The following is a 58552-nucleotide window of genomic DNA, read 5'->3' on the forward strand; positions in this document are numbered from 1 at the left end:
CAACCCCACAGCTCCCCCCCGCAGATCCCTCCACCCCCATAACCCCAACCTCGCAGCTCCCCCATCCCCCTGCCCCCCGTAACCCCCCAGCTCCCCCCACCGATCCCCCCACCTCCATAGTTCTCCCTGCAGCTCCCCCTGGCCCCCATAACCCCATAGCTCCCCCCATCCCCTGTAACCCCAACCCCACAACTCCCCCCACGGATCCCCCCGCCCCCATAACCCCAACCCCACAGCTCCCCCCACCCCCATCCCCCCGCAACCCCACAGCTCCCCCCGCGGATCCCCCCACCATGACCCCATTACCGAGGCGGGGCACGCTGCTCCCTGCTTCGATCATGTGACCCCCCCTGCGCGTCACCTGACCCATCGCGAGTCCCGCCCCTTCCGGGACGTCACCGCGGACCCCTAGCCCCGGTAACCATGGTAACCAGCCGCGCCCCCCCCCCCCCCCGCTGATTTCCAGCGGAGACAGAACCATGGCAACCGCAGTGTGACCCCGCCCCGTAACCAGCAGAGACACCCCTGTCGCCGTCACCATGGCAACCACCGGGACAACCCCCCCCCAGCAACCCCTGTCGCCGTCACCATGGCAACCACCGGGACCTGGCCGGAGTCTGGGGCCGGGGCTGGGCGGATCCGTGCCCAGGCGCTGAGCCCAGGCCCCGGGGAGCTGCTGCCCGGCCCCGGGCTCCGCCAGGCGCGGGGCGGGGGCACTCGGGGGAGCCGGGCCAGGGGCGGGCCGGGGCGGGAGGAGGCGGGCTCGGCTCGCCGGAAGCGGGAGCGGGGGCTGGGGGGAAGGAAGGGGGCGGGGTGGGGGGCACTCTCCCCAGCGGTCAGGGCTGGCCCCAGGGGGGCACTAGGGGGCGCTGTGGGGTGGGGTGGGGGGCTCAGTGGGGGGCGCTCTCCCCAGCAGTCAGGGCTGACCCCAGTGGGGCGCTGTGGGGTGGGGTGGGGGGCTCAGTGGGGGGCGCTCTCCCCAGCGGTCAGGGCTGGCCCCAGTGGGGCGCTGTGGGGTGGGGTGGGGGGCTCAGTGGGGGGCACTCTCCCCAGCGGTCAGGGCTGGCCCCAGTGGGGCACTAGGGGGCACTGTGGGGTGGGGTGGGGGGCTCAGTGGGGGGCACTCTCCCCAGCAGTCAGGGCTGACCCCAGTGGGGCGCTGTGGGGTGGGGGGCTCAGTGGGGGGCGCTCTCCCCAGCGGTCAGGGCTGGCCCCAGGGGGGCACTAGGGGGCGCTGCGGGGTGGGGTGGGGGGCTCAGTGGGGGGGGCGCTCTCCCCAGCGGTCAGGGCTGGCCCCAGTGGGGCACTAGGGGGTGCTGTGGGGTGGGGGGCTCAGTGGGGGGCGCTCTCCCCAGCGGTCAGGGCTGGCCCCAGGGGGGCGCTAGGGGGCGCTGTGGGGTGGGGTGGGGGGCTAAATGGGCGGCACTCTCCCCAGCGGTCAGGGCTGGCCCCAGGAGGGCGCTAGGGGGCGCTGTGGGGTGGGGTGGGGGGCTCAGTGGGGGGGCGCTCTCCCCAGCGGTCAGGGCTGGCCCCAGGGGGGCACTAGGGGGCGCTGTGGGGTGGGGTGGGGGGCTCAGTGGGGGGCACTCTCCCCAGCAGTCAGGGCTGACCCCAGTGGGGCGCTGTGGGGTGGGGTGGGGGGCTCAGTGGGGGGCACTCTCCCCAGCGGTCAGGGCTGGCCCCAGTGGGGCGCTAGGGGGCGCTGTGGGGTGGGGTGGGGGGCTCAGTGGGGGGCACTCTCCCCAGCGGTCAGGGCTGGCCCCAGTGGGGCGCTAGGGGGCGCTGTGGGGTGGGGTGGGGGGCTCAGTGGGGGGCGCTCTCCCCAGCGGTCAGGGCTGGCCCCAGTGGGGCGCTGTGGGGTGGGGTGGGGGGCTCAGTGGGGGGCACTCTCCCCAGCGGTCAGGGCTGGCCCCAGTGGGGCACTAGGGGGCACTGTGGGGTGGGGTGGGGGGCTCAGTGGGGGGCACTCTCCCCAGCAGTCAGGGCTGACCCCAGTGGGGCGCTGTGGGGTGGGGGGCTCAGTGGGGGGCGCTCTCCCCAGCGGTCAGGGCTGGCCCCAGGGGGGCACTAGGGGGCGCTGCGGGGTGGGGTGGGGGGCTCAGTGGGGGGGGGCGCTCTCCCCAGCGGTCAGGGCTGGCCCCAGTGGGGCACTAGGGGGTGCTGTGGGGTGGGGGGCTCAGTGGGGGGCGCTCTCCCCAGCGGTCAGGGCTGGCCCCAGGGGGGCGCTAGGGGGCGCTGTGGGGTGGGGTGGGGGGCTAAATGGGCGGCACTCTCCCCAGCGGTCAGGGCTGGCCCCAGGAGGGCGCTAGGGGGCGCTGTGGGGTGGGGTGGGGGGCTCAGTGGGGGGGCGCTCTCCCCAGCGGTCAGGGCTGGCCCCAGGGGGGCACTAGGGGGCGCTGTGGGGTGGGGTGGGGGGCTCAGTGGGGGGCACTCTCCCCAGCAGTCAGGGCTGACCCCAGTGGGGCGCTGTGGGGTGGGGTGGGGGGCTCAGTGGGGGGCACTCTCCCCAGCGGTCAGGGCTGGCCCCAGTGGGGCGCTAGGGGGCGCTGTGGGGTGGGGTGGGGGGCTCAGTGGGGGGCACTCTCCCCAGCGGTCAGGGCTGGCCCCAGTGGGGCGCTAGGGGGCGCTGTGGGGTGGGGTGGGGGGCTCAGTGGGGGGCGCTCTCCCCAGCGGTCAGGGCTGGCCCCAGTGGGGCGCTGTGGGGTGGGGTGGGGGGCTCAGTGGGGGGCACTCTCCCCAGCGGTCAGGGCTGGCCCCAGTGGGGCACTAGGGGGCACTGTGGGGTGGGGTGGGGGGCTCAGTGGGGGGCACTCTCCCCAGCAGTCAGGGCTGACCCCAGTGGGGCGCTGTGGGGTGGGGGGCTCAGTGGGGGGCGCTCTCCCCAGCGGTCAGGGCTGGCCCCAGGGGGGCACTAGGGGGCGCTGCGGGGTGGGGTGGGGGGCTCAGTGGGGGGGGCGCTCTCCCCAGCGGTCAGGGCTGGCCCCAGTGGGGCACTAGGGGGTGCTGTGGGGTGGGGGGCTCAGTGGGGGGCGCTCTCCCCAGCGGTCAGGGCTGGCCCCAGGGGGGCGCTAGGGGGCGCTGTGGGGTGGGGTGGGGGGCTAAATGGGCGGCACTCTCCCCAGCGGTCAGGGCTGGCCCCAGGAGGGCGCTAGGGGGCGCTGTGGGGTGGGGTGGGGGGCTCAGTGGGGGGGCGCTCTCCCCAGCGGTCAGGGCTGGCCCCAGGGGGGCACTAGGGGGCGCTGTGGGGTGGGGTGGGGGGCTCAGTGGGGGGCACTCTCCCCAGCAGTCAGGGCTGACCCCAGTGGGGCGCTGTGGGGTGGGGTGGGGGGCTCAGTGGGGGGCACTCTCCCCAGCGGTCAGGGCTGGCCCCAGTGGGGCGCTAGGGGGCGCTGTGGGGTGGGGTGGGGGGCTCAGTGGGGGGCACTCTCCCCAGCGGTCAGGGCTGGCCCCAGTGGGGCGCTAGGGGGCGCTGTGGGGTGGGGGGCTCAGTGGGGGAGGCCAAGCACCGGGATAAGACGCTGCATCGCCCGGCTGGTGGCGTGGCTGGATGCCCACCCTGCGGGCGCTGTGGCTGCTGGACCCCTGACAGGCTGGCGCCCGGGGCTGGCACCGGCACAAGCAGAAGGAGATGCTGCCCGATCTGGCCCCGGTGCCCGATCCCGGTGCCAGCCCCTGCCCACAGCGGTGCCCAATGATGCCCCCCTGGGGCAGGGGTGGGAGGTGCAGGCCCAGCAGGTGCCCATGCTCTGCCCCCGGCCCCACCTCTGGCTGCCTGTCAGTGCCCCGGAGTCGCCCTTCCCCAAGCGGGGCGAGCGTGCCACCTGCTGACCATGCCATGTGACCTGTGCTGACCTCTGACCTCACACCCTGCTGCCTCTGCCCCCCCAATCCAGCATTTCCGAAACTCGTCAAATCACCTGTGTGTGTGTGTGGGGGGGGTGCACAGGTAATACTCCCTGTGCTTTGAATTCAGTGGTTAAGGGGGGGCAATGGGGGCTGGGAACACAGGGCATGGGGGGCACGGGGGCCTCAGATGTCAGGGATCTGTTGGCACTGGGAAGGGGGAGTTGGGAGAGTGGGGGGTGATTACCTCCCCCTCCCTTGGACAGGTAGGTGGGAGAGTCGGGGGCTGCTCCCCTGGATGATGCCAACCCCCTTTGCCCCATGGCTACCGGGGAGAGGCCAGGGAGGCCCTGCCAGGCTAGGAGGGGTTAAGGAGCTGTCACATGGGGGGGGGGGGCAGAACCACGTGCCTCCCCGCCCAGCTGGAGTTGCGGAAGCAAAACCCAGGGCAGGGCCAGCTGCAACCCCAGGGTGAGTGCTGCAGGCCCGGATTCGAACCCAGCTCTGGGAGAGGAGTGGGGTTGGTGGGTTAGAACGGGGGGCTCAGAGTCAGGACTCCTGGGTTCTCTCCCTGGCTCGGGGAGGAGGGGTTCCAGCGGTGAGTGCCGGGAGCCAGGACTCCTGGATTCTAACTCTGGCTCAAGGTGGGGAGGGGGGTCCAGCAGTGAGGACCAGGAGCCAGGACTCCTGGGTTCTCTGCTCACAGTCCCCGCTTTGCCCCCCAGCCTGGGATGGACGTGGGTGCCTATCTCTCCCGGATCGGGTACCAGGGCCCGACGGAGCCCACCCTGGAGACGCTGCGGGGGCTGCACCGTTGCCACCTGTTCTCGGTGCCCTTTGAGAGCCTGAGCGTGCACTGTGGGGAGCCCATCACCCTGGCGCTGCCCCTGCTCTACGACAAGATCGTCCGGCGGCGGCGCGGCGGCTTCTGCTACGAGAACAACGGGCTCTTCCTGTGGCTGCTGCGGGCGCTGGGCTTCTGCGTCGTGGGGCTGGCCGGCCGCGTCCGGAACCGCTTCACCGGGCGCCTCGGGCCGCCCTGCGACCACCTGGTGCTGCTGGCCCGGCTGGGGGGCCAGCGCTTCCTGTGCGATGTGGGCTTCGGGGACGGCTTCCTGGAGCCCCTGCGGCTGGAGCCGGGCCTGGAGCAGCCGCAGGAGGGCGGCACCTTCCGGCTGGGCCTGGCGGGGGGCGTCTGGGCGCTGGAGCGGCTGTGGGCGCCGGGCGAGGAGGGGCAGATGCTCTACACCTTCACGCTGGAGGAGCGGGAGCTGGGAGACTTCGCCGCCATGTGCTGCTACCACCAACAGGCCCCCAGGTCCATCTTCGCCTGCAAGTCCTTCTGCAGCCTGCCCCAGCCGGGCGGCGGCCACCTCACCTACATGGGCTGGCGCCTCATCGCCACGCGGGGCGGGGAGCGCACGGAGACCCCCCTGCAGCCCCACGAGATCCCCGCCCTGCTGCAGAGCGCCTTTGGGGCCCAGCTGAGCGGGACCCTGGTGCCCAAGGACCAGGACATACAGTCATCCCCCGAGGGGGAGGAGATGGGGCCAGCTCCCCCCCACTGAATGAAGGAGCTCCGAGAAATGAGGTGGGGGGACCCAGAGACACCCCTGGGTGCCCAGCTCTGACAGCTGTCGGGAGGGTGAGCTGTAAAACAGGCCGGCCAGGGCAGAAACCTGGCTGGGGGGGAGCTGCTGGGCCCAAAGGGAAGAACGGGGGGGGGGGGGGGGGGGCTGGGAGCCAGGACTCCTGGCTTCTATCCCCAGCTCCGGGTGGGGAGCAGGGTCTAGTGGGTTGGGGCAGAACTGGGGCCCAGGACTCCTGGGTTCCATGGCTGGCTGGGACACAAACTCTGTGTGATCCTGGGTGGGTCCATCCCTGCTGCCTATCGAGCATGTGAGCTCTGTGGGTGCAGGGCCTGTCTCACGCTGAGCAGCGAGGGGGCCCTGAGCCCTGGGGGCAGGGTCCGGCGCGGTGCCAGTCGCTCTGGCCCCACAGCTGTGTCCGCCCTCCCCCTCTCCACAAGTAAAAGGCAAGAGGCTCAGGACCGACGGCTCGGTTCATTTATTTATTTATTTCATAAAAGCAGCTTCGCCCCCCTCAGTGCAGGGGATAAACGCCCCTAAAGTCCCCTATTTACAGAACAGGCCAGCGGGGCTGGGTCTGGGTCTGGGTCTAGGCCTCGCTGACATGACGGGCAGGCTCCGGGCCATGCCTAGGTGCAGGGGGTGGGGGCAGGGCCGTGCCCAGCTGCTGCAGGGGGTAGGAAGGGGGATCCCCCGGGCTCAGGGACAGCAGCAGCCGGCTCCGTGCTCAGCTGTGGGGAGGCATCCCGCGGGGGGGGCTGGGGGAGGGCTAGGCCCAGGCCTCCATTGGGCTCCATGGCCAGCTATGCAGGGGCATCCCGGGGGGGGCTAGGCCCAGGCCTCAATGACGTCGTCAGGCTCCATGCCCAGCTGCTCGGGCGTGCGGGTCCCCGCCAGGCGCTGCCCGTCGAAGAAGAAGCGGAGCTGGCGGCCACCCAGCCCCATGGCCTCCTGGTAGCGCTCCATCAGCCGGTGCAGCGGCTCCGCCTGCCGGGGGTGGGGGGTTAGCGGGGTGGGGGCACACGCCGCAGACATGCCTGGGAGGGGGCACTACAGGGACTGGCCCCAGCATCCCTCCCAAAGCAGCCCCAGGAGGAGAGGGGCCTGCCCTAGACTAGCCACCCCCCCCCGACTGCGCCAGCCCCCCCTCAGCCAACAGCCCCTCCCCCTCCCTGAGGCTGTGACAACCCCCACCTCCCCCTCCCTCTGCAAACAGCACCTCACAGCCCCCTGGCATGGCCCCTCCCCCTGTAGGTGCCCCCCCAGATGGTGCCCCCCCTTACCCTGGGCACGTTGAGTGTGAGCTGTGAGTCCTTCTCCTGGCCTCGCACGGTCAGACGTAGCTCCCCAGGGCCCGGCCCGGCCCCCGGCTCTCCCTCGCCCTGCGGCTCCCCGGCTGCCATGTCCACCACGCAATCTGCAGGGGACAGACGGAGACAGAGAGAGCGCGAGGGGCGGGCAGCTGGGGGCGCTGCACTGATCACTCCTGTTACCCCCCGTCCCGGGTTGGGGGACCCCCACTGATGTCAGACCCCCCGCCCCCAGCCCAGGGGGCACAGCATGCACTTCGGGGCCTGTAACCCAATTTCCGCTACCGGCTGCGGGCTCGTCAGCTGGCCGCCATGGAGCAGGAGAGAGGCCTGGTGCGTGGGGCGACCATGAGCCACCAGTGGGAGGCGGCCATGGGGGAGGCAAGGGGACCCCAGGACGGCTCAGGTGGATGCACAGAGATGCTGTCGGGACAGCTCCGCTGGAAAGCCGTGTGCAGCATCGGGCGTCCCCAGAACACAGAAATGTGGGGCGGGAAGGGACCTCGACGGGGTCACCGCGCCCAGCCCCTGGCCAGGCAAACCTGGGCCGGCCTTGACAGCTGTTTGTCCAACCTGTTCTTAGACACCTCCAGTGCGGGGGACTCCCCAACCTCCCTCAGCCTGTTCCAGGCCGAGCTCCCCCCCTTACGGTTAGACACTGGTTCCTAATATACGACCTAAATCTCCCTGGCTGTGGACGGAGCCCATCACTGCCTGTCCTGCCTCCAGCGAACACGGAGAATAACTGATCCCTGTGACGAACGGGGAATTTTCTGTAGCATCTGTAGGGGTCTCACGCCTGCCTCGGTTTCCCCTATACTTTGCATGGCTACCCAGTGCCAGGGGAGGACTAAGTTTGCTCTCAGGGCAGCCTAAGACACGGGGTATGCGCATCACTGCCCTGGCTGGTGGAACGAACAGTCATTAAGGAACTGGCTGAAACCGCCCCAGATCAGTAGTGGGGCCAGAGAGCTGATGGCAGCGCTCCTGACTCCTGGCCCCACACTCTCAGCGGGAAGCTGGGCACAGACCCCGGCTGGGGAACCAGGGGCTGGGAGGGGCGAGGTGGACGCTGGGGGCTCTCACCCGGGAACAGACTCAGGAATGAAGTCAGAGAGCGAGTGAGCGAGACAGAGCCTGCCCCGAGGGGCTCCCCACAGCCTGGCGGGGCTCTGGGCTGAGCAGAACGGACTGGGCTGTAACCTGCACCCCTCTGCGCTACCCTAAGGGGTCCCTGTGCCGTGGCCAGCTAACTAACACACCAGACTGCATGCCAGCGCTGTGGGGCTGTCCCTGCCACGCTGGGCGAGGGACACCATCCCAGCAGCGTGGGCACGTCTCTGCCAGGGTCTGGCTCAGCGGGACTCGCTGGGCAGAGCTCACGGGGGAAGCAGGAGGCTGCAGCCCAGAGGTTCAGTCCAAGGCGGTGAGGCCGCGTGGCCGAGCCTGGCGGGAGGGAGACCCCAGGGGGTCTGGCACATGGACGGGATTTCCCGTGGCTCCGATACCAGCCCTCGCTAGAGCTGACCCCTCCAGCTGCTTGGCTCTAAACTCACCGGGGTTTTAACCTTCCTCGGGTCAGGGTTTCGGACCCCGGCTCTGGACTCTCCCCTTTGTCCCCACTTGGCTAACGCCCGGTGCCCAGAGCTGCCCCCGGCATTCCAGCTGGGCCTGCCCAGCGCGCATGGGACAGCTCCCGCCCGTGTCTCACATACAGCGCTGCTGCTCACACCCCCAGCCGAGAGCCGCCTGTCCCACGACCGCGGCCCGTCCGCGCCTGCCCCACTCTGCCCACAGACCCTGCCCCGCAGCGAGGCCCCAGTTTGCATCTGTGCCAAGAGAAGCCCCCTGCCCCTCACTCACCGATGATGTCGGCCACGCCCAGGCCCAGGCCCTGGGGGGTGCTGCCGGGGGGCAGCTCTGTGTCTCGCAGCAGCAGCAGGATCTGCTCCGGCCGGACCTGCAGCCTCCCGGCCATGTGCTCCACCACCGCCTGCAGGGGCTGTGACTGCGCCGGGGGAGGGGACAGTCAGGGAGGGACGGGGGACAGCCCGGCTCAGCCTGGCAGCCTGCTGGGCTGTTCGGGGCCAGCGTGAGCCAGGCAGCAGGGCTGGCACGGCAGGTGCCAATCGCCTGGTACATTCACCCCCGAGTGACTCCAGCTGGACCCATACAGTCCCTGAGCCATTTCCGAGAGATCCAGTGTCGGGCAGTTCCGCCGCCCCCTGCAATCAGTCTTAATCCCACCCCGTCCTCCCACCTCTACACTGGGGGGGTGAACCAGCCCCTTGACACCCTTCCTCCACCTGGCCGCTGTCCTGCCCCGGCACCTCCCATGCCCTACCCACACCCGCCCGAGCGGTGCGCTCTGTGATCTGCGCTCTGCCTTCCCAGAGATCCTCCGCCCCGCAAGGGCATGGCCGGGGTCTGCACGCTGGGGCAGGGGCTAGCTCAGAGCCCGGCTGTGGGGGCAGGGTTGGAGATACAGTGTCTGCGGGGGGGGGAAAGGTTGTGGGGCTGGGCGGTGGCATGGGGGGATATATACGGCCTGCACAGGGGCCCGGCACACGTTGAGGGGATGGGGGGCTCACTCTCCAGCCACATGGGGAAATGGAAAAGCTGAGAGGTGGGGGTGCAGGGGGTGGGGGTGGGGGTCACTCACCGTCTCCATGGCGACGCGGTGGATCTCGGCCCGGCACCGCACCTTGAGCTGCAGCTGCCGGGGCGCGGGGGATGGGGGCGGCTCCACCAGGATCACGTCGTCCTCGGACGGCTCCTCCCGCAGGCTTCGCTGGGCGGCCGAGAGCCACGTGCTGAGACCCCGCAGCTTGCGCGCCACCTCCCTGGGGGGCAGGGCCGTTAGAGCCCCCACAGATCCCTGTGCCCCACAGACACCCCCCCCACCTCCCTGGGGGGCAGGGCCATTAGAGCCCCCACAGATCCCTGTGCCCCACAGACACCCCCACACACACCTCCCTGGGGGCAGGGCCATCAGACCCTCACAGACCCCTGTGCCCCACAGACACCCCCCCCACCTCCCTGAGGGGCAGGGCCGTTAGAGCCCCCACAGATCCCTGTGCCCCACAGACACCCCCCCCCCACCTCCCTGGGGGGCAGGGCCGTTAGAGCCCCCACAGATCCCTGTGCCCCACAGACACCCCCACACACACCTCCCTGGGGGGCAGGGCCATCAGACCCCACAGATCCCTGTGCCCCACAGACCCCCCCCACACCTCCCTGGGGGGCAGGGGCCATCAGACCCTCACAGACCCCTGTGCCCCACAGACACCCCCCCCACCTCCCTGAGGGGCAGGGCCATCAGACCCTCACAGACCCCTGTGCCCCACAGACCCCCCCCCCCCCCATACACACACACCTCCCTGGGGTCAGGGACCATCAGATCCCTGACAGACTCCCCCCATTCCCCACCTCCAGAGACTCCCCAGACAGATCCCCCCCAGAGACCCTCCCCGCTCTCTACAAGGGAGGTGCCCCCCAGAGAACCTGTCCCTCAATTCCCCAACTCCTGCCGGGGCAGAGATTCCAGCAGAGACCCCCCCACCCAGCCTGAACACCCCCCCCACATCCGGGCAGCTACTCACCGTCGGGTCCGGCCCCTCTGCCTGCGTGTGGGCTGTGGTGGGGGAGGAGGAGAGGGGGACTCGTCCCGGACCCTGAGAGAGAGAGAGTGAGCAAGCAAGCACGCAGGGGGTGAGATGGGGGCTGTTGTGAAGGGGGCCTGGGAAGCTGTGCCCCATAAGTGACCCCCCCCCAGGGGACAGACCCCAAAGCCAGAGGCCACAGAGCCTGAGCCATGCCCCCATCTCCCCTTTACAGCCCTACCCCCATATACCCCCATGGTAACCCTGCCCCCACCCCCCATTAGAGCCCTCCCCCCACCCCCCATATATCCCCATGGTAACCCTGCCCCCACCCCCCATTAGAGCCCTCCCCCCATATATCCCCATGGTAACCCTGCCCCCACCCCCCATTAGAGCCCTGTCCCCTCCCCCCATACGCCCCCCACGGTAACCGTGCCGCAGTCCCCCCCACCTACGTTCTCGCTGCCCCCTGCTGCTGCGGCTCGTCCTCCGGCCAGTCAGTGCAGGGGCCCTGGGGGAGGCGTGGGGCGTGAGGCCGCTCCGGCCGGGGGGGCGTGACAGGGCCAATCTCATCGACGTCCAGATCCGCCCCTGGGGGGGAGGGGAGACAGCAGCTGTGACGGCCAGGCAGGGGGCACCTCTCCCCACAGCTGCCCCCCAAAGACAAACCCCCATCCAGTGCACGTACCCCGACCCCCCCAAACACATCTCCCCACACATCCAGCACACAGCCACACATTAACGGAACTGGCTCCTGATATTGCAAGCCCAACACCAAGGATTTTAATGACTCTGTAAACTCGGGGGTCGTACCTATGACTGGAGAGCTGCTAATATAGCTCCTGTTTTTAAGAAAGGGAAAAAAACGTGATCCGGGAAACTCCAGGCCTGCTAGTTTGACCTCAATTGTACGCAAGGACTTGGAACCAATTTTGAAAGAGGAAGTTGTTAAGGACATGGGGTGAACGGTAACTGAGATAAACTACAACAGGGTTTTACAAAAGGTGGATCCTGCCAGACCACCCTGAGCTCCTTCTTTGAGAAGAGAGCTGATGTTTTAGACAAAGGAAGTGCAGTGGATCCAATCTACCCGGATGTCCGGAAGGCTTTGGATCCAGTTCCACATGGGAAACTATTCGTTACATTGGAGAAGAGGGGGATTGATAGGAGAACTGAAAGATGGGTAAGAACTGGTTAAAGGGGAGACTGCAACCAGTCCTATTGAAAGGTGACCTGTCAGGCTGAAGGGAGGTTACTAGTGGAATTCCTCAAGGATCGTCTTGGGACCAACCTTATTTAACATTTTTATTACACCTGTCGATTAATTGCAGTTAACTCACGCAATTAACTCAAAAAAATGTCATCGCGATTAATCACAGTTTTAATCACACTGTTAAACAATAGAATACCAATTGAAATTTATTAAATATTTTGGATGGTTTTCTACATTTTCCTATATATTGTATTTTCTGTATTGTAATTGAAATCAAAGTGTACAGTTTTTTTTTTATAAATGTTTGCACTGTAAAAATGACAAACAAAAGAAAGAGTATTTTTCAGTTCACCTCATACAAGTCCTGTAGTGCAATCTCTTTGTTGTGAAAGTGCAACTTAAACAAATGTAGATTGTTATATAACTGCATTCAAAAAAACAAAACAACGTAAAACTTCAGAGCCTACAGGTCCATTCAGTCCTCCTCCTTGTTCAGCCAATCGCTAAATATAAACAAACTTGTTTCTCTTCATTTACAGGAGATACTGCTGCCTCCTTCTTATTTACAATGGCACCAGAAAGTGAGAACAGGCATTTGCATGGCACTTTTGGAGCCGGCTTGCAAGGTATTTACATATAGGTATTTTTTAATTGTGATTAATTTTTTTAATCGCCTGACAGCCCTCGTTTTTATTACTGAGCTTGGCACAAAAAGTGGGTGCACGCTAATAAAATTTGGGGATGACACAAAGTGGGGAGGCGTTGCCAATATGGAGAAGGACCGGAATGTCCTACAAGAAGATCTGGATGATTTTGTAATCTGAAGTAATAGAAACGGGATGATGTTTAATAGTGCAAAGTGCACTGAGGGACCAACAACAAGAATCCTTGCTCTAAGCTGGGGACTTCTCAGTTGGAAGTGACAGAGGAGGAGAAAGACCTCGGTGTATTGGCTGATCACAGGCTGACTAGGAGCCGCCAATGTGATGTGGCCATGAAAAAGGATAACACAGCCCTGGGGTGCATCAGGTGAGGTATTTCCAGTGGAGAAAGGGATGTGTCAGTGCCATTATACGAGGCACTGGTGAGACTCATCTGGAGTACTGTATGAGAACGGCCAGACTGGGTCAGACCAAAGGTCCATCTAGCCCAGTATCCTGTCTTCTGACAGCGGCCAGTGCCAGGTGCCCCAGGGGGAATGAACAGAACAGGGAATCAAGTGATCCATCCCCTGTCGCCCACTCCCAGCTTCTGGCAAAGATGTTCTGGTCTCTCATTTGTAAGAAAGATGAATTCAAACTGGAACAGGTGCAGAGAAGCGCTGCTAGGATGATCCGAGGAATGGAAAACTTCCCTCATGAGAGGGGACTCACAGAGCTTGGCCTGTTTAGCCTGATCAGACGCAGGCTGAGGGGAGATAGGATCGCCCTGTACAAATACATCAGAGGGATACATACCAGACAGGGAGAGGAGTTATTTAAGTTAAGCGCCAATGTGGACCCAGAACATATGGCTATAAACTGGCCATTAACAAGTTTAGGCTTGAAATTAGAGGAAGGTTTCTAACCATCAGAGGAGTGAAGTTCTGGAGCAGCCTTCCAAGGGGAGCAGCGGGGCAAACCCCCTAACTGGCTTCACGACTGAGCTTGATAAGTGTATGGAGGGGCTGGTATGACAGGACTGCCTACAATGGCGTGCGACTGCCCGTAGCAAAAATCCCCAGCGGCCAGAGACGGGACACTAGATGGGGCGGTTCTGAGTTACTACAGAGAATTCTTTCCCGGGTACCTGCCTGGTGGGTCTTGCCCACACGCTCAGGGCTAACTGATCGCTGTATTTGGGGTTGGGAAGGAATTTTTCCCCGAGGTCAGACTGGCCGAGACCCTGGGGCGGGGTTTCACCTTCCTCTGCAGCGTGGGACACGGGTCACTCGCAGGCTAGAACTAGTGTCAGTGGTGGAGTCTCTGTAACTTGGAGTCTTTAACCCACGATGTGAGGACGTCAGTGACTCAGCCGGAGGTTCGGGGTCTGTCACGGGAGTGGGGGTGGGGGATTCTGTGGTCTGTGATCAGATTGGGGGTCTCTCAGACTTTAAGGGCACAAGTGGCCATCAAACATCACCACCCCTGTGGGGACTCCAACCACAGCCCGGCCAGACACAGCCCCCCAGATACAACAAGGAGTCTGGTGGCACCTTAAAGACTAACAGATTTATTTGGTGCCACCAGACTCGTTGTTTTTGTAGATACAGACTAACACGGCTACCCCCTGATACTTAGCCCCCCAGATGTATCCCTGCTGCCTCCTCCCACTCCCCCACAGCACATACATAGCCCCCACCTCCCCGAGGCCAAACCCCCCTACTCCCGCCCAGCCCTAGCACCCACTTACCTCCCTGCCACTGCAGGGCGGGCACCTCCTGGCGCAGCTCCGCGGGGCACAGCTGGAAGCTGCTGTTCACCTGGAGAGGAAGGGGGCATGTTACCCACAGGGCCCTGCTGCACGGGCACCCCCATGGGGGCACGAGCCTCAGGATGGGCACAAGAGGGATGAGCATGTCGGGTGGGGGGGCTGGGAGCCCGGACTCCTGGGTTCTATCCCCGGCTCCAGGAGTGGAGAGGGGTCTGGTGGTTAGTGCTGGGGGAGAGGGGGTGCTCGGACGCCTGGGTCCCTGTTACCTTGTTCGAGTAGACAGGCACAGCGGGGATCTCGGTGCTGCACAGAACACGCCGGCGCTTGGGGCGCGGCTGCCCCGCTGCCCCCCTCGGGGGTCTCACAAGCTCCCCCTCGCTGTCACTGCTGCTGCTGCCCCCCACGTAGATTGGGGGTGGGGCAGGGCCAACCTGGATGGGGATGAGAGGGGCAGGGTTAGGGGGCAAGACTCCTGGGTTCTACCCTGGGATTCCTCCGGTGCAGCCCCAGGGGGGCTCCCCCCACCTGCCCGGCAGCCCCCTCGACCCTGCGCCAAGACAGGGGCTAGGGAGGAGCAGACCCCAAGTCCCCTCACCCACTGCCCCCCAGAGACCCTCCACAATCCCATCCCTTTGCCCAGAGACCCCCCCCCCCACAGCCTCGTTCCCCAGAGACCCCCACTGCCCCTCCTGCCCCCGAGACCCCCCACAGCCTCGTTCCCCAGAGCCCCCCCACTGCTCCTCCTGCCCCCCCAGAGCCTCGCTCCCCAGAGACCCCACTGCCCCTCCTGCCCCCCAGAGACCCCCCATAACCCCACCCCTTTGCCCAGAGACCCCCCCACAGTCTCGCTCCCCAGAGCCCCCCCACTGCTCCTCCTGCCCCCCAGAGCCCCCCCACAGCCTCGCTCCCCAGAGACCCCCACTGCCCCACCCATAGTCCACCCCACTGCCTCGCCCCCCACCCAGGCCCCTCGCCACTCACCTGCTCCGCCATGGCGCGGGCTCCCAGGTCGCTCCCACCCATTGGCTTAGACCTTCCCACTCAGCCCCGCCCCTGCCCTGCCATTGGCCACGGCTCCGGAGGTTCGGTGACGCTAGACCAGGCGGCTCCGTCCCCCGAGGCGCAGGGGCCGCTGGGAGTTGTAGTTCCCAGGTGGGGCTGGGCTCAGCTCCGCCCCGCGGTGCAGGGGCTGCTGGGAGTTGTAGTTCCCAGGTGGGGCTGGGCTCAGCTCCGCCCCACGGTGCAGGAGCTGCTGGGAGTTGTAGTTCCCAGGTGGGGCTGGGGCTCAGCTCCGCCCCGCGGTGCAGGGGCTGCTGGGAGTTGTAGTTCCCAGGTGGAGCTGGGGCTGCTGGGAGTTGTAGTTCCCAGGTGGGGCTGGGCTCAGCTCTGCCCCGCGGTGCAGGGGCTGCTGGGAGTTGTAGTTCCTAGGTGCGGTGGGGCTCAGCTCCACCCCGCGGTGCAGGGGCTGCTGGGAGTTGTAGTTCCCAGGTGCGGTGGGGCTCGGCTCCACCCCCCCCCCCCGAGGCACAGGGGCCGCTGGGAGTTGTAGTTCTCACGTGGGGCTGGGGGGCTCGGCCCGGCGGCTGGGAGACTCGGGTGAACCACAGGAAACCCCGAGCAAGCCTGGCACGCCAGCACCAGCACCGCCTCGCCATAAAGCGGGAGGGTTGTCGCGCCAATGCCAGTGTCCGCACAGAGGCGCCAACATCGTCAGCGTCAAGGCCCTGGTGATCCAGCCCCCGCTAAGGTGGAGCAGGCACCGTGCGCCCGATGTCCACCCACCAGAACAACCTCCGTGCGCCCAACGCCCCAAAGGAGAAAGGAAACGGGGAGGCCCAAAGAAAGGAAAGACAATGGTCATGCAGCAATCATGGGCCAACCCCGTCTTCCAACACCACCTGCCACGTCGGCCAACGAGCTCAAGGGTCAGACTCCTAAGGACCCATGAAAAATAAACCCTGTGAAAGCGATCAGCTTCGACCTCGAGGGAGCACCGGTGATGGGCTCCCAGCCTGTGTGACAAAACACTGCCCTTCACTTTAAACCTGCTGCCTGTTACTGTCATTGAGTGACCCCTCATTTTGTGTTTGTTAGGAGTAAACAACACTTCCTTATCCACTTTCTCCACACCAGTCATGATTTTATAGACCTCTATCGTATCTCCCCTTAGCCGTCTCTTTTCCAAGCTGAACAGTCCCAGTCTTACTAATCTCTCCTCACATGGCAGCCGTTCCATGCCCCTAATCGTTTCTGTTCCCTTTTCTGTACCTTTTCCAATTCCAGTCTGTTCTGAGATGGGGCGACCACATGTGCACGCAGTATTCAAGGTGTGGACGTACCATGGATTTATATAGAGGCAACATGATATTTTCTGTCTCATTCTCCTTTTCCTAGTGATTCCCAGCATTCCGCTCCTTTTGTGACGGCCGCTGCGCACTGAGCAGATGTTTTCACAGAACTGTCCCGTGACTCCCAGATCTCTCTCTCGAGTGGTACCAGGTGGCTTCGGCCCCATTGGGATAGCGGGGGGCTGCAGGCCTCACAAAACAATAGTCCCATGGATGATCATTGAGGTTTGCAAACAGGCAAAGTAAGAAAAATGCTGCTTGAGAACGCCTGAGTTTCACTTCAGCCTTTTGCCTTTGTATCTGCTGTCACGTGACATTGGCAGTTTGCGTTTTAATACTTTATCAGGCTCTCACTTTGTGCAGCTCAGCAGTTACTGTCATTAACTAATTATTGTCTGACCCCCCCCCCCCCCATTGCCTGGCCTCACCCCATAATTTCTCACTGTGACAAAGTGGGGAGCTTTCTTAGTGCTTGGCATGAACACGGTGCGTGCCTCAGTTTCCCTGTGTCTGTGTAACAAGGTGGTGGGAGAGAGTTTGTTGTTGCAGAGGACCAGGTGTGACCTCGCCTGGCAGCCAGGACCCTGGAGATGGGGGACCCAGCGACTGGTGACCATGAGCCCCCAGCTTGGCAGTCAGCTGGTTCTGGCCAGTGTGGGGCTGAGGAGAGAGGGGCCGGTGACCTGAGCAGCCGGTTCCAGCCAGAGGGGAATAAAGGACGGAAGAGAGGGGCCCAGGTGACCTGTTTACCTGGGACCGAAGACAGAGGACGAAGGAGGGGCTGTTGGGGGAGGGAACATAGGGGGCTTGGCTGGAAGCAGGAGGCGGCTGGGCTGGGGACAAGGAGCAGCCAGAGCCCATGGGGACGGGGACAGACCCAGCTGGCCGGGGCTGAAACTGGCCAGGCCAGAGAGCCCTGAGAACTGCCTGGGCTGGGCTCTGACATTCAATAAACCTCCTGTGTTCCCCGGCTGGGAGTCACTGCAGGGTGGAGACCAGAGGATGGTACATTGTTCCCTCTGCTGCCCAGAGCGAGGGGACTCCCTGAGGGGCCCCACTGCACAGACAGGCTGCTGAGGGCTCAGCGGTGAGGTCACCGGAGGCAGAGGGACCTAACCCCAGAGAGAGAGAGAGAGAGAGCGCAGCCTTCCCGGGGGGGGGGGGGGGGGGCTGTGTCACACCGAAGGGGGGCTGCTCTGGGGGGCCGCACGGAGCCGGCAGCCCGGGGCCTGGGTGACAGCCGCCCCTGCGAACTGTTTGGTTGGTGAACATGGAGCAAACACTTAATAATAAACATTGCTCTTAGCTGTAGAAACTGTACAAAATAATTCCCAGGGCTCAGCCGCCTGCTGTCTCTGCCCCTCCTCCCGCTGCTGCTTCCCTCCTCCGGCCCCAGGTTCCTGTTTTCCCTCTGCGGCTGGTCCCTGGGGGTGCTGCTGGGCGTTGGCGTCCATTTCGCTGGCCCTGCTGGACGGGCCCCACTCGCGGTGTCTGTGCCCCTGGGCAGGTGCCTCTGGCTCTGGAGGGGCTGCTCCGTGCAGGGCGCTCCCTGAGGAACGGCTGGAGTGTGGGGCCAGCCCCAGGCTGGGAGTTCACCCTGAGTCCCGGAGCTGGGCTGAGACCCCCTGCTGGTACCAATGCCCCCAGCATGACAGCCCCAGAGCCAGGCCCTGCCAGCAGGATCTCCATCCCCAAAACCTCTCCTGCCAATAACCAAGCCAGAGACACGCTCTCCCTGCGTCTGCAGGCTCCTCCTCCCCAGCGCCCAGGGTTATCTGTGTATGGGGGGAGCCGGCGCAAAGCAGCCCCCACCCCTGGGGGTTTCTGGCCTGGGATGCTGGGTTGGGCCAGTGCAGCCGCAGTTCCATCCTGAGTGATGTTGTGTGGGGAGGCCCCAGCCACACCCTGCAGCTGCCAGTTCCACAGGTGAACCACGTACTGTGTCTGCCTGGGAGATGGGACAGGGCAGCCCCAGCTGGGCTCCAGTTCAGGGATCCGGGTGTGACGGGATCCCCCCGGGGTGCCACTTGGAACTGGGGTACCACTGAGCCCGCCTGACCCACCAGCCTGGGCTCCCTTTACCCTGTGCTGCTGTGACAGGCTCTCACACCCCCTCCAGCTCACACTCGTAGGGACACACCCAATTGCAGCTTGTACACACGGATGCTGAGATCAGCTGAGGAGTTGCCCAGTACTCAAATACACACCCCACTCTAGAGGATAAACCCAAACTTGAACCGTCTTGCGCTGCTGTGACGGTGCTGCCTGTGGGAGCCGGCTGAGGTCACTCAATCAGGGTGAACTGCAAACAAAACAGGGCAGCCAAACCTCAAACGCTGGTGGATCTTCGAATACTTAGATTTCCCAACCAGCCCAAAACAGCCTCTGTATTACCTCACTGGTTACTCAGAAGTCCAAATAATTTAGTTCCCTTAAAGTGCCCAGCCTCAGGCCTCCATCCAGACACACATGTCAGATAAGATTTTCAGGAATCATCATCATATCTCATATAAAAGAAAAGGTTCTTCCAATCCCAAAGGATCAGCCACATACCCAGGTCCAATTATAACTTAGATCTTACCCAAAATACACGCTATAGTCAATTCTTATTAACTAAACTAAAATTTATTAAAAAAGAAAAGCGAGAGAGTGTTGGTTAAAAGATCAATATACAGACAGACTTGAGTTCAATTTCTTGAGGTTCAGATACCCAGCAGAGATGGTGAGTTTGTAGTTGCCAAAAGTCCTTTTAGAAATAGTCCATAGGTGGTTGTTTTTCTCCATTTGAACAATTTATTAGTATGTCTGTTTTACAAGTTTTAGAACAAGAATCCCAGGATTTTGCCTCCAGTGTTTTCGCCTTGCTTCCCCATGGTCCATGTTGCCAGCGGAAGTTGTCAGCACTATGTACCCAACTGACGTGAAGGCAAAAGGTTGTTCTGCCACTTTTCCAGGTCCAGGTTATGGTCCAATGTCCATATTCAGGGTGACCCCAGTCAGTGACTGGGGATCTCAATCCTTGTGGCTCAGGGTTTCAGATGTTCAGTTCACTGAGAGACGACAAGTCATAGCCCAAGTATCTAGCGATGAGAACGCAGGGGTGGCAGGTAAACTCTCCACAGATTCACTGCCCAGCTGTCCTGCTCTGCAGAGTCAGCTACCCCGTCTTCCCTCTGAACCCGAGCCACCGACTGGTCACTCCCAGAATCAGCCTGGAGACCTTCCTGTCCCAACACCCTTGTCTCCCCAACAAGCTGGCCAAGCACAGCCACTTGGTCATAGGGCTGTTTAAATTCCTTAACAGCTTTCACTCCATCTGAGACCTTCTCTAAGCTACCCACACTGGATCTTTCACAAGGAAAGTCAGTGGCTCCATTCACCACAGAAAATTTCTGGCTGTTAGGAACCGAAACTTCCGGGGTGAGAGCAGTCGGGTTTATTAGCTGTCTGGGACACGGCACAGAACGGCTTGGTTGGCAAACAGAGAACACAACGTTACAGCAGGGTCCTGCTTGCTCAGCCCAGCGCACTCTGACGAGAGTCTCCATCTTCCAGCAGCCCACACTTAACAACCCTGCCTGGCCCCTCCTCCGTCCTTTGTTCCCCAGCTCATCCAGCCCTCCGTCCGTCTTCCTGCAGCTGCCTCCCTCTGGGCAGAATCGAACTCTTTAGTAACTAATATCTAAAGGTTTATTAATAGAGAAAAGAAGACAAGCCTTAAACATGGTTACTAGCTCATATGCATACAATAATGGCAATGTTCTTGGATCAGGTCTGTAGCAGTGATGGAATAGATGGCTGGCTTGTAAAGTCTCGTAGCCAATTTCCAAAAGATTGGATGGTCCTCAGTCCATAGTTCAAATGACCCTTGTAGCTGTAAATCCAGTCCAGAGAATCAGAGCAGGAAATGAAGACAAATTGGAGATGTCTCAGGGGTCTTTGATAGCCTCTGCCATGTGCTGGGAATTTTACTGTCCCAAACAAAGCTCACAGGCACAGTGTGTGGAAAATTACTGGCCCAAGATGGACCCCAGGGTCACATGAGCACGTCACATGACCTTACACGCCTTGCTGACTCACAGCGGCAGCCATTACCCGGATTCTGGCTGGGGCGTCCACAGGAAGGCTCACCTGGCGGGACCAGCTCCCTCTATGGTTAGGGGAGTGTCCTTTAATGGGCCATCGAACTCGAATAGTCCATTCACATTGTGCTGGCTAGACTGGATGTAAAGTGCCTGGGTGGTGTTACCCCAGGAACAAACACAATGGCTAAGGGCTTGTCTACACATACATTTTATAGCGCTCTAACTTGCTGGCTCAGTGGCAGGGGTGACTCTAGCTTTTCTGCCGCCCCAAACACGGCTGTCAGGCGGCTTTCAGCGGCACACCTGCGGGAGGTCCGCCGGTCCAGCGGCTTCGACGTACCCGCCGCCGAATTGCCGCCAAAGCCGCGGGACCACGGACCTCCCGCAGGCATGCTGCCGAAGGCTGCCTGACTGCCGCCCCCGCAGGGACCGGCAGGCCGCCCCCCACGGCTTGCCGCCCCAGGCATGCGCTTGGGGCGCTGGTGCCTGGAGTCGCCGCTGCTCAGGGGGGTGAAAAATCACCCCCCCTGAGCGCAGCAAGTCTGAGCGCTTTAAAGCGCTAGTGTAGACAGGCTCCCGGCGCTTGGAGCGACTCCCCTCGTGGAGGTGGATTACCAGGAGCGCTGGGAGAGCTCTCTCCCCGCACTCGCGCACAACCCCACTCGCACACTCGCACTCGCACATGCGGGAGCACTCAAGTGGCAGCGCTTTGAACTCTCGCGTGTAGCCGTAGCCTGAGTCGACACTTAGCAGCTTAAAGCGCCGTAAAGGGACAGTGTGGTCGTGCTCTCTGGTGGTTTGTCTGAGTGGGTCTGGTCTGAGGTGAACACACTGACACACAACGCACAGCACACAAAGGAGCCTCAGGCCCAGTTCCCTAAAGTTGTGTAAAAGGTCACAAAGAAGCTTCCCCTATCTGGAACAACCTCATACTGGGCCAGTGAACGGGGGGGGGGGGGGGGGGGGGGGCGGGGGGCGCAGCGGGGGGGCGGTACACATATAAGCAGGATATCCATACTTAGCAATTCGCAACTTTTCCAGTGACACCGGACATGACCTACTTGGTACAAGTTCTCTTGCAGTTGTAGCACAGTGGCCACACCAATGCTATACACAGTCACATGTCAATCACACAGCATCACAAGGGGTCAGTTTGTTCTCTCCTCTACGAGCAGTTTGCAGCTGGCTCTCTCTCTCCCCAGCACCGGCCGTGGCGTGAGTGCAGGACGGTCAAAAAATGGCCATGTCTCCATCCAGAAGCGGGCCACCTGGAGGGAGGAACAGAACGAGAATGAGGCCCCTGCCTGGGGACCCTGTGAATACACCAGGCTCAGTCCCCAGGAGCTGACCCACCTCTGCTCCCCACGCTGCCCAGGCCCTGCCATCCACAGAACAGACCCTGCCCCGAGAGGGGGAGAAACCACCCCATGACCTCACCCAGGTGTCAGGTTCTGGGGGGCCCCAGAGCTCGCTGCCTGCCCCGGGAATCCTGGGACATACCGAGCTCAGACCTGGCTGTAACTGCTCCAGGCTGGGTATCGGGGAAACAGCCCCCCCAGCCTCTGAGCTGTTCGTTAGCTCTTCCCTCCCCAGGCCAGAGAACCAGGCTGCCAGCGTGGTCAGGTACTGTCCACCCTGGGCGCTGATGGGGAGGGAGTGTGGAGAGCGGAGATATGTCCCACGCTGGCTGGTAAAGGGGAGAGCTGTAACATGTCTCTCCAGAGAACTGACTCAGGCGCCGCTGGGAAAGGGGGCGGGTGGGGACAGACAGGGCTGATCTCACACGAGATGCCCATGTCCCGGCTCTTGGCTCTCTCCGAGCTGAGGTGTGAAAACATTTAAATCCCACGCACCCAAACAAGGAAGCGCCCTGACTGGGCCAGGAATCCTCCAGGGCTCGTAATGTGCTTGTAACGGCCGAGCCCAGGGGGACCTGCTGACAAGTGACTCTAGCTCTGCTACCCACCCTCACGAGGGGATCACCAGCTGCTCCTTAAATCCCAGGGAATCGTTCCCTCCTTGGGGTAAAGGGGCAACGTCCCTGCCCCAGGCTGCTGTGGGCGATGCTGCACACACTGTATTTACGGCTGCACAAGGGTTTTCATTCTACACCTTTGCTAAAGTTCCTGTGAGGTTTGGCCCCCGAGGTGACTCGTGTAACGTCTGGGCAGGATCCCGGCAGCCGTTTGAGCCGGAGAGGAACGAACCAGAACAAACGAATCTCTGGCCCTGGTGTGAAAAGCTCCCAGCCCCACTGACCGGAGCAGGGCTGCCGCCGAAGGTGCTGACAATCTCCCCGCGCTCTGCATTGAGCTGCACACACAGACTAGGGACTCAGAGAGCTGTGTGTACGGGAAGAGCAGGAGCTCACAGGGACAGCTTGGTGGTGGATTGGCAGGGAGATGCGTGTGCCGTTTGCAGTGTGTCCGTATCTGGCCAGGCACGTCTACACAGCGGCCGGGAGGGGTCATTCCCAGCGGGGACACACAGACGCGCTGGGGCCTAAAAACAGCCGCGTGGCCGCGGGAGCTCAGGCTAGTCACTGGAGTACAGCCCTGCCTGGCCCCTGGGGGCGCACTCGGCGCTAGCCTGGCCCCCCACCCCCCCGCTGTGGCCACACGGCTATTGTCAGGCAGTAGCTGGAGCAGATTGAGTGCGTGTCTGTCGAACCGGGCTGAGCATGGCGCGTCCCGGCGGCTGGGCACACCCTTTCCAGGCCCCAGGAGCTCCCCTGCGAGGTGCGAGTCTGTCACCGCCCCTGGAAACGTGTTGTGGGAGCATCAGGGGACGGCTCAGAGCCGCCCCAGAACTTGGCGCTTCCTGGCTTTGTAGGGTTCATGCTGGGGAGGGGGGGGGGGGTGGATCATGTGTAACCAGCCTTCCTGTCTTGTAAACAGATTGTAGACTAGGCTGATCTTCATAACCTGAGCCCAGGAGGTTGGTCCCAGGTGACAACTTCTGCCCCAGAAGCTGGGCAAAGGGGGAGGAGGAGTTGGGGTTTATGGCTGCGGAAGGCAGGAAAAAGGGGTTTCAGTTTGGAGCTGGCTGGGGAGATGGGGGAGGCCCAGCACCGGGGTCTGGGCTCCCCACCCCCCAAGATGGTCTTGACGGAGGGGTCCTGTTTCCTGTACCTACAAGCTCTGTTTTAGACCGTGCTCCTGTCAGCTAATAAACCTCTGTGTTACTGGCTGGCTGAGAGTCCCGGTGAATTGCAGGAAGTGAGGGTGCAGGGAACACATGGGTGCTATGACTGCCCCTTCATAACCAGAGACCCCGGAGGGGGATGTGACAAGGACGGAGGAGGAGCAACGGGCCGGGCAGGGGCCAGGCAGCTGGAAGGAGTTGGTCTCGGCTGGCTTGGGGCACAGGCCTGGTTCTGGGCTCCCCCCTCCCCAAGATGGACTGGGCTGAAAGTCACTGATTTCTGTGCTAACAAGCTCTCCCCTACGCTGTGATCCTGTAGTCTAATAAACCTCTGTGTCCCCGGCTGGCTGAGAGTCACGTCTGACTGCGAAGTGGGGGGTGCAGAACTCTTTGGCTCCCCCAGGACTCCACCGGGGCGGACTCGCTGTGGGAAGCGCACGGAGGGGCATATGCTGAATGCTCCGAGGTCAGACCCAGGAGGTGAAGCCGTGTGAGCTTCTTGCCCTGGAGACAGTCTGCTCCGAGGGAGAGGAGGCTCCCCAAAGTCCTGACTGGCTTTGTGGGGAGCAGTTCCAGAGCATCGCCCGGGGACCCCGTGACATCCACTACACCCCATATCTCACAGAACCCCCTTCCCCTTCCCCTGCATTCTGTGCCCCCTATGCCCCAAATCTCCTTGTCTCCCCATGGCACCCCAATCCACACATGCCTCTGCAGCCCTGCACCCCACAGCCTCCTGCTCCCGCTGCGCTGATCTGCCACACCCCGCAGCCCATCTCCCCCGGTCCCTGCCCCGCTCACCTGCCGCCACGCCGGGGATTGTGATGTGTGTCTGCTTCATGCCCCTCGCGCCTTGGAACGTGCAGCTGAAAGTGTCTTTGTTGCGCGGGGTCTGGATGGTGAGGACCGACGTGAGCCGCCGCCTGCCCAGCCCAAGGTTGCGCCGCCACGTCACCATGCGGTGCTGCTCCGGCTTCGGCATCAGCGTGCTCAGCTCCCTGGGCTGCCCAGGCCCCAGCTCCTTCCCCTGGGGCAGGCTTGCCCAGGTCAGGCTGTCTCTGGCGCGGAGCCTCCCCTCCGCCTCGCAGAGCAGCGCTGTCACGCTGCCCTCCGGCCAACACTCCCAGACACGGATCGAGGACACTGCGGGGAGATGAGCGCGTCAGGCTGGGTGGGGGCAGCTGTGGGGCTGGGGGAGAGGGGACGGTGTGGGGGAGAGGGAAGGGCGTGAGCCCATAGGGAGGAGGGCGTGGGGGGGGGGAGGCGGGGGGAAGGGCGTGAGCCCATAGGGAGGAGGGCGTGGGGGAGGGGAGGCGGGGGGAAGGGCGTGAGCCCATAGGGAGGAGGGCGTGGGGGAGGGGAGGCGGGGGAAGGGCGTGAGCCCATAGGGAGGAGGGCATGGGGGAGGGGAGGCGGGGGAAGGGCGTGAGGCGGAGGGAGGGAGCGCAGAGCATGAGGCTGGGGAGGGAGGAGGATCCCCTCGGGGACAGGGTCTGGGCCCACTTACTGCTGATGCGATAGCTCCGGTACCCGATGCACAGCAAGACCACGAGCAGTGGGGGCACCATGGCCAGCCATAACCACATCCAGACCAGAGTTGGGCTTGGTTCGGGTCCTGCGAGGGAGAGGCACAGCGTTACTGCTCCGCTCCCAGCCCCACACCCAGAGCAGTTAAAGACCATCCAGGCTCCTGCCGGGGACTGCGGCGTGACTCGGGTTCAGTGTCTGGAGCCCAAGACGATGCCGCAGAAGCACCAAAAGCAGAGACAGACTAAGCAGGCTGCTCCCTCCAGCTATGGGCTCCACCCACCCACCTTGCCCTAGGCTGAGACAGACTCTGCTCACAGGTTCCCCGGCGCCAGCGGGAGCAGATGAAAGTGGAGGCTGGTCATCTGAACACAGTTGGGGGAGCAGGGAGGGACCAATGCCAGGGAAGGGGGCAGCACAGGCGGAGCGATGCTGAGGCTGGCTGGGCCTGGGGGGGGGGGTGTTAGACCATGTCACGGAGTCCCCGGGCGATGCTCTGGAACTGCTCCCCACAAAGCCAGTCAGGACTTTGGGGAGCCTCCTCTCCCTCAGAGCAGACTGTCTTCAGGGCAAGAAGCTCACACGGTTTCACCTCCTGGGTCTCTCCTGGGAGCATTCAGCATATGCCCCTCCATGCGCTTCCCACAGCGAGTCTGCCCAGGCGGGGTCCTGGGGGAGCCAGAGAGTCCTGCACCCCCACTTCGCAGTCAGACGTGACTCTCAGCCAGCCAGTAACACAGAAGGTTTATTAGTCGACAGGAACACAGCGTAGGGCAGAGCTTGTTAGCACAGAAATCAGTGACTTTCGGCCAAGTCCATCTTGGGGAGTCGTGGCCCAGACGGCCTGGACTTCCCCTCTTCCATTCCCCCCAAGCAAACTGCCCAGCTTCCAGCGACCCCACCTCCGACACTCCCATTGCTCCTCCTCCTCCTCCTTTGTCTCGCTTTCCGGACAGTCACCTGGTCGCATCCCCCTCCTGGGTCTCAGGTTAGGAAGGGCACCAGTCATAGCTGGCCCAGCCTCACCTGCCCCAGAGGTCTCAGCCAAAGTCACACACCCCTATTCCCACCACCGAGGTATTGGTGCAGCACACAGGGAAACTGAGGCACAAACCGTATTCATGCAAAACAGTAAAACTCGCATACAATTGTTAGGAAGGAGTTAAAATTCAGCCAGCAAAAAAGACAGAATCTGCTAAAAAGCAAGGACATAGTTTCTGTCAATACCTAGTAACTTAGCTCAGCTTATTAGTAAAAAAGAACAACGCTGACCCTCCCTTCACAACCCACCAGATGTCTGTGAGCACTCATCCCTGCCCCCCCCGCCTCCTTCTTCCGCAAAATACCCATACAAATTTAATGCAAATAAAATAACCTCTATATGTACGTACTGTTCTCATTTTTACCTTTGTTCGGGGTTCTGTCTTGACTTATAACGTCTGTCTCTGTATGCACAAATAAATGCAAATAAATTAATAAAAGAATGTATATAACTGGCCACTATGGCACCATATTTTTGAAGCTGCTTGTCAGTCTTCCCAATACCATAAATAACCCCCCTTCAATATCATCTATGCTTACCTAATTCTTTAAAAAAAAAAAAAAAATCTTTTTGCTTAACACAACGTAACAAGGGGAAATCCCCACTTCGTCACAGACACTCCCCCGCCCGTCACACTGACCTTTCCAGGTGACTCTCTGCTCCAGCGGGGTGGGCAGCGCCGGGTGCTGCACGCGGCAGGTGAAGGCGACCCGGGTGTCGGGCTCTGGGCGGTCGAGGATGTAGCAACTGCGGAGGGTGAAGGACCCGTCCGGTTCCCGTGTGGGGAGCGACTCAATGGAGGGCAGGATCGCCCCGTCCCGCAGCCATTCCACCGTGATGTCGGGGGGGTAGTAGCCACTCACCTGGACCTGCAGGGCGCCCAGCCCCTCCGGCGTCACCACCGTCTGCAGGGTCAGGGAGGGCCGGGCTGCCGGGTGGGGAGACAAGGTCAGGGTGCTGGGCTCCCTCCCCATGGGCTGGGGCCCCCAGAGGGGACCATCATAGATTCATAGACTCTAGGACTGGAAGGGACCTCGAGAGGTCATCGAGTCCAGTCCCCTGCCCTCATGGCAGGACCAAATACTGTCTAGACCATCCCGGATAGACATTTATCTAACCTACTCTTAAATATCTCCAGAGATGGAGATTCCACAACCTCCCTAGGCAATTTATTCCAGTGTTTAACCACCCTGACAGTTAGGAACTTTTTCCTAATGTCCAACCTAAACCTCCCTTGCTGCAGTTTAAGGGGGGCTCTCTAGGTAAGAGCAGGGGAACAGACACCTGTGGGATCCAGGCAGAAGGAAGGGGGCCCCCAGTGGCACCGGGGGCTCAGTGAGGGGGTGCTGCATGGGAATGGGGTGCTGTACAGGGAGGGGGAGCTACACTAGGGACGGGTCTCTGGCAGTGGAGTAGACACTGCTGAGGGGAGGATGGGGGTGCTGTGGGGAAATGGGGGTGCTGTGGGGTGCAGTATGGGGTGCAGTGCTGTGGGGAGGATGGGGTGCAGCGGGGGGATGGGGCTCTGGTGGGGGATGGACAGTGAGGGGTGCTGCGGAAGCGTGTATAGACGTGGGGGTGCTGTGGGGAGGATGGGGTTCTGTGGAAGAAATGGGGTGCAGCAGGGGGATGGGGCTCTGGCCAGGGATGGGCAGTGGGGGGTGCTGCAGAGGCATGTATAGACGTGGGGGTGCTGTGGGGAGGATGGGGTTCTGTGGGAGAATGGGGTGCAGCTCTGGCAGCGGGGGGTGCTGTGGAGGCATGTATAGAAGTGGGGGTGCAGTGGGGGGATGGGGCTCTGGCCGGGGATGGGCAGTGGGGGGTGCTGCGGAGGCATGTAGAGAAGTGGGGGTGCTGTGGGGTGGGGCTCTGGCAGTGGGGAGGTGCTGTGGAGTGACTCACACAATACGCTCAGCCGGAAGGGCTCCTGGATCGGCGCCCCCAGGGCGACGTGCTGCACGCGGCAGGAGTAGTTGGCATCGGCGTCGGAGATGTTGGGCACCAGCCGGAGGATGCTGGTCATGCTGTACAGGCCGTCGGGGCCCAGCTGGGCGGGAGGCGTCTCGGGGACCCCCATGACCTTATCGTCCCGCAGCCACACGACGTTCACGCTCCCGGGGTAGAAGCCGCTCACGATGCAGGTCACGTTGCTCTGCTCGCGGGCCCTCACCACGGTGCCGCTCACCGAGACATGGGGCGGGGCTGGGGGGGAGGGGGGAGTCAATGGGGCCCAGACCCCCTCAGCTGCCCCCAACCGCCCTCATCTGCCCAACACCGCCCTCATCCACCCCCAACCACCCTCCTCCGCCCCCCACCCCATCTTCCCCCACCTCCTCCACCCTCCAAGGCCTTCATCCGCCCCACCACGGTGCTGTCCATGGAGACTTGGCCGGGCCATGGGGAAGGGGCAGCTGCTGCCCTGCTGGGGAGGTGGCTTAGTGGGGCTGACCCCTCAATGCAGCTGGGACCCTCCCCCCATTGATCGCCACGTGGCCAGGAGCTCCCAACACGGATCTATCCAGAGGTGCTGGGGCCACGGGGCGGCTCCGGACCCAACGCTGGAGCCACGGCCCCTCTGGGCGTTGCCCTGGGACCCTGCCCCCCCAGCCCATCCTGCAGTTACCTTCCACGCGCAGCTCCACCTGCCGACTCTCCCGGCTCGGGGAGTGGATGACCATGCAGGTGTAGAGCCCGGAGTCGGCGCCCCCCACCCGCGGGAGGAGCAGGGAGGCGTTGCCGACCCGCAGCCCCTCCAGGGACAGGCTGGCCCCGGCCCTGTGGTACGACAGGGTGCTATCGAACTCGGCCACCAGGCGGCCCCCCAGGTTCCACTGCACCACCAGCACCTCCATGTCCACGGTGCCCCCCACGGAGAAGTGACAGCCCAGGAGCAGGTCGGAGCCCGGCTGGGCCCGCACCGGGGAGGTGGGGACGGAGACCACCAGGGCACCCCCTGCACAGACAGACGGATGGGGTTACTCACCGCTCTGCGGGGCATGGGGGCAGGGGTGGGGCAGCCCGGGGGGAGACTCTACCCCCCCCAGGGACTGAGCCCCCTCCAGCCCCCACCCACCCTGTGCCCCCCAACCTGAGCCTCCTGCCCCAGCCCCCCACCTGCCCCAGCACCATGGGAGCCCACATCCTCTCTGCAAGGGCCAGTCAGTGCTGGGGGGGGGGGAGGGGGGCTCCAGGCTGAGGCCTGGCAGCCTCGTGTCCCACATGGGCCGGGCGCTGGGTTCCCGCGGGGGCAGGCGGCACTGAGCGTCAGGCAGAGGAAGCGACGCGCTTCCTGTTTGCGCAGCTTGTGGTGTGGCCGTTACATGGTTCCCCGGCACCACCCCGGTCACTGTCCCAGCCACCCACCCGCCCTGTGCCCCCAGCCTGCCCCACCTGCCCCCCACTCACCCCCTGTGTCCCCAGCCTGAGCCCCCAGCCCCTACCCGCACTGTGTCCCCCAGCCTGAACCCCCAGCCCCCCACCTGCCCCCAGCCTGAGCCCCCAGCCCTAGCCCCTACCTGCCCTGTGCCCCCCAGCCTGAACTCCCAGCCCCCCACCTGCCGCCTGAGCCCCCGGCCCCAGCCCCTACCCGCCCTGTGCCCCCAGCCTGAGCCCCCAGCCCCCCACCTGCCCCCTGTGCCCCCAACCTGAGCCCCCTGCCCCAGCCCCTACCTGCCCTGTGCCCCCAGCCTGAGCCCCCAGCCCCCCACCTGCCCCCTGTGCCCCCAGCCTGAGCCCCTGGCCCCAGCCCCTACCCGCCCTGTGCCCCCAGCCTGCCCCACCAGCCCCCCACTCACCCCCCTGTGCCCCCAGCCTGAGCCCCCGGCCCCAGCCCCTACCTGCCCTGTGCCCCCCAGCCTGAACTCCCAGCCCCCCACCTGCCCCCTGTGCCCCCAGCCTGAGCCCCCAGCCCCAGCCCCTACCCGCCCTGTGCCCCCAGCCCCCCACCTGCCCCCTGTGCCCCCAGCCTGAGCCCCCGGCCCCAGCCCCTACCCGCACTGTGCCCCCAACCTGAACCCCCAGCCCCCCACCTGCCCCCTGTGCCCCCAGCCTGAGCCCCCAGCCCCCCTCCTGCCTCCTATGTCCCCCAGCCTAAGTCTCCTACTTCAAGCGCCCCTCAGGGGCCACCCTCCCCCCAGCTGTTCCCATGCTGGGGTGGGGAGCAGGACCCCTGTCCTGTGTCTGACCCCCACGTCAGCACCACACCCAACCCCCACCCCAAAGCCAACACCACCTGCCCGACCTGCCTTCCTACTAATCGGGCAACTCTCCGGGCTGACTTGGTCGGGGCTCCGTGCACCCCCCAGCAGCATTAACCAATTCGGTGGCCATGACACCCCCCTTGCCAGCCCCACAGTGGTCGCCCCAGGCTCTGGGTGCCAGCGCTGAGCTGGTCCCTGTGTGTGGGGGGGTGAGATTTAGCCCCAGAACCCCAGGGCAGGTTGCGGGTGATGGGTGCGAGGGGGCTGGGGGGCAGGAGCGGCCCAGAGGGAGCGCGACCTGGGTTTGTAGTGGGGCCTGGCCATGGGGTGTGTCAGTGTGGGAGAGAACCCAGGAGTCCTGGCTCCCAGCTCCCCCCTTTCACCCACCAGCCCCCCACTGCCCTCCCAGAGCCGGGGAGAGAACCCAGGAGTCCTGGCTCCCAGCTCCCCACTTTCACCCACAAGCCCCTCCGGCTCGGAGACACCCCCAGGCCCGGCGGGACCCTGCGCCCAGCCCGGACCCCCATCCCGCCAAGGCACCGCCCGGGCTGGCCCCGCACCCTTCCCTGCCTGGCCCCGGGGCCGGATTTCCTGCCCACGCCGCCCCCCTGGGGCAGTGTCTGGGGCCGGGGAGCAGGGGGCGGCCCCGGCGGCTACTCACGGGCCCCGCTCGCCAGCAGCAGCAGCAGGAGGCCGGGCGCCACGGCGAGGGGCATCGTGCGGGGCGGTGCGATGCGCTGCGGCCCCAGCCCCCGTTACTTTCTCTTCTGCAGCGGGCGGGGCGAGCGGGGGGGGGGGGGGCCGGCCTGGCTGGGAGGGCGAGATAAGGGCAGGAGGCGGGGCTGGGCGGGACCCACCGCTCGGGGCTCCGAGCGCCACCGCCCCACCGCCCCAGCGCGCAGAGACCCGGGCAGGGACCCGGGGGCGGACCCGTCGGGGGGAGTGGGATTGCCTGGGGGGGCGGGAGAGCGGAGCAATGGGGGGGTGCGCTGGGGGGATCCCAGCGGGAAGGTCTGAGAGCCCTGGGGCTGGGGGGAGGGGAATTGGAGATCGGGGGATCCCTCTGGGGGAAGGGTGGGGAGCCCCAGGCTGGGAGCTGGGGGACCCGCCCCCCATTACTGGTGGGTACGACAGCTCCCCCCCGTCACCCGTATGTTTCAGGCTGTAGGTCGCTGTCCAGCTCCCTATGGGGTCTCTTGGCCCAGCGAGTTTCTCTCTGCTCTGGGGTCTGGCTCGGTTCAGGCCCAGCCCGGAGGTGGGTGATGGCTCAGCGCTGGCCGGGCTCCCGGCTCCTAGGGGCTCTGAGCTCGGCCCATCAGGTGGTGGTGTCGGTTCTGGCGGCGCCCCTACCCCACCTAGAAACCTGCCCAGGTGGGGTTGGTTCAGGGGCCCAGGGGTGTCAGAGCCAGGAGCTGCCCCGGTTCCCCTGGCCGGCCGCGCACCCCACATCAGAGAGGGACAGAAAATGCCACACACTTCTCACAGGGAATTAATTTTAAAAAAATTTCCTGCAAACCTTTCCTGGCTTTTCATCCCACAGCGGGAACCTGCCCTGCTTCGGGAGTTTCTTCTGTTCTCAGAAATCAAAGTTTTTTTTAATTGAAAACAGGAAGTTTGACCATTTTTAAAATGATAAACTAGAATATTTACATTTGGTGAAAAATTGTCATTTTGGTCAAGAAGCCGCTACAAAAAACCGTCGCCCAGTTCTGAGCAGGCCCCGGGCCCAGCCCGAACTCCGCTGCTAGCGAGAGAACGGTAATAGATAAAGGAGAAGACGGAGAAGCCCTGTTTGTTTTGCTTTCCAGCAGCTGCAGCCCGGTCCCCAGGGGGTGGTGGTGGTGCATTACATCCACACCGCTCACCCGCACACCCGGCTTGCTGCTACTTTTATTATTTGTTCTTTGCCTCACGGTGGCGCCCCAGGACCCCCGGCCGGGATCAGGGCCTTGTCGTGCCAGGGGCTGCACAAGACGTCCCTGCCCCGAGAACCGTACAGTCTCCGTGCGAGGAGAGACGACAGCCGGCTGGAGACAGACAGACGGGACTGCGTTCGGCGTGCTAGACACGGCGCTCAGGGCTCCTGCAGATCTTTGCGAAATTCCCGTTTGTGAATTGAATTTCATCCCCTGCTCTATGTCTCGGGCCCGTCTAAACCCAGCACGTCCTTTGGATGGTCCCTCTCCCTCCCTCCCTCCAGCTCAGGCTCGGCCGATTCGCCTTTGCTGGCGTGGAAGGGACGATTCTGCAAAGTTCTTTGGAGCACCGAGGTCTGTAAATGAGTCACTCGGGAATTAATCAAACGCCTTCGCTTCTGTCCCGCCTGAGACGTTCCCAGGCTGCAAATCCCTCACCTCAACGCCCGGTCCAGAGCCTGCGTCCCCGTGTCCACAGACCTGCCCCAAAGCCAAACCCAGAGGCAGGGCCGGCTCCAGGCACCAGCTTAACAAGCAGGTGCTTGGGGTGGCTAAGGGAGAGGGGCGGCATGTGTGGCAATTCGGGGGCGGCAGGTCCCTCACTCCATCTAGCAGCGAAGGACCTGCCGCCAAACTGCCGCCGCCGATCGCGGCTTTTTTTTTTTTTTTTAATTTGCTTGGGGCGGCAGAAATGCTGGAGCCGGCCCTGCCCAGAGGGGAATGAGGAAAGCCACGTAGCAGAACGGGCAGCACCAGGCCATCCGCCAAAGCCTGGGGTAGAAACGTCCGATCTCCAGTGAAAGCAGAAGCAGGACATGTAGCGAGTTTAGGAGGGAAGCTGATTTCTGCTGACTTGTGTTTTAACAGCTGCCAAGGCCGTGTGGGAGTTAAATCCTGAGCCCAAACACTGTTACCGACACGGCTCTTTATTATTATCTGTTACAGCAGCACTTCACAGCGACCACCGAGATCGGGGCCTCCGGCACACCAGGTGCTGAGCAGACCCGCCCCCCCGATTAGGGGTCGGGGCCCCCATCATGCCGGGGTCTGCGCAGACACCCCCCCCAGATCAGGGTCGGGGCCCCCATCATGTCGGGTGCCGTGCAGACCCACCCCCACACCAACTCCCCTCCAGCTCCCAGCCAGACAGTGAACTAAATCCCAAACCGAAAGTGAAAGGCAAAGGCCGAGCCAGGCCAGGCAGATCGCAGTGCTGAATCGCTAACAAACCGAACACGTGCCCAGCATTAAACAAACACAGCCCCAAACCCGCTCGCTGTAAGTGGCTTGGCAATGTTTAAAACACCCCCCAGCTCAGGGTGGGGGCCCCGTAGGGCTGCCAACTTTCTAACTGCACAAAACCGAACATCCTTGCGCCCGCCCCCTTCCCCGAGGCCCCGGCCCCGCTCCTGCCCCCACTAGGGCCTTGTAGGTAGGCTAGATCCAGCCCTTCTGGCCCCAGAGCCGCCCCAAACAGCCTTTCCCCTGCCCCCCGCCCCCGGGGCCAGAACAAGACCCCGGCAGCCCCTAGCTGAATCCGCCTACACAGAGCCAGTTTCAGTCTGTGTCTGCAGCTGGGTCTGGCCTGGCCTGGCCTGGTGTGTGCTGGGAAGGGGGTTGAGGGCCTGACACAGCAGCCCAGTGCCAGGGAACCCAGGCTGTCAGGGCTGGCGGGCTCGGGGGGACCCCAGCACATCCAGTGGCTCCCCACAAGGGGGGTTATGTGGGGATCGGAGGGGGTTAGGTAGGGGAGTTACGTGGGGATCGGAGGGGGGTAAGTAGGGGGGTTATGTGGGGATCAGAGGGGGGTTATGTGGGGATTGGAGGGGGGTAGGTAGGGGGTTTACGTGGGGATCGGAGGGGGTTCCGTAGGGGGATTATGTGGGGATCGGAGGGGGGTTAGTGGGGATCCGAGGGGGTTCTGTGCGGGGGTTCTATGGGGATCAGAGGGGGTTAGGTAGGTGGGGGTTACCTGGGGATCGTAGGGGGGTTACGTGGGGATCGGGAGGTAGGTAGGGGGGTTCCGTGGGGATCGTAGGGGGGTCCGTAGGGGGGTTACGTGGGGATCGGAGCGGGATAGGTAGGGGGTGTCACGGAGTGTGGGGGGACTCAGGGCCCTGCACCCCCGGCTTCCGGCGATTCACTATGACTCTCAGCCAGCCAGTAAAGCAGAAGGTTTATTTAGATGACAGGAATACAGTCCAAGACAGGTCTTGCAGGCACAGACAGCGGGACCCCCCTCAGTTGGGTCCAGCTTGGGGTCCCCGGGCACCCTAGCCCCCCTGGGAGGACAGAGCCCCGTCTGCCTCCCAGCCCTGGTCACTAGCCAGCTTCTCCAACTCCCCCTCAGCGACCCCTCCCACAGCCTTTGTTCAGTTTCCCGGGCAAAGGTGTCAGCTCGCCTCCCCCCCTTCCTGGGTTCTCATGTTACATGCTCAGGTATTCTCCTTCAGTCATTCTCCCATCCCCCAGTGCAGACCATCCTAGCCACACTCCCCTGTCAGCACTCACAGACCACTTTAAGAACAGTCTCAGTTCGTCACATCTCTCCCCCCTTCGAGACCGAACTGAGCGGGGTCACTTTAGCCAGTGACCCGGGGAAGTTCGAACCTACCCCCGTTCCCATGGATGCCCCAGCATCCCTCCCATTCCTTGGTGAGAATTACACCAGGCCCCTCCAGTTTCACGCCCCCCCTTAGGTTGGGGGTGCTCGATGGCACTCGCAGTTCGCATGGGGGAAGGGTTATGCGGCCTGTGCCCTTTTCCCACCCCAATACCCCTGGGGTTCCAACTGGGCTGTGGTCTTCTCCCAGCGCTCCAGTCTGGAGGTCTGTGCTTCGGGCTCTCTTGGTTCAGAGCCCCCCTTTTAACCTTGGCCACCCTCCGGAAAGGCTCCTCTACGCTGGGCAAGGGTCCTAAAGCCGGTTTCCCCTTGTCCCGGGCCTTCCTCCCCCTCTGACAGGGGTCACAGGATCGGCAGTACTGCCGGACAGTAACAAAGACCCCAGGCCAGTAAAAGCTCCGTAGCAGCCTCTGCTGGGTACGCCAGGTTTCCTGGTGCCCTGAGAGGGGGGTGTCATGGGCCCGGTACAGCAGCTGGCGGCGATACTTCTGGGGTACCACCAGCTGCCTCCTGATCCCCCCTGACTCCATTTTCCCTGGGGGAGCCCATTCTCGGTACAGGAACCCCTTCTCCCACAGGAACCTTTTCCGGCCACCTCTCCCCATGGTCTGTACCGCACCGAGGTCGGCCAGGTCCCGTATCTTCCGCAAGGAGGGATCTTTCTGCACCTCGGCCTGGAACTCAGCAGCTGGGACAGGGATGGCCACCTGTTCTCTCTCGCCGGCTGGGTCTGAAGCCGCAGCCTCCCTGAGCCGCGTCCCTGGGTGTTCCCTCCCCACCAGGTTAGGGTCCTGCGCCTCGGGCAAGGCACCCTCCCCAAGGCCAGGGCGCAGTGCCCCTCGCCGGCTCTGACTGCGGGTCACAACCAGTGCATTCTGGGGGTTGCTTGGCCAGTCCTCCAGGTCCCCCCCCATCAACACCTCAGTGGGCAAATACGGGTGTACCCCCACATCCTTGGGGCCCTCCTTGGCCCCCCACTTCAGGCGTACCCTCGCCACAGGTACCTTGACTGGTGTCCCGCCCACCCCCGTCAGGGTCAGGTAGGTGTTGGGCACCACCTGATCTGGGGCCACCACCTCGGGCCGGGCCAGCGTCACCTCTGCGCCCGTATCCCAGTATCCATCGACCTTCCTCCCATCCACCTCCAGGGGAACGAGGTACTCTTTCCGGAGGGACCGCCCCGCGCCCACCGTATAAACCAAAAACCCTGAGTCTGGAGCATCCCGCCCCGCAGAGGAGCAGGCCTGGAGCTCTCCTCCCTCCTTAGCAGGTGGTACTCTGCCAGCCCCCCTTCCCTGGGAGTGCTGCCTCTCGCCCGGCTGGGTCTCTACCCAGTCAACCCTCTGTGGGTTTGGTCTGCTCAGTCTGTCCCTGAGCCTGGGGCACTGGGCCCGTATGTGACCTCTCTGGTCACAGTGATAGCAGACCATGTCCCAGGGGTCCCCTCGAGTGGGTTGGATGGACCTGACACTGGATCTTCCCCTTTGGTGGGGTTTCTCCGTATTTTCCCACTGGGATGGCCCATGGTGACTCTCGCTCTGCGTTGTGGTGGGACTGTTCCTTTGGGACTCCTCCCTGCCAGCCCCTGACTGGCTCTTCACAAACTCATCGGCCAGCCGGCCTGCATGTCGCGGGTTCTCTGGTTTTTTGTCCCTCAACCACAGCCTCAGGTCGGATGGGCACCGCTCATACAGTTGCTCCAATACCAGCAGTTTAACCAGGTCCTCCTTTGTCTGGGCCCCATCTGCCCACTTGCTGGCGTATCCTTCCATGCGGACGGCTAGTTGCAGGTATGAGATCTCAGGGGTTTTATCCTGACTCCGGAACCTTTTCCGGTACATCTCAGAAGTCAGCCCAAACTCACGTAGCAGGGCCTTTTTGAATAGTTCGTAGTCCCCTTTCTCCGCCTCTTCCAGTTGGCGGTACAAGGCCACGGCTTTGGGGTCCAGTAAGGGGGTGAGAACCCGGAGTCTGTCCGCAGGATCAACCTGGTGCAGCTCGCAGGCCGTCTCAAAGGCATCCAGGAAGTCATCCATGTCCTCCCCCTCCTTACGTGGGGCCAGGATGCACTTATCAAAGCTCCGTGCAGTCCTGGGTCCCCCCTCACTCACCGCAGCCGGGGGCTCGCGGCCCTTCAGCCTCGCCAGCTCCAGTTCCTGCTGACGCTGTCTCTCATTCTCCTCCCGTTCATGATGCCTCTGTCTCTCTTCATGCTGCCTCTGGTGTTCACGATCCTCCAGCTCTCTCAGTTTTAGCTCTTTCTCCCATCCCAGCCCATTCCGCTCCACGGATGCTGCGTGTGGCCGGGAGGATCCCCTGCTGGCCGGCGAGCGTTGCCGGGAGGATCCCCTGCTGGCCGGGGGGGTCCCTGCACCCTCGGTATTTGCTGGGCTCCTCCCCACCCTTCCCCTAGGCATAGGAAGGAGGGGTCTCGGGAAGCCCTCAGCAGCCGGCTGACCACTCCCAGCTGGGACAGACACTGGGGCCTGCGCTGCATCTGCCAGGCTGCTTCCCTCAGAGACAGGGATCAGTTCATTCGCGGGATCTCCCTTCTCCAGCTGGGCAATGAGCTGTTCTTTGGTGAGCTTCCCAATGCGCACCCCCCTCTGCTTGCACAGCTCCACCAGGTCGCTCTTAAGCCGCTTGGCATACATCTTCCTGCTGGCCACTCCCAGGCCTGTGTGCTCACCGCTCCCCACAGTCTCCAGGGAGACCCCTAGTGTGCCAGCCCTTCTCGAGGTCACCACCTCTCTGCCAGGGTCGAGCTGCAGACTCCTCCGCCCCTGGGACCACTCGCTGCGATCCCCCGGGGGACCCTGTTACTGCAAAAGTCCTTCTCGCTGGTCACACACTCCCAGGGGTGATAACCGTCTCTCTCTGACTCCTCAGCACGCCTGGTCCCCGTCAATCCCCCTTCGCTTTACTTTTCCCCAGTCAGTTACTGCAGGAAGCGCCGTCCACGGGGTGCAGTAGATCCCACCTCTGCCACCAGTTGTCACGGAGTGTGGGGGGACTCAGGGCCCTGCACCCCCGGCTTCTGGCGATTCACTATGACTCTCAGCCAGCCAGTAAAGCAGAAGGTTTATTTAGACGACAGGAATACAGTCCAAGACAGGTCTTGCAGGCACAGACAGCGGGACCCCCCTCAGTTGGGTCCAGCTTGGGGTCCCCGGGCACCCTAGCCCCCCTGGGAGGACAGAGCCCCGTCTGCCTCCCAGCCCTGGTCACTAGCCAGCTTCTCCAACTCCCCCTCAGCGACCCCTCCCACAGCCTTTGTTCAGTTTCCCGGGCAAAGGTGTCAGCTCGCCTCCCCCCCTTCCTGGGTTCTCATGTTACATGCTCAGGTATTCTCCTTCAGTCATTCTCCCATCCCCCAGTGCAGACCATCCTAGCCACACTCCCCTGTCAGCATTCACAGACCACTTTAAGAACAGTCTCAGTTCGTCACGGGGGGGTTATGTGGGGATCGGAGGGGGGTTACGTGGGGATCAGAGCGGGATAGGTAGGGGGGTTATGTGGGGATCGGAAGGGGGTTACGTGGGGATCGTAGGGAGGTCCGTAGGGGGGTTACGTGGGGATCGGAGGGGGATAGGTAGGGGGGTTATGTGGGGATCATAGGGGGGTTACGTGGGGATCGGAGAGGGTTCCGTAGGGGGGTTCCGTTGGGGCAGGGGGTAGTTGGGGTGGCGCTGAATTGGTGTGGCCCTACTGAATGAATGGGGAGAACACGGCTTGACATGGCTGAACTGTGGAAGAGGATTCTGGGAGCAGAATCCTTCTCTCGGCATCAGGCAGGCGGCCGAGGTGAAGCTGACGGCTCCACGCTGCGTGTCTGATCCATCCTGATCTCCGGGTCAGCGACTCCGTCCCCTGGGAAGCAAACGACACGTGTAGAACATCCCGAGTGGCGCATGGGCCGACCGGGCATCTCGACCCTCTTGAGGGACATCGCGCGGGGGCTGCAGGGAATGATTGATACTGGAGTGAATGTGGGGTCAGGTTCAGTTGGCACCGCTCCGCGGTCTCCTCCTAAAGTATCAATTGGGTAAAGATCAGGAGCCACACGCCCACTGGGCGCTCGTCAGGCATGTGACTCCTCTGAGGGAGAAGTATAAAAATCAGGCAAATTAAATTACTGCTCATCATCGGCATGTTCCTATTACGGCTCTGGCGTTCAGAGCAGCGACGCCGCTCCCCCACCCCTGTCTGTGTCGGGCGAGTTCTTCGATGCTTCCCCAGTTTTCAGCTCGGCTTCCACAGCTCTTCACCCCCTATAGCCCCACATATAACCCCTCACCTCGCCCCCTGCATCCCCATAGCCCCCACATATAACCCCTCACCTCGCCCCCTGCGTCCCCATAGCCCCCTATTACCCCTCACCTCACCCCCTGCACTCCCCATATAACCTCACCTCGCCCCCTGCGTCCCCATAGCCCCATATAACCCCTCACCTCGCCCCCTGCACCCCCATAACCCCCATATAACCCCTCACCTCGCCCCCTGCACCCCCATAGCCCCCCATATAACCCCTCACCTCGCCCCCTGCACTCCCATAGCCCCCATATAACCCCTCACCTCGCCCCCTGCACCCCCATAACCCCCATATAACCCCTCACCTCGCCCCCTGCACCCCCATATAACCCCTCACCTCGCCCCCTGCACCCCCATAACCCCCATATAACCCCTCACCTCACCCCCTGCACCCCCCATATAACCTCACCTCGCCCCCTGCGTCCCCATAGCCCCATATAACCCCTCACCTCGCCCCCTGCACCCCCATAACCCCCATATAACCCCTAACCTCGCCCCCTGCACCCCCATAGCCCCCCATATAACCCCTCACCTCGCCCGCTGCACTCCCATAGCCCCCATATAATCCCTCACCTCGCCCCCTGCGTCCCCATAGCCCCCCATATAACCCCTCAACTCACCCCCTGCACCCCCCATAGCCCCCCATATAACCCCTCACCTCGCCCCCCATATAATCCCTCACCTCGCCCCCTGCGTCCCCATAGCCCCCTATAACCCCTCACCTCACCCCCTGCACCCCCCATAGCCCCCCATATAACCCCTCACCTCGCCCCCCATATAATCCCTCACCTCGCCCCCTGCACCCCCCACAGCCCCCATATAACCCCTCACCTCGCCCCCTGCGTCCCCATAGCCCCCCATATAACCCCTCACCTCGCCCCCTGCGTCCCCATAGCCCCCTATAACCCCTCACCTCGCCTCCTGCGTCCCCATAGCCCCCCATATAACCCCTCACCTCGCCCCCTGCACCCCCCATAGCCCCACATATAACCCTTCGCCTCGCCCCCTGCACCGCCCATAGCCGCCCATATAACCCCTCACCTCGCCCCCTGCGTCCCCATAGCCCCACATATAACCCCTCACCTCGCCCCCTGCGTCCCCATAGCCCCATATAACCCTTCATCTCGCCCCCTGCACCCCCCATAGCCCCTATAACCCCTCACCTCACCACCTGTACCCCCATAGCCCCCCCTATAGCCCCTCACCTCGCCCCCTGCGTCCCCATAGTCCACATATAACCCCTCACCTCGCCCCCTGTGTCCCCATAGCCCCCCATATAACCCCTCACCTCACCACCTGTACCCCCATAGCCCCCCCTATAGCCCCTCACCTCGCCCCCTGCGTCCCGATAGTCCACATATAACCCCTCACCTCGCTGCCTGTGTCCCCATAGCCCCCCATATAACCCCTCACCTCGCCCCCTGCACCCCCCATAGCCCCACATATAACCCCTCACCTCGCCCCCTGCACTCCCATAGCCCCCCATATAACCCCTCACCTCGCCCCCTGCGTCCCCATAGCCCCACATATAACCCCTCACCTCGCCCGCTGCGTCCCCATAGCCCCATATAACCCTTCACCTCGCCCCCTGCGTCCCTATAGCCCACATATAACCCCTCACCTCACCACCTGTACCCCCATAGCCCCCCTACAGCCCCTCAACTCACCACCTGTACCCCCATAGCCCCCCCTATAGCCCCTCACCTCGCCCCCTGTGTCCCGATAGTCCACATATAACCCCTCACCTCGCTCCCTGTGTCCCCATAGCCCCCCATATAACCCCTCACCTCGCCCCCTGCACCCCCCATAGCCCCCCATATAACCCCTCACCTCGCCCCCTGCACTCCCATAGCCCCCTATAACCCCTCATCTCGCCCCCTGTACCCCCCATAGCCCCCCATATAACCCCTCACCTCGCCCCCCTGCACCCCCCATAGCCCCACATATAACCCCTCACCTCGCCCCTGCGTCCCCATAGCCCCCTATAACCCCTCACCTCGCCCCCTGCACTCCCATAGCCCCTATAACCCCTCACCTCGCCCCCTGTGTCCCCATAGCCCCACATATAACCCCTCACCTCGCCCCCTGCGTCCCCATAGCCCCCCATATAACCCCTCACCTCACCCCCTGCGTCCCCATAGCCCCATATAACCCCTCACCTCGTCCCCTGCGTCCCCATAGCCCCCTATAATCCCTCACCTTGCCCCCTGCACCCCCCATAGCCCCCATATAACCCCTCACCTCACCACCTGTACCCCCATAGCCCCCCTATAACCCCTCACCTCGCCCCCTGCACCCCCCATAGCCTCCTATAACCCCTCACCTCGCCCCCTGCACCCCCCATAGCCCCCATATAACCCCTCACCTCGCCCCCCTGCACCCCCCATAGCCCCACATATAACCCCTCACCTCGCCCCCTCCGTCCCCATAGCCCCCTATAACCCCTCACCTCGCCCCCTGCACTCCCATAGCCCCTATAACCCCTCACCTCACCCCCTGTGTCCCCATAACCCCCATATAACCCCTCACCTCGCCCCCTGCGTCCCCCATAGCCCCACATATAATCCCTCACCTCGCCCCCTGCACCCCCCACAGCCCCCATATAACCCCTCACCTCGCCCCCTGCACCCCCCGTAGCCCCCCATATAACCCCTCACCTCGCCCCCTGCGTCCCCATAGCCCCCCATATAACCCCTCACCTCGCCCCTGCACCCCCCATAGCCCACATATAACCCCTCACCTCGCCCCTGCACCCCCCATAGCCCACATATAACCCCTCACCTCGCCCCCCTGCACCGCCCATAGCCCCCCCATAAAACCCCTCACCTCGCCCCCTGCACCCCCATAGCCCCACATATAACCCTTCACCTCGCCCCTGCACCCCCCCATAGCCCACATATAACCCCTCTCCTCGCCCCCCTGCACCGCCCATAGCCCCCCCATAACCCATAACCCCTCACCTCGCCCCCTGCGTCCCCATAGCCCCACATATAACCCCTCACCTCGCCCCCTGCACCCCCATAGCCGCCCATATAACCCCTCACCTCGCCCCCTGCACCCCCATAGCCCCCCATATAACCCCTCACCTCGCCCCCCTGCACCCCCCATAGCCCCACATATAACCCCTCACCTCGCCCCCTGCGTCCCCATAGCCCCCTATAACCCCTCACCTCGCAGCCTGCACCCCCCATAGCCCCACATATAACCCCTCACCTCGCCCCCTGCACCCCCCACAGCCCCCATATAACCCCTCACCTCGCCCCCTGCGTCCCCCATAGCCCCACATATAATCCCTCACCTCGCCCCCTGCACCCCCCACAGCCCCCATATAACCCCTCACCTCGCCCCCTGCACCCCCCGTAGCCCCCCATATAACCCCTCACCTCGCCCCCTGCGTCCCCATAGCCCCCCATATAACCCCTCACCTCGCCCCTGCACCCCCCATAGCCCACATATAACCCCTCACCTCGCCCCTGCACCCCCCCATAGCCCACATATAACCCCTCACCTCGCCCCCCTGCACCGCCCATAGCCCCCCCATAAAACCCCTCACCTCGCCCCCTGCACCCCCATAGCCCCACATATAACCCTTCACCTCGCCCCTGCACCCCCCCCATAGCCCACATATAACCCCTCTCCTCGCCCCCCTGCACCGCCCATAGCCCCCCCATAACCCCTCACCTCGCCCCCTGCGTCCCCATAGCCCCACATATAACCCCTCACCTCGCCCCCTGCACCCCCATAGCCGCCCATATAACCCCTCACCTCGCCCCCTGCACCCCCATAGCCCCCTATAACCCCTCATCTATCAACCCACGGCTACTCCCCAGCTCTCCGGGCACCCCGGGAGCCCCCCTGGAGTCTGGAGCCTGCGCCTCAGACGGGTCATTCTCTACAAGCTGAGCAATCAGCCGCTCCTTAGTGAGCCTCCCCACGCTCAGCTCCCTCTCCCTGCACAGACGGGCCAGGTCGCTCTTACGGAGCTGGTTCTAGGCCATTTCCAGGCTGGTTCCGTTCAATACCCTCGTTCTATCGCTGGCAGCCACTCACTGCAAAGCGCCTGCGCCCGCAGCCCACGTCTACAGGGTGCATCCGCGAAACATCCCACTTCTGACACCACGTTGTCATGGACTCACAGATCGTGCCCACTCTTGGCCCCGTGCGGTCCGTGGGGGGTGCCCCTTTTAGTGAGACAGCCCTTCTCGGGGGTCCACTCTCTCCGGGGGTCCGGCCCCTCCACCTCCTGGATCCGCACCTCTCTGAGCCTTAGCACGTCTGTCTCTGCCGTGGGCCCCCTCAGGGAGTCCACTCGCTCTGGACCCCCGGGGCCTCCACCCCCAAAGGGGTTGATGCAACCCTGTTCTCTAGACCGGAGTGACTCTCAGCCAGCATGAAACAGGAGGGTTTATTGAGAGTTGAACACAGCACAGGAAACTCTCTGACCCTCAGGCCTGGCCTCCCTCAGCCCAGTACATCCCAGTCTCTCTGCCTCCAGGTGGGCTCTGCCTGCTCCCCCTCTCCAGCCCAGAGCCCCCCTGCTTCCCAGCTGGGCATCTGAGATCACCGGCCCCAGGCCCCACCTCTGTCCATTGTCTTCCCTCCAGGTAAACAGGGTCGTAAACCGGGGCCTCCTCTCCTGCTTCTGTCCTCTGGCTGGAACCGGCTGGTTAGGTCACTGGGTCCTCACTCTGCAGCCCATTGTCCGCCCAGTGGCCAGAACCGGCTGCGTCTCCTCAGCTGGGCCTCTGGGTCACCAGGTCACCGGTCGCTGGGGTATCCATCCTCCCGGCCACCGGCTGGGTCCCCACGTCCTCTCTCCGGTCCTCTGCAAAACACACTCCCTCTCCCCTCACCTCGTTAAACCAGTAACACCCAGGGAAACTGAGTCCCACCCCCTCTGCATGCAAACCATTGAAACCCCACAGAAAACAAGAAAACCCCCCACTTCGTCACACACCCATCACCCGCAACCTGCCCTGGGGGACCAGCTCAGCGCTGATGCCAGGGCCCTGGGGCGACCACCATGGGGCTGGCAAGGGGGGTGTTATGGCCACAGAATTGGTTAACCCTGCTGGGGGGTGCACGGAGTCCCGACCCTTTGGGGGTTCAAAAGAGAGCTAGATAAGTTCATGGAGGATAGGTCTATCAGTGGCTGCTAGCTATGGGAAGGGATGGTGTCCATAGCCTCTGTTTGCAAGAAGCTGGGAATGGGCGACAGGAGATGGATCACTTGATGATTATTCTGTTCATTCCCTCTGGGGCACCTCGCACTGGCCACTGTCAGTAGACAGGACACTGGGCTAGATGGACCTTTGGTCTGACCCAGTATGGCCATTCTTATGACAAAGTCAGCCCGAAGAGTTGCCCGATTAGTAGGAAGGCAGGTCGGGCAGGTGGTGTTGGCTTTGGGGTGGGGGTTGGGTGTGGCGCTGCCATGGGGGTCAGACACAGGGCAGGGGTCCTGCTCCCCACCCCAGCATGGGAACAGCTGTGGGGAGGGTGGCCCCTGAGGAGAGCTTGAAGTAGGAGACAGGCTGTGGGTACAGGGGTCGGGTGGGAGCTGGGGCCGGGGGCTCAGGCTGGGGGGCACATGGGGGTGGGGGGGCTGGAGGGGGCTCAGTCCCTGGGGGGGTCTCCCCCCGGGCTGCCCCACCCATGCCCCGCAGAGCGGCGAGTAACCCCGTCTGTCTGTCTGTCTGTGCAGGGGGTGCCCTGGTGGTCTCCGTCCCCGTCTCCCCGGTGCGGGCCCAGCCGGGCTCCGACCTGCTCCTGGGCTGTCACTTCTCCGTGGGGGGCACCGTGGACATGGAGGCGCTGGTGGTGCAGTGGAACCTGGGGGGCCGCCTGGTGGCCGAGTTTGATAGCACCCTGTCGTACCACAGGGCCGGGGCCAGCCTGTCCCTGGAGGGGCTGCGGGTCGGCAACGCCTCCCTGCTCCTCCCGCGGGTGGGGGGCGCCGACGCCGGGCTCTACACATGCATGGTCATTGTGACGAACTGGGACTGTTCTTACTGTGATCTGTAAGTGCTGACAGGGGAGTGTGGCTGGGATGGTCTGCATTGGGGGATGGGAGACTGACTGAAAATACCTGAGCCTGTAACATGAGAACCCAGGAGGGCGCTGGGGCGAGGTGACACCTTTGCCCGGGAAACTGAACAAAGGCTGTGGGAGGGGTCGCTGAAGGCAGAGTGGGGGAAGCTGGCTGGTGAGGTGGCTGGAGGCAGGGAGGGCTCTGACCTCTGGAGGGGGGCTGGGATGCCCGAGGACCCCAAGATGGACCTAACTGAGGGGTATCCTGTTGTCTGTGCCTGCAAGACCTGTCTCGGACTGTATTCCCGTCGTCTAAATAAACCTTCCGCTTTACTGGCTGGCTGAGAGTCATGGTGAATCGCAGGAAGCCGGGGGTGCAGGGCCCTGAGTCCCCCCATACTCCGTGACAACTGGTGGCAGCGGTGGGATCTACTGCACCCCGTGGACGGCGCTTCCTGCAGTAAGTGACTGGGGAGCAGTAAAACGAAGGGGGCTTGACGGGGACCAGGCGTGCTGAGGAGTCAGAGAGAGACGGTTATCACCCCTGGGAGTGTGTGACCAGCGAGGAGGACTTTTGCAGTAACAGGGTCCCCCGGGGGATCGCAGCGAGTGGTCCCAGGGGCGGAGGAGTCTGCAGCTCGACCCTGGCAGAGAGGTGGTGACCTCGAGAAGGGCTGGCACACTAGGGGTCTCCCTGGAGACTGTGGGGAGCGGTGGGCACACAGGCCTGTGAGTGGCCAGCAGGAAGATGTATGCCAAGCGGCTTAAGAGCGACCTGGTGGAGCTGTGCAAGCAGAGGGGGGTGCGCATTGGGAAGCTCACCAAAGAACAGCTCATTGTCCAGCTGGAGAAGGGAGATCGCGCGAATAAACTGATCCCTGTCTCTGAGGGAAGCAGCCTGGCAGATGCAGCGCAGGCCCCAGTGTCTGTCCCATCTGGGAGTGGTCAGCCGGCTGCTGAGGGCTTCCCGAGACCCCTCCTTCCTACGCCTAGGGGAAGGGTGGGGAGGAGCCCAGCAAATACCGAGGGCGCAGTGACCCCCCCGGCCAGCAGGGGATCCTCCCGGCAACGCTCGCCGGCCAGCAGGGGATCCTCCCGGCCACGCGCAGCATCCGTGGAGCGGAATGGGCTGGGATGGGAGATAGAGCTAAAACTGAGAGAGCTGGAGGATCGTGAACACCAGAGACAGCATGAACGGGAGGAGAAAGAGAAACTGAGGCAGCATGAACGGGAGGAGAAAGAGAAACTGAGGCAGCATGAACAGGAGGAGAAAGAGAAACTGAGGCAGCATGAACAGGAGGAGAATGAGAGACAGAGGCATCATGAACTGGAGCTGGCGAGGCTGAAGGGCCGCGAGCCCCCGGCTGCGGTGAGTGAGGGGGGACCCAGGACTGCACGAAGCTTTGATAAGTGCATCCTGGCCCCACGTAAGGAGGGGGAGGACATGGATGACTTCCTGGATGCCTTTGAGACGGCCTGCGAGCTGCACCAGGTTGATCCTGCAGACAAACTCCGGGCTCTCACCCCCTTACTGGACCCCAAAGCCTTGGCCTTGTACCGCCAACTGGAAGAGGCGGAAAAAGGGGACTATGAACTATTCAAAAAGGCCCTGCTACGTGAGTTTGGGCTGACTACTGAGATGTACCGGGAAAGGTTCCGGAGTCAGGATAAAACCCCGGAGATCTCATATCTGCAACTAGCCGTCCGCATGGAAGGATACGCCAGCAAGTGGGCAGATGGGGCCCAGACAAAGGAGGACCTGGTTAAACTGCTGGTACTGGAGCAACTGTATGAGCGGTGCCCATCCGACCTGAGGCTGTGGTTGAGGGACAAAAAACCAGAGAACCCGCGACATGCAGGCCGGCTGGCCGATGAGTTTGTGAAGAGCCGGTCAGGGGCTGGCAGGGAGGAGTCCCAAAGGAACAGTCCCACCACAACGCAGAGCAAGAGTCACCATGGGCCATCCCAGCGGGAAAATACGGAGAAACCCCACCAAAGGGGAAGATCCAGCGTCAGGTCCATCCAACCCACTCGAGGGGACCCCTGGGACATGGTCTGCTATCACTGTGACCAAAGAGGTCACATACGGGCCCAGTGCCCCAGGCTCAGGGACAGACTGAGCAGACCAAACCCACAGAGGGTTGACTGGGTAGAGACCCAGCCGGGCGAGAGGCAGCACTCCCAGGGAAGGGGGGCTGGCAGAGTACCACCTGCTAAGGAGGGAGGAGAGCTCCAGGCCTGCTCCTCTGCGGGGCGGGATGCTCCAGACTCAGGGTTTTTGGTTTATACGGTGGGCGCGGGGCGGTCCCTCCGGAAAGAGTACCTCGTTCCCCTGGAGGTGGATGGGAGGAAGGTCGATGGATACTGGGATACGGGCGCAGAGGTGACGCTGGCCCGGCCCGAGGTGGTGGCCGCAGATCAGGTGGTGCCCAACACCTACCTGACCCTGACGGGGGTGGGCGGGACACCAGTCAAAGTGCCCGTGGCGAGGGTACACCTGAAGTGGGGGGCCAAGGAGGGCCCCAAGGATGTGGGGGTACACCCGTATTTGCCCACTGAGGTGTTGATGGGGGGGGACCTGGAGGACTGGTCAAGCAACCCACCAAGTGCACTGGTTGTGACCCGCAGTCAGAGCCGGCGAGGGGCACTGCGCCCTGGCCTTGGGGAGGGTGCCTTGCCAGAGGCGCAGGACCCTAACCTGGTGGGGAGGGAACGCCCAGGGACACGGCTCAGGGAGGCTGCGGCTTCAGACCCAGCCGGCAAGAGAGAGCAGGTGGCCATCCCTGTCCCAGCTGCTGAGTTCCAGGCTGAGGTGCAGAAAGACCCCTCCTTACGGAGGATAAGGGACCTGGCCGACCTCAGTGCGGTACAGACCATGGGGAGAGGTGGCCGGAAAAGGTTCCTGTGGGAGAAGGGGTTCCTGTATCGAGAATGGGCTCCCCCAGGGAAAATGGAGTCAGGGGGGTTCAGGAGGCAGCTGGTGGTACCCCAGAAGTATCGCCGCCAGCTGCTGTACCGGGCCTATGACATTCCCCTCTCAGGGCACCAGGGAACCTGGCGTACCCAGCAGAGGCTGCTACGGAGCTTTTACTGGCCTGGGGTCTTTGTTACTGTCCGGCAGTACTGCCGATCCTGTGACCCCTGTCAGAGGGGGAGGAAGGCCCGGGACAAGGGGAAAACGGCTTTAGGACCCTTGCCCAGCATAGAGGAGCCTTTCCAGAGGGTGGCCAAGGTTCAAAGGGGGGCTCTGAACCAAGAGAGCCCGAAGCACAGACCTCCAGACTGGAGCGCTGGGAGAAGACCCCAGCCCAGTTGGAACCCCAGGGGTATTGGGGTGGAAAAAGGGCACAGGCCGCATAACCCTTCCCACATGCGAACTGCAAATGCCCTCGAGCATAAGGGGGGGAGTGAAACTGGAGGGGCCTGGTGTAACTCTCACCAAGGAAAGGGAGGGATGCTGGGGCATCCATGGGAACGGGGGTAGGTTCGAACTTCCCCGGGTCACTGGCTAAAGTGACCCCGCTCAGTTCGGTCTCGAAGGGGGGAGATGTGACAAACTGGGACTGTTCTTACTGTGATCTGTAAGTGCTGACAGGGGAGTGTGGCTGGGATGGTCTGCATTGGGGGGATGGGAGAATGACTGAAAATACCTGAGCCTGTAACATGAGAACCCAGGAGGGGGCTGGGGCGAGGTGACACCTTTGCCCGGGAAACTGAAAAAAGGCTGTGGGAGGGGTCGCTGAAGGCAGAGTCGGGGAAGCTGGCTGGTGAGGTGGCTGGAGGCAGGGAGGGCTCTGACCTCTGGAGGGGGGCTGGGGTGCCCGAGGACCCCAAGATGGACCCAACTGAGGGGGGTCCTGCTGTCTGTGCCTGCAAGACCTGTCTCGGACTGTATTCCCGTCGTCTAAATAAACCTTCTGCTTTACTGGCTGGCTGAGAGTCATGGTGAATCGCAGGAAGCCGGGGGTGCAGGGCCCTGAGTCCCCCCATACTCCGTGACAGTCATCCACTCCCCGAGCCGGGAGAGTCGGCAGGTGGAGCTGCGCGTGGAAGGTAACTGCAGGATGGGCTGGGGCAGGGCTGGGGGGGTAGGGCTGGTCGGGGGGCAGGGCTGGTCGGGGGGCAGGGCTGGGGGGGCAGGGCTGGTTGGGGGGCAGGGTCCCAGGGCAGAGGCCAGAGGGGCCGTGGCTCCAGCGTTGGGTCCGGAGCCGCCCCGTGGCCCCAGCACCTCTGGATAGATCCGTGTTGGGAGCTCCTGGCCACGTGGCGATCAATGGGGGGAGGGTGGGGTCAGCCCCACTAAGCCACCTCCCCAGCGGGGCAGCAGCTGCCCCTTCCCCATGGCCCGGCCAACTCTCCATGGGCAGCACCGTGGGGGCAGATGAAGGCCTTGGAGGGCGGAGGAGGTGGGGGAAGATGGGGTGGGGGGCGGAGGAGGGTGGTTGGGGGTGGATGAGGGTGGTGTTGGGCAGATGAGGGTGGTGTGGGACAGTTGGGGCAAATGACGGGGTCTGGGCCCCATTGACTCCCCCCTCTCCCCTCCCCAGCCCCGCCCCGTGTCTCGGTGATTGACACCGTGGTGAGGGCCGGCGAGCACAGCACCGTGACCTGCAGCGTGAGTGACTTCTACCCCGGGAGCGTGAACGTCGTGTGGCTGCGGGACGATAAGGTCATGGGGGTCCCCGAGACGCCTCCCGCCCAGCTGGGCCCCGACGGCCTGTACAGGGCAACCAGCATCCTCCAGCTGGTGCCCAGCATCTCCCACGCCGACGCCAACTACTCCTGCCGCGTGCAGCACGTCGCCCTGGGGGCGCCGATCCAGGAGCCCTTCCGGCTGAGCGTGTTGTGTGAGTCACTCCACAGCACCTCCACCGCACCCCCCACTGCCAGAGCCCCACCCCACCCCACCCCATTCCCCCCACAGCACCCCCACTTCTATATACACCTCCGCAGCACCCCCCACTGCCCATCCCCCACCAGAGCCCCATCCCCCTGCTGCACCCCATTTCCCCCACAGAACCCCATCCTCCCCACAGCACTCCCACGTCTATACACGCTTCTGCAGCACCCCTCACTGTCCATCTGTCACGGAGTGTGGGGGGACTCAGGGCCCTGCACCCCCGACTTCCTGCGATTCACCATGACTCTCAGCCAGCCAGTAAAGCAGATGGTTTATTTAGACGACAGGAATACAGTCCAAGACAGGTCTTGCAGGCACAGACAACAGGATCCCCCCCAGTTAGGTCCATCTTGGGGTCCCAGGGCCCCACAGCCCCCTTGGGAGGTCAGAGCCCCGTCTACCTCCCAGCCATTCCACCAGCCAGCTCCTGAAACTCTCCCTCCAGTGACCCCTCCCACAGCCCTTTGTTCAGTTTCCCGGGCAAAGGTGTCACCTGGCCTCTAACCCCTTCCTGGGTTCTCATGTTACATGCTCAGGTATCTTCCCTCGGCCAGTCTCCCATTCCCCAATGCAGACCATCCTAGCCACACTCCCCTGTCAGCATTCACAGACCACAGTAAGAACAGTCGCAGTTCGTCACACACCCCCCCCCCAGCGCCCCCTGCTGGGAGAGGCTGGTGCGGGAGTAGCTGGGAGCTCCCCCCACAGCGCCCCCTGCTGGGAGAGGCTGGTGCGGGAGTAGCTGGGAGCTCCCCCCACAGCGCCCCCTGCTGGGAGAGGCAGGAGCGGGAGTAGCTGGGAGCTCCCCCCACAGCGCCCCCTGCTGGGCAAGGCGGGGGCTGGAGTAGCCGGGAGCTCACCCCACAGCCGGCGCCCCACCCCGTCCCCACAGCGCCCCCTGCTGGGCGAGGCTGGAGCGGGAGTAGCTGGGAGATCCCCCCACAGCGCCCCCTGCTGGGCAAGGCTGGAGTGGGGGAAGCTGGGAGCTCCCCCCACAGCGCCCCCTGCTGGGCGAGGCGGGGGCTGGAGTAGCCGGGAGCTCACCCCACAGCCGGCGCCCCACCCCGTCCCCACAGCGCCCCCTGCTGGGCGAGGCTGGAGTGGGGGTAGCTGGGAGCTCCCCCCACAGCGCCCCCTGCTGGGCGAGGCGGGGGCTGGAGTAGCCGGGAGCTCACCCCACAGCCGGCGCCCCACCCCGTCCCCACAGCGCCCCCTGCTGGGCGAGGCTGGAGTGGGGGTAGCTGGGAGCTCCCCCCACAGCGCCCCCTGCTGGGCGAGGCGGGGGCTGGAGTAGCCGGGAGCTCACCCCACAGCCGGCGCCCCACCCCGTCCCCACAGCGCCCCCTGCTGGGCGAGGCTGGAGTGGGGGAAGCTGGGAGCTCCCCCCACAGCGCCCCCTGCTGGGCGAGGCGGGAGCGGGAGTAGCTGGGCCCTGCCCCCACAGCGCCCCCTGCTGGGCGAGGCGGGGGCTGCAGCAGCCGCAGTTGCTGCCCCTGTGATGGAGGCGGCCGGGGCGGCAGGGGCAGGCGTGCGCCGGTCGTGGTGACGGGTGTCCCCGGTTTGTGCCCCGCAGACCCCGCGAAGCCGCCCGCGGAGGAGCCGGAGGCCGTGGCCCCTCACGCCTGCGCCCCCGACCCCGACCCCCTGGTGCTGGAGAAGCTGGACCAGGTGCTGACCCTCCTGCAGCAGATCAGCCGCACGCTGGAGGCGGCGGGCGCCAGGGCTGGGGGGGAGGCCTGAGCCCGGCCCCGACCCCAGGGGGCGCCCGGGCAACGCGGGGGTGATCTCGGCGCTGTGGGGCATCTATGGGGCCAGCTGGGGGGGGATATGGAGAGAGCGGCAGGGGAGGCATCGCGGTGGGAAAGAGCCAGGGAGCTGCTGGAACAGGATCGGGGCTGGGGGGGCGGGGGGGGTGGGGGCTTTGCTTGGTGCTGCGTGTGGGGGTGCTGTGCATTGGGGGGATGTAGCAGGGGGCTGTGCATTGGGGCAGGGCGGGGGCTGTGAATTGGGGGGATGGGGTGGGGGGGCTGTGCATTGGGGGGATGTAGCAGGGGGCTGTGCATTGGGGGATGCTGTGGGGGGGGCTGTGCATTGGGGGGATGGGGTGGGGGGGCTGTGCATTGGGGCAGGGCGGGGGTTGTGTATTAGGGGAGATGGGGGCTCAGCTTTCGGGTGGCCCCATGGGGCGGCACTGGGACGCAGGTTGTGAGCTGTTGTCTGAATAAAGCCGCTGGTGATGCATGGTCTGTGTCCTTGTCTGCAATGCAGGGAGTTGGGGGTGAACTCTGCAGCTGGGCCCCCATCCCAGCCCCACACTCTCTGCGCCTGGGGCGGTGGGACAGGCCCCCCCGGAGGGGAACAGGGCTGCCCCATCCCAGGGGGTGCAGGGACCGGCCCCTCTCCCTGCTGGGACGCTGCCCGCGAGGGAGGAGAGGGTGTCCCGTGGCCGGGGCATTGGCTGAGGCCTGGCTGGGCTCGGGCAGCGCTGCCCCCAGGAAGGGGCGACTATGACCCGAGGGGAGCGGAGCCCAGAGCCGGGTGGGGGGTGACACACCCCTGGGCTGGGGTCCCCGCGCCGACACAGAGCAGGGTTGGGGCAGGGACCCGCCCCCCAGGCCCGGCTGGGACAGCCCTACACGGGGTCCTGGGGGTCCCTGGGTCCCAGCCCCACGAGGTCACCGGCTGCCCCAGGATAAAAACAACCCGGGCAGACGGCACCGACGTGCCTGGGGGGATGGGACGGGACATCCCAGCCAATCAGGGGGCTGCTGGCCACGTTTGGGGCTTATCGGGGCCCTGCCACATGGCTGGCCCTTTATCAGCACGGCCCTGGCACTGCCGGTGCAGTGACGATGCCTCCTGCCCCCCTGCGCCCACCCCCAGAGATGTGTCTGCGCGGGGCCGTGCTGGCCCTGTCCTGCGTGGCAGCTGGTGAGTATGGGGCCTGTCCCGCCGCAGGCCCCCCTGGGTCTCCCCGAGACTGGCCCCTCGCTGCCCCGGGGTTCCCCTGTGACCTCCCCAGACTGGCCCCTCGCTGCCCCGGGGTTCCCCTGTGACCTCCCCGAGACTGGCCCCTCGCAGCCCCGGGGTTCCCCTGTGACCTCCCCAAGATGGGGCCCCCCACTGCCCTGGGGGTTCCCCCTGGATCTGCCCAAGACAGGCAGGGAGGGCAAGGGGGGCAGGAGCCAGCGCAGGGGGGAGATGAGAGCTGCCCCTGCTTTCCCAAAGGGGGAGGGCCAGGCAGTTGCCACCATCACCCCAGGGCAGGGTGTGGGGACCCCAACAGAGCTGGGGGGCAGGGCCAGGGGGCTGGAGAACGGCCTGGCCTGGAGAGATTCAAGGCCCATCCAAAGGTTTGGGGGCAGCGGGAACTGTCCTGCAGGGAGCAGGGGCAACCCCAGCCCAGGAGGAGTCCCCCCACCCCAGAGGATGCTGGGAGTGAACGGGGCGCCGCCCACCCCAGAGGATGCTGGGAGTGAACGGGACACCCGCCCCCCCGCCCCAGAGGATGCTGGGAGTGAACGGGACACCCCCCCCCCGCCCCAGAGGATGCTGGGGGAGAATGGGGCACCCCCCGCCCCAGAGGATGCTGGGAGGGACGGGCGCCCGGCTGGCGGTGCAGCGGGCAGCCCCATGGCACACCAGCCCCGGCTGGGGGTGACCCTGCCCCTCTCCCCGCAGCGGCCTGGCTGCAGGTGTCGGTGGGCCCCTCGCCGGTGCGGGCGCGCCCCGGGCAGCGCGTGGTGCTGGAGTGCCTCGTCGGGGCCGACTACCCGCCCCTGGAGCTGGAGCAGCTGCAGGTGTGCTGGCGGCACGAGGGGCGCACGGTGCTGGAGTTCGCCGGGGCGGTGCGGGCGGCGCGGGCGGGACTCAGCCTGGCCGAGGACGAGGTGAGGAACGGGAACGTCTCGCTGGTGCTGCAGCGCGTCACCGCCAGCGACAGCGGGGAGTGGACCTGCTACATCCTCTACCCGCCCGACCAGGCCCAGGGCAGCCTCACCCTGCGCGTGGCAGGTGAGCACGGGGGGGTGGGGGGCAAAGCAGCACCAGCGCCCCCTGCTGGGGGGCAGCGACCCACCCGCACGGCCAGTTCTCCTGCCCCCCCCGGGCAGCCCCCACTGCCCGCACGGCCAGTTCTCCTGCCCTCCCCCCCGGGCAGCTCCCACCCGCCCGCACGGCCAGTTCTCCTGCCCCCCAGCGCCCCCTGCTGGGGGGCACCCACCCGCCCGCCTGGCCAGTTCTCCTGCCCCCACAGCGCCCCCTGCTGGGGGGCACCCACCCGCCCGCCTGGCCAGTTCTCCTGCCCCCACAGCGCCCCCTGCTGGGGGGCAGTGACCCACCCGCATGGCCAGTTCTCCTGCCCCCCCCGGGCAGCCCCCACTCGCCCGCACGGCCAGTTCTCCTGCCCCCACAGCGCCCCCTGCTGGGGGGCACCGACCCGCCCGCACAGCCAGTTCTCCTGCCCCCAGCACCCCCTGCTGGGGGGTACCGACCTGCCCCACTCCTCATACTGCCTGTACCCACCTGCCTTGCCAATGCTTCGCCGCGGTCCCCATCACCGCCCCACGGGGTGAGGCCGTGGCTGGAGTGGGGCAGGCTGCCGAGGGGCTGGGACCCTGCAGCAACCCTGATGCGATGCCGTGCTGTTGTTGCAGACCCGATGGTGCCCCCCGATGCCTGCCCCCTGGGCGGGGGCACCCCATGGCTGCGGCAGCTGGAGGAGGTGATCGGGGGCTGCGTCCGCTCGGCCAGCGAGCTCCAGCGGCACCTGGCCCGGCTGGCTGCCGAGGTGAAGGAGTGTCTGGGCAGCCCGGAGGCCGAGGAGAGCCCACCCCGGGCACAGGCTGAGAGCGCCAACCAGACGGCACAGGCGTGAGCGCTCGGTCGTCCGCCCAGCGCCCGCTGGGCTCGCAGCGTCCCCGGACACAGCTCCCGCAGCAACGGGGCTGGGATCCCCGGGGACGGACGGGGACACCCACATCACAGCAACGGCTTCGCTTCTGCAGGGTGTGACCGCAAATCCGGGGGGCCGGGATCCTGCGCGCACATGGGGACACAGGCCCCGTCTCCCCTAAGGGGCTCTGGGATGTCTCGAACCGCTGGGGATGCCAGGGGCCGGATGTCAGATGGGGGAGGCCGGCTGGGTACCGGGGCTGACGGCTGGGCGCCCATGGGGGGGTCTATTTGCCTGCACTGTGGCTGCGCCGCTGGGAGACCCCGGGTAGCGAGCTGGGCGGGGACAGCGGGGGTGGGGGGCGTCCATGGGGGGCTGTTGTTCGGCGTGTCGGGAGGGGGCTGCGTGGCGTGTGATCAGCTCCCAGCGCGGTGCCAGCTGCAGCGCGCGGATACGGAATAAAACGCTCGTCACGCTCCGTGTCCTGCTGCCAGTCGGTGTCCGCGTGTCCTTATCCCCGGCGGCTCCGGCCCCTGTGGGGGGTGCAGGGACAGGTCTGATTCTTCTCCCCACAGTCATTTGCCCTGGGCTTCACCCCTCCATACCCTGATTCCCCACTGGGCTGAAGCCCACGTTGGGTCTGCCTGGCCCAGAGCCCCTCAGCAGCACCGGGCCCCCCACCCGCTAGGGAAGGAGGTGCCGGGCGGTGGCGTCGGGGTGAGCAGAGGCGGGTACACCGGTGCAAGCCGGGCATAGCCGAGCAGTTGCCCAGCATGACGGGCCGTAGCTAGGGTGACCCAAAGGGAAACCGGGGCACCGCATGGGGCTGGCCGGAGCCGTCTCCCATCCCCCCACGCAGGGCTGGCATCGCCGCTCGTCCCCCCCGTATGTTCCTCCACACCCCACTTTTTTGACAAAACTGGGCATTTGACCCAACTGTCGGCCAGAGCAAACGGGACAGATGCCTTCTTCTGCCAAAAGTCAGGATGGCCGGGACAGGGCTTGCAGAAGGGACTGTCCTGGCCAAACCGGGACGTACCGTCACCCCGTAGCCAACACATACCTCGGCGGTGGTGCCCGGGCAGCCAGCGTGTGCTTAGCCCTGCAGCGCAAGAGGGAGGAAATGCCACATGCCCCATGGAGATGGGGCCAGGCTCACTGCACCGGGCCTCAGGGGACACCCCGTCTGCTCCCCGGGGACTGGGGAGGGAGCTCTCCGAATGCACCTCTCCCTCTCCACCAAGCCCAGGGCGCACTGGGCAGGGGCTGCACCACCCCCTTTGCACCCTGCCCTGGGCAGTGGCATCTGCAGGAGCCCTCAGAGAGCGATGGCCCCCTGAGCCCACTGGGGTGGGGGAGCTGCTGCCCCTTACCTGGCTGGGAGGGGGCTTGACAGACGGGGGTGTGGACAGAGCAGGCCAGGGAGAACGTGGGAGTCTCCGTGGGGTCTCCCTGTCACAGGTTCGGTCACAGAGACCCCCTTGAGACTGTCACCTGACGTGCTGAAGTTACCTCTGAGCCCGTTTTCCCTGCCAGCTTGGGACTCCAGAACCCTGCCTTGTGGAGCCAGACGCCAGCCTGCTGCAACACAGACCCGGGTCTGGTCCACACCCCCAAAGCTGCAGACTTTAACCAAAAACTGCTCAGCAAGTCACCTCTCTTCAGCACCCAGACACCCAGCTCCCAATGGGATCCAAACCCCAAATCAATCCGTTTTACTCTGTATAAAGCTTCTACAGGGTAAACTCATAAATTGTCCACACTCTATATCACTGATAGAGAGATCTGCACAGCTGTTTGCTCCCCCAGGTATTAAATAATTATAAAAAGTAGGATTGAAGTGGTTCCAAGTAATAACAGACAGAACAAAGTAAGTCACCAAGCAAAATAAAACAAAACACGCAAGTCTAAGCCTAATACATTAAGAAACTGAATACAGGTAAATCTCACCCTCAGAGATGTTCCAATAAGCCTCTTTCACAGACTAGACTCCTTCCTAGTCTAGGCCCAATCCTTTCCCCTGGTACAGCCCTTGTTCCAGCTCAGGTGGTAGCTAGGGGATTTCTCATGACTGGCAGCCCCCTTTGTCCTGTGTCACGGACTCACAGATCGTGCCCACTCTTGGCCCCGTGCGGTCCCTGGGGGGAACCCCCTTCAGTGCGACAGTCCTTCTCGGGGGTCCACTCTCTCTCGGGGTCAGGCCCCTTGTCACGGAGTCCCCGGGCAATGCTCTGGAACTGCTCCCCACAAAGCCAGTCAGGACTTTGGGGAGCCTCCTCTCCCTTGGAGCAGACCGTCTTCTGGGCAAGAAGCTCACACGGCTTCACCTCCTGGGTCTGACCTTTGCCAGGGTCGGCTTCAGACTCCTCCGCCCCGGGACCGCTCGCTGCAATCCCCAGGGGAACCCTGTTACTGCAAACGTCCTTCTCTCTCCCAGGGTCGAGCGGCAAGCTCCTCCGCCCCTGAGACTGCTCGCTGCAGTCCTCAGGGGGACCCCGTTACTCCAACAGTCCTTCTCGCTGGTCACACACTCCTAGGGGTTAATCGCCCCCTGAAACCGTCCCCCCTCTGTTTTACTGCTCCCCAGTCACTTACTGCAAGAAGCGCCATTCACGGGGTGCCGTACATCCCACCGCTGCCACCAGTTGTCACGGAGTCCCCGGGCGATGCTCTGGAACTGCTCCCCACAAAGCCAGTCAGGACTTTGGGGAGCCTCCTCTCCCTCGGAGCAGACTGTCTTCAGGGGAAGAAACTCACACGGCTTCACCTCCTGGGTCTCTCCTGGGAGCATTCAGCATATGCCCCTCCGTGCGCTTCCCACAGCAAGTCCGCCCAGGCGGGGTCCTGGGGAAGCCAAAGGGTTCTGCACCCCCACTTCGCAGTCAGACGTGACTCTCAGCCAGCCAGTAACACAGAGGTTTATTAGACGACAGGAACACGGTCTAAAACAGAGCTTGTAGGTCCAGCGAACGGGACCCCTCTGCCGGGTCCATTCTGGGGCCCAGCGAGGCAGACCCCCGTCTGCCCTCCCTTCCAGTCCCCAACTAGCTCCAAACTCCAACCCCCTCCAGCCCCTCCTTCTCTCGGCTTTGTCTCTTTCCGGGGCCAGGAGGTCACCTGATCTCTTTGTTCACCTTTAGCTATTTACTTGCAGGGGGGAAAGGGGCCCTGGCCATTTGTTGCCAGGGAGACAGAGTGTCAGTGATTTATGCACACTGGCCTTTCCCCACCACCTAGAGACTTAAGAAATGCATAGGGGAAACTGAGGCACCCACCCAGTATTCAGAGGAAACATTAAGAACAGTCCCACTTCGTCACACCCCTCCACCCCCTGGAGCCGCACCTCTCTGAGCCATAGCACGTCTGTCTCTGCCGTGGGCCCCCTCAGGGAGTCCCCTCGCTCTGGACCCCCGGGGCCTCCACCCCCCGAAGGGAATAACGCAACCCTGTTCTCTAGACTGGAAAATATTTCCCAAAGCCCCTTCACCCCCTTTCCTGGGGAGGCTAGAGAATAATATACCAACCAATTGCTTAGCAATGTGAGCACAGACCAACCCCCCCCGC

At 63.9% G+C, this 58552-nt stretch overlaps 4 protein-coding genes across 5 annotated transcripts; 2 read left to right on the forward strand and 2 right to left on the reverse strand.

Moving 5' to 3' along the window:
- Positions 1–4574: 4574 nt before the first annotated feature.
- LOC135893997 (arylamine N-acetyltransferase 2-like) lies at positions 4575–5411 on the forward strand. The gene has a single exon (XM_065421965.1). It carries the CDS (start codon positions 4575–4577, stop codon positions 5409–5411), a length of 837 nt encoding a protein of 278 aa, XP_065278037.1.
- An 849-nt stretch (positions 5412–6260) lies between these two features.
- Positions 6261–14992, reverse strand: NFATC2IP (nuclear factor of activated T cells 2 interacting protein). Its single transcript, XM_065422361.1, has 9 exons — positions 14951–14992; positions 14236–14400; positions 13949–14018; positions 10800–10935; positions 10345–10416; positions 9405–9585; positions 8606–8750; positions 6716–6849; positions 6261–6419 (listed from the first exon to the last, which is right to left on the reverse strand). The coding sequence occupies exons 1-9, from the start codon at positions 14990–14992 to the stop codon at positions 6261–6263; spliced, it is 1104 nt and encodes a 367-aa protein (XP_065278433.1).
- Positions 14993–19087: 4095 nt separating this feature from the next.
- LOC135894068 (tyrosine-protein phosphatase non-receptor type substrate 1-like) lies at positions 19088–29006 on the reverse strand. Of its 2 annotated transcripts, XR_010562360.1 has the most exons (8): positions 28739–29006; positions 28018–28317; positions 26756–27043; positions 26480–26518; positions 25054–25161; positions 24348–24689; positions 21464–21670; positions 19088–19999 (listed from the first exon to the last, which is right to left on the reverse strand). XR_010562360.1 is itself a non-coding variant. In XM_065422085.1 (7 exons), the coding sequence occupies exons 1-7, from the start codon at positions 28965–28967 to the stop codon at positions 21633–21635; spliced, it is 1344 nt and encodes a 447-aa protein (XP_065278157.1). In that variant the 5' UTR covers positions 28968–29006; the 3' UTR covers positions 21416–21632. The 2 variants fall into 2 exon arrangements, 1 of the variants encoding a protein (XP_065278157.1); XM_065422085.1 differs by lacking the exon at positions 19088–19999 and having other exon boundaries at positions 21416–21670.
- A 23940-nt stretch (positions 29007–52946) lies between these two features.
- LOC135894310 (uncharacterized) lies at positions 52947–55481 on the forward strand. The gene is made up of 3 exons (XM_065422372.1): positions 52947–53025; positions 53776–54108; positions 54750–55481. The coding sequence occupies exons 1-3, from the start codon at positions 52947–52949 to the stop codon at positions 54968–54970; spliced, it is 633 nt and encodes a 210-aa protein (XP_065278444.1). The 3' UTR covers positions 54971–55481.
- The last annotated feature ends 3071 nt before the right edge of the window (positions 55482–58552 follow it).

This window comes from Emys orbicularis, chromosome 24, assembly GCF_028017835.1.
Source record: "Emys orbicularis isolate rEmyOrb1 chromosome 24, rEmyOrb1.hap1, whole genome shotgun sequence".
In the NCBI taxonomy this organism is placed as follows: domain Eukaryota; kingdom Metazoa; phylum Chordata; order Testudines; family Emydidae; genus Emys; species Emys orbicularis.

What these genes read in the sequence shown, in the direction of transcription:
- LOC135893997 (XM_065421965.1), top strand. Translation starts at nt 4,575, where the DNA reads ATGGACGTGGGTGCCTATCTCTCCCGGATCGGGTACCAGGGCCCGACG.
- NFATC2IP (XM_065422361.1), bottom strand. Translation starts at nt 14,992, where the DNA reads ATGGGTGGGAGCGACCTGGGAGCCCGCGCCATGGCGGAGCAG. An exon ending in CCCGCGCCATGGCGGAGCAG is followed by an intron (nt 14,401 to 14,950) that starts GTGAGTGGCGAG and finishes ATCCCCATCCAG; the next exon opens with GTTGGCCCTGCCCCACCCCC. An exon ending in CAGAGGGGCCGGACCCGACG is followed by an intron (nt 9,586 to 10,344) that starts GTGAGTAGCTGC and finishes CCTGCCCCCCAG; the next exon opens with GGAGGTGGCGCGCAAGCTGC.
- LOC135894068 (XM_065422085.1), bottom strand. Translation starts at nt 28,967, where the DNA reads ATGGAGGTGCTGGTGGTGCAGTGGAACCTGGGGGGCCGCCTGGTGGCC. An exon ending in CTTCCGGCTGAGCGTATTGT is followed by an intron (nt 27,044 to 28,017) that starts GTGAGTCACTCC and finishes CCCACCCGGCAG; the next exon opens with CCCGGCCCTCCCTGACCCTG. An exon ending in CCGGAGCTATCGCATCAGCA is followed by an intron (nt 24,690 to 25,053) that starts GTAAGTGGGCCC and finishes ATCTCCCCGCAG; the next exon opens with TGTCCTCGATCCGTGTCTGG.
- LOC135894310 (XM_065422372.1), top strand. Translation starts at nt 52,947, where the DNA reads ATGCCTCCTGCCCCCCTGCGCCCACCCCCAGAGATGTGTCTGCGCGGG. An exon ending in CCTGTCCTGCGTGGCAGCTG is followed by an intron (nt 53,026 to 53,775) that starts GTGAGTATGGGG and finishes CTCTCCCCGCAG; the next exon opens with CGGCCTGGCTGCAGGTGTCG. An exon ending in CCTCACCCTGCGCGTGGCAG is followed by an intron (nt 54,109 to 54,749) that starts GTGAGCACGGGG and finishes CTGTTGTTGCAG; the next exon opens with ACCCGATGGTGCCCCCCGAT.